Source organism: Jaculus jaculus, chromosome 6, assembly GCF_020740685.1.
Source record: "Jaculus jaculus isolate mJacJac1 chromosome 6, mJacJac1.mat.Y.cur, whole genome shotgun sequence".
Classification (NCBI taxonomy): domain Eukaryota; kingdom Metazoa; phylum Chordata; class Mammalia; order Rodentia; family Dipodidae; genus Jaculus; species Jaculus jaculus.
In genome coordinates this window covers 45,022,030-45,092,553 of record NC_059107.1, presented here as the reverse complement: position 1 = coordinate 45,092,553, position 70,524 = coordinate 45,022,030, and the positions used below count along the sequence as shown (strand labels likewise).

The window sequence follows — 70,524 nt, the reverse complement described above, 5'->3', positions numbered from 1 at the left end:
ATTTACTCAGAGTGACACCTGTGCCATTATCAGGTTTAAATATTGTGGATGTGTTCTTGGTAATCCTCATAAGTTTCATCTGCTTTATAATAAGATCTATAAGAACTGACCATGCCAGATAACAGCATGCCATTTGATGAAAAGCTTTAGAAATGTATTTCTGGGGCTGGAGAGTTAAGCAGTTAAGGCACCTTGCCTGTGAAGCCTAAGGATCTAGGTTTGAGTCTTCCACATAAGCCAGATACACAAGGTGGTGCATGCGTCTGGAGTTTGTTTGCAGTGGCTAGAGGTCCTGGCACACCCATTCTCTCCCCCCCCCCACTCTCTCTGAAATAAACAAAAATAAATTAAAAAGCAATGAGTTTCTGAATCTTCATGTGAAAGGATTATGCCTATTATTTCTGGTAATAGTAACTCTGCTAACTTTTAGACCTTGTGTACTCAGCTGCTGTTTTAACTTCACCTCCACTTGCTTACATTCAGTGCACACTCACACTCAGGTGGTCCTGAAACAATCTAATTCCATTTACCTGGGTCCCCTAGATCACCCTTCAAAGCCTAAAACTGGACAAGAATGGGAACCCTGAAGAGCCCAAGTTTACTCAATGTCCACTTCCTCTGTAATGCCTTGCAATTACTCTTTTTTTCCCAATGTTTTCTTCCAGGACTGTCTTCCTGCACTTTGGCAGTGTACTTTAGGGTCACTTAAATTGACCCACTGGGGAATTTTCTCAACTGCCATACCCGACAAACCCACTCAGCTGGAAGAAGCCAGTTTGGACCACTCCAATTCTCTCGTGGCAGTTAGGGTTACTTATTTTCTTTTTCTTTCTTTTCTTTGTGGGGGGAGGGGTTCGAGGTTTCACTCTGGCCCAGGCTGACCTGGAACTCATTCTGTAGTCTCAGGGTGGCCTCAAACTCATGGCGATCCTCCCACCTCTGCCTCCCAAGTGCTGGGATTAAAGGTGTGTGCCACCACACCCTGCTTTTTCTTTTCTTTTCTTTTTTTTCTCAATTTTTATTAACATCTTCCATGACCGGCTTTTTCTTAATAAATATTTTTATTTATCTATTTTAGAAAGGGAGAGACAGAGAGAGACAGGAAGGAGAGAGAGAGAGAATGGGCTTGGCAGTGCCTCCAGCTACTGCAAACCAACTCCAGATGCACACACCCCCTTGTGCATATTATGTAGGTACCGGGGAATCGAACCTAGGTCCTTAGGCTTCACAGGCAAGTGCCTTAATTGCTAAGCCATTTCTCCAGCATTAGTGTTACTTATTTAGAGATGAAATTGAGGCAGTTTAGGGTGACTGGGTCCCCCCCCAATAAAAGTAGGGAATGTCCTTGAACCTGTCCTTTGTAGTCTCCACTTTGCTAGAGGTCAGAGAAGGATACAGATTTTCCTCATCTCTTTCTGCCTAGAGGAGTTCCTTAGATCTGTTTTTCCATAACTCAACCTGAGTTCCCCTTTCCTAGAATTAAGATTTCAAGAAGGAGTAAACCAGAACCTAGCATTGTACTTGGTTAAGTTCATCTCCCAAAACCTGGCATCAGGGCTGGTTAGCTCAACCACATTCAGAACCTACCAGTGACTCGAATTTGAGTGTCCAGGCGGGCTTTACCCCTTCCTGTCTTCTCACTGGCAGGATCTCTCTTTTTTTTTTTAATTAATTTATTTATTTGAGAGCAACAGACACAGAGAGAAAGACAGATAGAGGGAGAGAGAGAGAATGGGCGCGCCAGGGCTTCCAGCCTGTGCAAACGAACTCCAGACGCGGGCGCCCCCTTGTGCATCTGGCTAACGTGGGACCTGGGGAACCGAGCCTCGAACCGGGGCCCTTAGGCTTCACAGGCAAGCGCTTAACCGCTAAGCCATCTCTCCAGCCCTGGCAGGATCTCTTCATACTTTCTCTTTGTTCCTTCTCTACATCCAGTAAAGTCTCTCTAAACTTTCAAAAAAATGATGATGTAGAAATAAATGTATTTATACCAATAAAAAAATTAGCCCCAGTGACTTCATGGATAAGGCATAAAAGGGAAAATTACCATAAAAATTTTAGAATATAGGGGCTGTGGAGAAAACATGAAAAAAGCACATCAAGCCTCCATTAAGTTCTTGTGTGCGTGCTGGCATGCCCTTACCTGAGCAGGAGGCTGAGTTGTGGTTTTATCTCAAGGGTCTGGAGGCTACTCATTGGTGCTTGGTGAACGAAAGAATGTATTATTGATGCGTTTGGTCTTCTTCCATAGACTTTCTGTAAGTTCTAAATTTTATGCAGTAAACACAAGTACTTTTATAATTACAAACGAATTTTGTTTCTGTTTTTTTTTTTTTTGAGGTAGGATCTCACTCTAGCCCAGGTTGTACTAGAATTACAAACAATTTTAATATTTTATTTATTTATTTGAGAGAGAGAGAGATAGAGAATGGGTGTGCCAGGGCCTATAGCCACTGCAAACAAAACTCAGATGCACCTTTTTGCATCTGGATTTATGTGGATACTGGGGAATCAAACCTGGGTCCTTTGGCTTTGCCAGCAAGTGCCTTAACTACTAATCCATCTCTCCAGCCCCTCAATTTTATTTATTTTTTCATTGTTGATTTATTTATTTTGTTTTTTTTTTAATTTTTAATTTATTTATTTGAGAGCGACAGACACAGCGAGAAAGACAGGTAGAGGGAGAGAGAGAGAGAATGGGCGTGCCAGGCTTCCAGCCTCTGCAAACGAACTCCAGACGCGTGCACCCCCTTGTGCATCTGGCTAACGTGGGACCTGGGGAACCGAGCCTCGAACCGGGGTCCTTAGGCTTCACAGGCAAGCGCTTAACCGCTAAGCCATCTCTCCAGCCCTTATTTTGGTTTTTTGAGGTAGAGTCTCACTCTGGCCCAGGCTTACCCGGAATTCACTATGTAGTCTCAGGGTAGCCTTGAATTCATGGCAATCCTCCTACCTCTGCCTCCCCAGTGCTGGGATTAAAGGTGTGCGCCACTATGCCTAGCTCTACAAACAATTTTCAAAAGGGAAAGTGAGAGCAAGAGGGAGAAGTGGTGCAGAAAAATTTAGCCTTCCTTGAATGGGCCCATTCTTCTCCAGGTGGTGACAGCAAGTGTGTGACGTGAGCCAACTCCTTCCTCTGAACACCTCCCCTCATCCTCCCAAGTCAGCCAAGGTTTCACTTTCCAGACCACCCATGCTCCAAAGCCCAGGCACCTGGCGTAATGTCCTGGAGCAGGGTCCTGGGGTGGGTAGGCTCCATTCTGCTTCCCTGCGCCAGGCACACATTTCCCTTGTCCTTGGGTTTAGCTTTTGCAGTTGTCTAGGCTGCTGTGGACCTCATAATGGTCTCTTGGGGTGAGATTCATTGCCAGCTCTGGGGGGTTGTGGCATTCAGAGTTGGGGTGGAAGAGTCACTCATGGAGAAAATGAGCTCTTGTTACTGAATGTCACCATTACCCAGAGAAGGAGGACACACTCCTTTTGGGGAAAGATATAGTTCTTTACTACCTCCCCTCCTGTTCACACTTTAATTAATTAATTATTTGATTTAGTTATAAAGTGATTATGGGGATAGAGTAATGGCTTAGTGGTTAAGGCACTTACTTGTAAAGCCTAATGGCCCAGGTTCAACTCCCTAGTACCCACGTAAAGCCAGATACCCAAAGTGGTGCATGCATCTGGAGCTCGTTTGCAGCAGCAGGAGGCCCTGTGTACCCATCCTTTCTCTCGTTCTCTCTGTTTCTTTGTATGTCTCTCTGCTTGAAAATAAATAAAAATATTTTTTAAGGGCTGGAGAAGATGGCTTAGCAATTAAGCCAAAGGACCTAGGTTCAATTCCCCAGGACCCATGAAAGCCAGATGCACAAGGGGCACACGCATCTGGAGTTCGTCTGCAGTGGATTGAAGCCCTGGTGTGCCCATTCTCTTTCTAATAAGTAAATAAAATATACCAAAAAATATATCTTTATTTTTATTTATTTATTTATTTATTTTTAAGGTTTAGATTTTATTATAGCTTAAAACTTCAGGAAGAAGCAGAGCAGTGGAGCTTAAGCCTCTAACATAAGGGAAAGAAAGTAGAGCTCTTGCCCAGGGAAGTAGAAGGAGGTTTGAGAAGCCTTGTGAGAGAAGAAAGCAGAGCTTTTGCTCAGAGCAGCAAGAAGTGGTTTGAGAAGCCCAGCTTGAGACTCAGATCTGGGTTCTGATGTGGAGAAGACCAGGTATGGACAAAAACCAGATCTTATAGCTTCTTAGGTAAGGATCAGAGCTCCTGTCATCTAGGAATAATTGTGACTTAAAAATTTTATTTTATTTTTATTTATTTATGAGAGAAAGAGAGAGAGAGAGAGAGAGAGAGAGAGAGAGAGAGAGAGAGGGAGGGAGAGAAGACAGGCCTGGGCCTCCAGCCACTGCAAATGAACTAGCTTACGTGAATACTGGGGAATTGAATCTGGGTCCTTTGGCTTTGCAGACCTTAACCACTAAGCCATTTTTATTTTATTTTATTTTATTTTATTTTATTTTATTTTATTTTATTTTATTTTATTTTATTTTATTTTATTTTATTTTATTTTATTTTATTTTATTTTATTGTAATTTAATAGTTGTGATTTTTAAAAATTTTTTGTTTTATTTAAAAAATATATTTTTAAAGTGATCATGCTTATCATAGAAATCTTGGAATATACAGGAAAATCTATAGAAATACAAGTCCATGTAGGTACTTAGATCTTGTGGATATAATGGAGGGTAGGGCTGGAGAGATGGCTGTTAAGACGCTTGCCTGCGAAGCCTAAGGACCATGTTCAATTCTCCAGACTCCATGTTATCCAGAGGCACAAAGGTGAGGCAAGGGCAAGGTCACACATGCCCAGTAGGTGGCGCAAGTGTCTGGAGTTCAACTGCAGTGGCTCAGGCGCTGGAACGCCAATTCTCTCTCCTCTCTCTCTAAAATAAAATATGTATGTATTATAATGGAGACTAGAGACCCAATCTCAGCCCTTCCAGTCATGCTTGGAGCCTGGGGTTGTCCCTCAGTGGTAGAACTGTTCTTCAAAATGCACAAAGCTCTGGATTCAAGCCCTAGCACTGTAAAAAAAAAAAAAAAAAAAAAAAAAAGAAAGAGAAATTATGCTTTAGTAGAGGCATTCTATCGACAGAGAGGGGAGGAGTGGCAAACGAGTGAAATCACTGATGTTTTTGTTTTATTTTTATTTTTTTTGAGGGTAGGGGTTCATTGTGGCTCAGGCTGACCTGGAATTCACTATGTTGTCCAGGGTGGCCTCGAACTCAAGGTGATCTTCCTACCTCTGCCTCTCAAGTGCTGGGATTAAAGGCATGCACCACCACATCCGGCTCTTTGTTTTATTTTAGTTAAATATTTATTTATTTATTTGCAAGCAGAGAGAGAGAAAATGGTTGTGTCAGGGCCTCTAGCCATTGCAAATAAACTCCAGGTGCATGTGTCACTTTGTGCATCTGGCTTCATGTCCTGGGTACTGGGGAATTGAACCTGGGTACTTTGGCCTTGCAGGCAAGTGCCTTAACCACTAAGTCATCCCTTCAGCCCCAATTCTTTGTTTTAATAGTGGCAATGGGGGTTGGATATTTCACAGTGAGCAGGATACTTGCTTAGCATGCACAAGGCCTTGGGTTCAGTCCCTAGGAATACAAAAACCTGGTGTGATGATACATACATTTGGGTGGTGGAAGCAGGAAGATCAGAAGTTTAAGATCATCCTCAGTTATATAGCGAGTTTGAGGCCAGCCTAGGCTACATGAAGCCCTGTCTCAAAAAATATTGTGTCAGTGACTATTGCTTTGAGTCTTTACTTTGCTAAACAATTTCCATGCATTACCTTCTTTAGTCCACACCAAAGAAGGACCCATATTACCATCTTCCTTTTGCAGATGCCTTCCTTTTGCAAGTCTGTTTGGAAAGATGAAGGCCACTCTCTAAGCCACCCAGCAAAGCTATGGACTAGAAGACCCCTAGTCTCTGCTCTTGGCTCTTCCTGATGCCTCCTTGCATAGAGGCGCTTCAGACCGTGGGAGGAGAAACTCAGCGGCCTTGCTGAGTAGAAAGAAGCAAGAAGTGGCTAACCGTGGCCCTGGGGCCACAGGGGGGCAGCAGAGGCCCATGTTGGCCCAGTCACTCTGTCCCCAGCTGACTGTGGGCTCAGGGCGGTTGTTCTGGGTCAAAGCCTGAACCTCTGGTGGCCAAGAATAGCAAGGGGCTGTAATTCACGTGGGGCCGAGCCTTCCCAGGTTTCGAAAGCCCCTCACGTCATCCGTGTCATTTCATAACCCTGCGCACAGGGATCTCTTTCCATCTTCCTCAAACAGGTTTGCGCTGAGCCAGCCGCCCATGCTTCCCTGGGATGGTGTGTGAGATGCTGGGCAGGAACTGCAGCTACAGAGATCGAAAAGCAAGCAAGCAAGCAAACCAACCAAAGCCGGGGGGGGGGGGGGGGGGGGGGGGGGGGGGGGGGACTGGAGAGATGGCTTAGCGGTTAAGGCGCTTGCCTACAAAGCCAAGGGACCCAGGTTCATTTCCCCAGGACTCACGTAAGCCAGATGCACAAGGTGGTATGTGCATCTGGAGTTTCTTTGCAGCAGCTGAAGGCCCTGGGGTGTCCATTCTCTCTTTCTCTTTCCCTTCCTCCCTAACCCCTCTCATCTGCCTTTTTCTCTATATCTCAAATAAATAGTAATAAAATTCAAAAAGAAAAGAAAAAGAAACAACAAGCCGGGCGTGGTGGCGCACGTCTTTAATCCCAGCACTTGGGAAGCAGAGGTAGGAGGATCGCTGTGAGTTCGAGGCCACCCTGAGACACCATAGTGAATTCCAGATCAGTCTGGGCTAGAGTGAGACCCTACCTCGAAAAACCAAAAATAAAGAAAAAGTAACGACAACCCAAGTCTTGCGCTCAAGGGAGATTGACCCTAAATAAACAACAATGGGTCAAAGTATAAAGGGCAATGACAGAGGGGGAGAAAGGGAGGAGGGGACTCTGAGCTAGAGACTGACTCAGGGGCGGCTGGAGGTTGGTTACCTGTTTTGGAGGGCCTCTTGATGCTTGATCTTAGCCAAAAGTAATAGATGTCTTTTTTTTTTTAACCTGAACGGAGGCTGAGAATTCTAGAAGATTGTCAGGTAGAGTCCCAGGTCCCAGTAGATGACAAGAGCATGCAAGATGTTCCCTAGTGCTGGGGTGGAGGTGGGGGACAGCAGAAAACAGGTCCAAGGGGACTTAGGAAGATGGCAAAAGACGGTAGAGAAAGAGGCGGGATTTAGGAGGTTGTAGGTCCAGTGTAGAGGCCCAAAGACCCAGAAAGAGTAGTAGAGGGATGAGCCAAGCTTGCTAACCCTCTCTGGGTGGGGCCTGCAATGAGGCATTCAGGAAAGCACGCGAAGGGGTCAGAAGAGCATGCCCCAGGCTGGTCGCTTCCTTCCCCTAAGACGGAGATGAAGGCCCACTGTGTTCTAGCAACCTTTGGAGGTGTCCATTCTTCAGGCACTCTGGAAACAGGTGTGCCAATAATAGTTAGCAGGCTGCCGGTGTCGTGTATGAGGGACACCCTTGCTTTGCCAATCTTAAAAAATATATATATTAAAATTAATTTATTTCAAGCTGGGCATGGTGGTGCACGCCTTTAATCCCAGCACTCAGGAGGCAGAGGTAAGAAGATCACCGTGAGATCAAGGCCACCCTGAGACTCCATAGTGAATTCCAGGTCAGCCTGAGCCAGAGTGAGACTCTACCTCGAACCCCCCCCCCCAAAAAAAAATTTATTTATTTCTTTGAGAGAGAGAGAGTATGGGTGCACAAGGCCATCTTTGCCACTGGAAATGAACCGCAGATGCATGTGTCCCCTTATGCATCTGGCTCAACTTGGGTCCTGGGGATTCAGACCTGGAGCAGAAAACTTTGCAAGCAAGTGTCTTTTACTGCTGAGTGGTCTCCCCAGCCTGCTTTGCCTATTTTTAAATTTAGACGCAGGCTAATCCCAGATGATGGTGTCAGGAAGCAGGACCAAGGAGCAGCACCAAGGGAAAGGGAGGAGAGAGGGCACCTGCCTTGGCAAACATGCCATGGTCCCACCACAAACAAAGCACTTCTTTACCTCTCTTTCTATGTTTCTCCTTTCTCTCCTCCTTTTCCTTTTCTTCCTCCTTCTTTTGAGGCAGGGTCTCATGTGTCCCAGGCTAGCCTTGAATTTCCTGTGTAGTTGAGGATGACCTGGAACTTCTAATTCTCCTGTCTCCACTTCCCAAAGTCCTTGGATTACTGGCATGTGTCACCACACACAGTTTATGCAGGATCAAACTCAGGGCCCATGTGTTAGGTAACTCTTCCAACTGAGCTATCTTCCATTCTCTCTCTTTGTCCCTGACTCTCTCTATCTCTCCAGCCTCTGTCTCTCTTTCTCTCTTTCTCTTGTTTTGTTTTGTTGTAAGATAGGATCTTATGTACCCCAATCTCACTGTGTAGTGGAGGATGACCTTGAACTACTGATTCTTCTGCTTCTACCTCTCAAGTGCTTAGATCACAGATGTGTGGCTCCTCTTTCTCTATATTAAAAGTCCCTGGTCATTTGGTTTTCTGTTTTTTTTTTTTTTCTGGGTGTTTTGGCATATTTTGGCATAAAAAGAATGTCTTAAATAACTCATAGTTCCAACTAAAGTGAGTGAAACATTGGTTTATTTTCATAGTTTTAAGATGCTGTCAATTGCAAGAAGAACCCTGTGTGGAACAACATTTGATTAATTTTTTGGAGGAGCAAGAAACATGGCCACATTAAACAATCACATCAATGCAATCAGATTTTAGGATTGTTAAAATATGGGTAAAAAAATGCACATCTTAGAACACTGGAAATATTTGTTAATAATTTTCATCCTCTAAAAATCTTCAGAGTGCAATTTCTGTCCCAGAAGATGTGTGATGTTTGTCCTTGGCTTTGTGTCCTCATCACACAACCGTGGGGAACACAGGGTGAAGTCATACTTGTTGCCATTTGGCCCTGGGTTTTATTTCTGGTCATCAAAAATGTTCTGAGGCTTGAGGACTATTTAGTAGAAATATTCTGGCTAAATAGGGTCACTCTCTGCATTTGAACATTTGGAATAAGAGCTTGCTATGGAATGCAGTCCTCTGGGCATAACATGGTTGTTGTAGAGAGGTTCACATTGTGGGGATGAGCTTGCAAACCAGGCACAGTTTAGGGGAGGAAAAGAATACTTCAAGCTTATAGCTCCAGGGGGAGTTTCCTTCAGTGGTAGAAGCGCCTTCCATCCATCCAAGCAGAGAGAGACCACCACCAGCCAGCAACACCAAAAACAAGAAGCACACAGTCAGCAGCAAACAACTGGGACCCCATCAGATCTCAGACTGTTTTGCACACCTTTGGACCAGCAATCAGATCTATCCCCAAACTACCTTAGGGCTGGATCCCAGGATCCACCTCCAGGGACACCTCCTCCAGCCAGGCTTTAATAAAACACCTGAGTCTCTGGGGGGATATGCACTTAAAACTACCACACCCAGCCCCGATCCTCCAATCCACTTATGACCAGCTCACATTTCAAATGTATTCCAACTTCGAAGGTCCCCATAGTCTTTACCAGCTTTAAGATTGTTCCAAAGTCCCAAGTGTCATCTGAGATTCAAGACTGTTGCTGAACTGTGAATCAAAAATCAAAACAAGTTCTTACACTTCCAACATACAAAGCACAGAGTAAACAGTTCCACTGTTATAAGGCATAACAAGGAAAGACTGGTCCAATGCAAAATCAATAGCCATCAGGTAAACATTTGACATCTGCAGTTCAGCTCTGACATCCATAACCAGTGATAGCAGTCTCTAGATTCCCATTTCCATCCCTCCAGCTAGGCTAAGTAGCCAGGAGAAACTTTCATCAGCGTTCCATGAGAGCCCTTGCACAGTCCTGGTATATCCAAAACATCTTAGGGTCCCCATTGCAAACTACAGTCTATCTTACATAGGCTTCATTGGTTTCCAATAGAGGCACATCACGCAGCTCCACACACCACACCTCAGCACCAGATCCTAGAGCCACGTGTACTTCATGACCTGCTTCCATGCATTGTTCATATGCCTAGGTGACCAGGTGTGTAAAGACACAGCCATATTATTAATTAAGTCAGGGAGGAAATAAGCTGTGACCTTGAAGAGCAGGTATTTTCCTTTCTTCATGTCATTTCCTTTCAAAAACATTTGCATTTCTACCATTCAGTCCTTCCTGGGTGGAATCACCCCAGGCATCTTTCCATTGTTTCAATATGGAGCAGTTAATGGTGGTGATCTGCTTAACAGTCTCCAAGCCAGTAACCTTAAACTTCCTTAAAATTTTCCAACTTTAAATCTTACATTTCTCAGGTTTTTATCTTCCACCAAGCCCATCAGTCCATTACTTTCAAATTCAACCTTCATCAAACTCTTAGGGCTTGGGCAGAAGAATGCAGCCAGCTCACCCTTATGCAGTAGCCCAGTTCCAACATAGTTCTCTGCTGTCTTTCCTTCCCCTTTGAAAATTATAAAGTCAACACAACTCTCTGTGCATTTAGCATTTTCAAACTCTCACCAAAATAGCCTCTAAGACTTGGCTTACCACTCTCTACAGCTTCTGCAGTCCAAAGTACCAAGCCCATACATATTCCTCCTCCAGTGCACAAGTTCCAAAAGACCGAAATCTTCAGGTTCATATCAATGACACCCCAAGTCTCTGGTACCAAATTTCTGTTGTAGACATGTTCACATTGCGGGGATGAACATCTAAACAGGCATGGTTTAGGGGAGGAAGAGATCCAGTTCAAGCTTACAGCTCCAGGGGGAGGTTCCTTCAGTGGTAGAAGAAGCGCCTTCCATCCATCCAAGCAGAGAGAATTCATCCATCAGCCAGCAAACACCAAAAGCAACAAGCACAAATGGGCAGCAAACAACAAAGATGCCACCAGCCCTTTAGACTGCTCTGCATACTTTTGGGCTGGAAATCAGTTCCACCTCCAAACATACCTTTGGGCTGGACCCCAGTGACACTTCCTCTAGCCCAGTGGCTGCAGACCCAAGTTATAAGCTTTAATTAAAACAAACAAACAAACAAAAAAAAAAAACACCCTGAGTCTATATGGGACATGCATTTAGATTACATATGGCTATTATCATCTTGAAACCAGCGTAACTGTGCTGACCTGCAACCACTCCCTCATATCCCTTATGGAAGGAATGGGGGGGAGGGAGGTCACTAAACCCTCGCCTGACATTACAGACACTCCCTTTGTTATTGATGCCCTCCACCTGGGTATTTCTAGGTTCTTGTTCAAAGAACTGAAGAAGTGCACACAGGTAGTAAAGCAGCAAGAAATTTTCTTAGAAAGTAAAGCAAAAGTACAAAAATGGGGCAGGTGTCAAAAGGAAGCAGTGGGCTCCTTGAACAAGACAACTCAAGAGCAGTGGGTTATTGCCCTGGGCTTCTTTTTATGGAAACAGGAGGAGGAGGAGTTGGTTGCTAAAGGTGGTATAGGGCTGACCTTTTTACTTTGATTGACAGGCTTAATTTATGTAAGCTTTGCTCTACCACCCATGTCCTTTCCCATGATGCATCTGATTTTAATCATATGCATGCCCAATCCTCCATAAGCATTAGATGGTCTTCCTTGCAAGTTCACTCAGAAGACAGTTTGCTTTGCCGATTATGTATCCACAGCTGGTTCAGGCTGGATTGTCCCCCTGTCTTTAGCTGCCAGATATATATCAGAACATGTCTGATAGAAACTGATCATAAAAAGGATAATAAAGGCTGCAATGTGAGGAGAGACTTGCTCCATTGTTTAAGTGGATGTACATGCAGCTCAGTGCAAGGAGCGTCCTAGGATTTTAGGTACATGGTTAGGAGAGGTGTGTGGGCACAGCCCAAGGCAAGTGGAGTCACAGATTGCCAAGCCATTAGCTACACTTGCCTGCCTCCCCTCCCCCTGTGCCCCCTCCTAGCTGTACATAATCATGTTCCATCTACACTAGTCTTGGGAGGCGCTAGAGTATGTATGATGTGGAAGGTTAGCTGAAGGGCAGACTACATCACAGTTCTTGGGAGGTTGCTGCTCATGCTGGGGTGAGACATTTTGCCCCTGTTCAGGCTCACCTATGTTCCTGTAAGGAAGCCAGGTCAACTCATTGGTTTGCCAAGTTGGACTTGGATAGAATCATTTCTTTGGTCTGTCATTGGTCTTTATCTGAGGTGAAAAGACCTTTGTTCATCACTCTCCAGGTCAAATAATGCATCAGGAATTCTAAAATACATTGTCGTCACAAGCATTCTATGGATCCCTCATGTGGATCCATGACCCACCTTTGCACTGTGGTCTCCATCTCTCCAGAGCACAAATGGCTCATGGCGGACAGTTTCACAGAATTCTTCTAGCTTTGTCACCAATCCCAGTTTTCTAAGTCTGGACGTGAGAGATGAGGCTGAGTGAGATACTGTTCCAAGTGTGTGTTATATTTTCTTATCAAGCACTTTGTCATATGTCACCTGTCACCTCATTTGTTTATTTTTTAAAAAAATATTTATTTATTTACCCATCAGAAAGAGGAAGAAAGAGAAAGGTAGAGAGAGGCCAGGCATGGTGGTGCATGCTTTTAATCCCAGCACCTGGGAGGCAGAGGTAGGAGGATTACCATAAGTTCGAGGCCACCCTGAGACTACCGAGTGAATTCCAGGTCAGCCTGGACTACAGTGAGATCCTACCTCATAAAATAAACAACGAAAGAGTGGGCGGGGGAGCTAGAGAGAAAGAGAGCTACAGTTAGAGTACGGGCGCGCCAGGGCCTCTTGTCACTGCAAACTCCAGATGCAGGCATCACTTTGTGTGTCTGGCATCATGTGGGTCCTGGGGAATTGAACCTGGGCCAGCCTACTTTGTGAGCAAGTGCATGTTATCACTGAGCCATCTCGCCAACCCGCATTTGTTTCTTTGGACAACAATGAATATTACTGCCATCCATCTTCTCATGGAACCAAGGAAGGACTTTTAGCTCTGACTAGTTAAGCTTCTTGCCTGGCACTGTGTGGCTGAGTAGGATCTCCAGCTCTGGGTCCCCAGGCCTTCTTGTTTTCATTGGCTTCTTGGGTATGGGAAGTTTTTGATACTTTTAATATCATAAGGCCAGATTGATTTTTTTTTTTAAATTTTCAAGGTAGGGTCTCACTCTAGCTCAGGCTGACCTGGAATTCACTATGTAGTCTTAGGGTGGCCTGGAATTCATGGAGATCCTCCTACCTCTGCCACCTGAGTGCTGGGATTAAAGGCGAGCACCACCACTCCCATCTTTTTTTTTTTTTTTGTAATTCTTTATGAGAAAGAGAATTGGTGCACCAAGGCCTCCAGCCACTATAATCATACTCCAGATGCATGCACCACCTTGTGCGCAAGAATGGTCTTACGCACTTGCATCATGTTGTGCATCTGGCTCTTGGGGGATCTGGAGAGTTGAACATGGATCCTTAGGCTTCACAGGCAAGCACCTTAACAGCTAAGACTTCTTTCTAGTGCCAGATTGATTTTTTAAAAATATTTTTATTTATTTGTTTGCAAACAGAGAAAGAGAGAGATAATGGCTGTACCAGGGCCTCTAGCTGCTGTAAATGAACTCCAGATGCCTGTACCACTGTGCATCTGACTTTGTGTGGGTACTGAGAACTCAAACTTGGGTCATTCAGCTTTGCAGGCAAACACCTTAGCCTCTGAGCCATCTTTCCAGGCTCAGATTTAGTGCTTTTGCATCTTTCCCCTCATACTGAAGACTAGCTCAAACATTGAAGATAGGTCCTGTGGGTTGGAGCATGTGTGAATCCACAATAAAGGCCTGATTAATTGTATTCCTTCAATAACTGTTAGAGCTCTAACTGTGTGCTTGCTTGATAAGGATAAACAGTCCCTGGTGACTTCGTGTCCACAGAGGACAAATCATGCCCGAGTTCTGCCAGAACACCTCGTCTGCCCTTGAGGTCCTCCTGGCTGCTGGGATTGATGGACAGGTGGCTGCGAAGCCATCTGCTAACACAGCAGTGGGTGCTCCGTGCCAGTGTGGAGCTGCTGGGGGAATCTAATGAATCTGCTCGTGAGGAGAGAGGCAGAGCTCGCAACCAGCATGGGAGACATTTGAACTGACCCTGAAGAGTGAATGGAAGGTGGTCAGGGGGCATTTGGAGTGGGGCAAAACTCAACAACTTCCAAAGCCTGGAAAATCACAGCACATAGAGGAGAGAATGAGGTGTGAGAGTGAGCGAAGGGGGAGAGGGAGGAGAAGAGGTGACCCTGTGCCCGTGTTCTGTGTGCCTCTATGATTCTCTCTGGCTTCCCTCCCGTGTCCCTTGCCGGTCCACCCCTCTGGCTCACGGCTTTTGCACTGCACCCACAAATGCTGTCCTGCTTCCTCAGCAGCTCTGTCTTGAGTTTGTTTGGGGGAGGGGGGAAAGGCTGCGTTCTTCCTAAGCCTGCCCCAGGCTTGGCCTGCAGAAGGACAGACACTCAGTCCAGCCCACGGCTGGCCAGGGGCCTGGTTCTGGGAGCAGCTGCAAGGGTGGCATTGACTCCAGATGGAAAGCGTTTGGAGAATTCTGATGTGACATCACACACTCTACCGCCGGGGCAGTGCCTGCTGAACTGTCCTCTGTCCGGCCTCTTGTCAAGGACTAACTCAGACCAAGGACCTTGCAGGAGTGGATGTTCTAGAACCAATGGGTGGTCCCAAGAGAGGCTTCTGGGTGTCCAGAAGTGTTCTGGAGGTAAACAGACGTCCTTCATCTGTTCCCAGTGACTCGAACCCAGAGGAGGTTTGGTACTTACGTCACTGATGGGAGTGAGGCCCAGTGTGGCTGCTCTGAGCTCTCCTACTTACTCCAGGCCTTGTCATTTCTTCTCACAGCCAGGCTGCTGCTCTCAAAGAGCCATGGCTGCTCTGCATGTGGCCTTCTATAGCTCAGCCTTTGGCCTGCTAAGCCCTGTTGAGCCAGGTGAAGAGCTGGGACTGCCCGGGCCCCAGGGCGGAGGATGAAAGGGGAACTCTGCCACAGCTGACATCGTCCCCCTGGGCCCCAGGCCCAGGGCTTGTCTGAAGGCGCCATCTGTCACTGTGAGGACTGATCAGGAGCAGAAGGCTGGCAGGGGGGCTTAGAGGGTGGGTCATGGGCTCCCACACAGTGGGTTGTGAGAGTCCCCTTCTGCAGCTCTCTTGCCACCTTCACCCACCTGGGCAGCTTGGACCTGGGGCGGAAGGGTGAGGGTTAGGAGTGGTCAGTTCCCAGCTCAGGCTGGCTTCAGCCAAACCCTGACATCCAAGAGGGTCCTCTTCTGGGGAGGCCAGAGGACGCAGCCAGATGGTGTCCAGTCCAGGCAAGTGTCCAGTTCCAGAGGTCTCAGTGCAGAAACATAGATGGGAGCCGGACAGGCTGCCTGGGGTTGACACCCTGGCTGGCTCTCTGCCCCTCCCTGGGAGCAGGGCATCCTCACAGCGCAGAGGTGAACGCTGCAGGGGACTCCTCTGGGTAGGGGCATGTCCCTGGCAAGGCAGAGCCTTTGGGATGGGGCCACATTCACAGGGCCTGGGGAGCATGAAGCGTCCTCAGTGCCCACTTTCAGTACCCGCCACCCTGGAAAGGGTCAGTGGGATGGAGAGAGGTAGAAGGTTGGAGGATATGAGAAACAAAAGGAAGGGGGTAAAAACGAGGAGGGAAAGTAGACAGAGGGAAGAAAAGGAGAAAAGGTGGCAGAGTTGGGCTACAGTTAATGAAAACCCTAAATAAGAGTAGCTCAGGGCTGGAGGGATGGCTCAGCAGTTAAGGCATTTGCCTACAAAGCCAAAGGACCCAGGTTTGATTCCTCAGGACCCATGTTAGCCAGATGCACAAGGGGGCACATGCATCTGGAGTTCCTTTGCATTAGCTGGGGGCTCTGGTGCACCCATATTTTCTCTCTCTCTCCCTCTCTCTCTCTTTCTGTCAAATAAATAAAAGAAGATGGAGGAGCTCAAACAAGACAAGCTTTGCTTAATATAACAGCCATAGATGGGAGGTCTAGGGCTAGTGTGGGAGCCCAAGCTCTTTTTATTGTGTTTTTGACCATTTCTAGAATGTTGCCCATCCCCAAACACAATAGCCTATGCAAGCAGCAGAGTGGAGGGGGTGGAGGGTGGGGAAAGATCGCAGTCCTGACTTTAGGGACCCAAGTGTGAGCTGACATCACACTTCCTTACTGGCCATAATACTCTCTCCATAGCTACATCTAGCTGCAAGAGAGGCTGGGAAATGTGGTCAGTTCTGAGCCTTCATGGATCCAGAATAAACCATCTTAGTGATAAAGGAGATAATGGATACTGAGGCAGGGGAAGGTGAAGAGGGTGGGAAGCTCTCGGAAGAGAGACAGGAAGAAAAGCAGGGAAGACCTGCCTTGATGGACCTTCAGCATTCCTGGCTCCTATCCCAGGGTGGCTGGATTTAGGGGTGTGTCATACATCAGATCTTGGGGACTGAGGTTCTTCCCCTTGTCCAGAGACAGGGGAGCATACTACTGACTCCCAGAGATGGGTTCTCCAGGAAGAGTTTTTAATCTAACTCTAGGACAGAAGACCAAGTGCTGGGTTTTCTGTCTCCTAAGATAGGAAAAGGCTCCTGGACATGACGGGTGCTCAGGAAGAAGGATGTGATAAGTCATATTGAGTCCTATTTTTTCAGGATATAAGGAAGACATTTTGCCTGCTGTCTTCATGATATGTGATGTTACAACAACTAGGGATGTCTCTCATGGCAGTCAGGCTGTATTTGGCCACTCATTACATAAAACCCAACCAGAATATACAATAAGAGCATCTGTTATTTCTGGAAACAATAATTTCCAAGATAGCAATTTATGACTGGTTAATTCAATAGCTAACAGAAATTCTCATAGTATTTTCTTTTGGTTATAAGGTGGCAGCCAGACCTCTAAGAATTATATTCTCTCCAAATTGTTTTCTCTTTCCTTCCTTCTCTTTATTTTTCTCCCTCCCTCCCTTCTTCCTCTCTTCTCCTCTCCTTCCTTGCTTCTTTCCCTTTCCCCTTCCCTTCCCTTTTCCTTCCTTCCTTCCTCCCTCTCTCCCATCCCTCCCTTCCTTTCTTCCTTCCTTCCTTCTTGGGTTTCACTATGTAGCCCTGAGTGGCTTGGAACTTGCTGTGCAGAAGCTAGCCTCAAACTTGCCACGATCCATCTGCCTCTGCCTCCTGAGTGTTGGGATTACAGTGGTGTGCTACCATACTCACTCAAAAATTTCTTTCAAAGGAAACATTTTCCATCAGTGTCATTTTATCTCCAAGGTATTCCTCTCCCAGACCCTCTCCATAAGATTGCCCTTTTCTTGGCCTAAATGGATACATCTTGATCCCTAAATCAATCATGGACAAGAATGAATGGAACCACCCCTTCCCATGGGATGGAGAGTTTAGAATGAATGGAACCACCCCTTCCTGAGGGATGGAGAGTTTAGGCCAATCATGATTCATTGTCTGGTATTCACCTTTGAGCACATTAAAGCTGGATCATGAACAAAGACAAATTCCGTTATCATAGGAATAGTGAGCAATGACTGTTGGTTTGTTCTAGGGAAGACATTAATAATCAACCATAGCTCTTTCATGTAGTCAATACCAATCAAACATAGTTTGCACATAGAATAATAAAAAGTTTGCTAACTTTGCCTTAGACAATGGGAAACAAGGAAGTTGTAACGTACCTTTTTTTTTTTTCAGTGCTAGGTATTAAACACAGCCTTGCTCATGCTAGGCAAAAGATCTACCACTGACTGAGCTATAATCCTAGCCTTTAAAAAAATTATTTATTTATGTGTGTGTGTGAGAGAGAGAGAGAGACAGATAGAGAGAGAATGGGAGCCCCAGGTCTTTGGCCCCTGCCAAGGAACTCCAGACGCATGTGCCACCTTGTACATCTGGCTTACGTGGTTATTGGGGAATCAAACCTGAGTTCTTTGGCTTTGCAAGCAAGCACCTTAACCACTAAGCAATCTCTCCAAATCTGTTTTTTTTTTTTTTTTTTTTTTTTTTGAGAAAGAGTTTCACCATGTATCTCAGTCTGGCCTCAAACTCACAATCCTCCTGGCTCTGTTTCTATTTCTACTGGGATTACAGATATGTGCCGCCACATCTCAGGTGAATCTTTCGTGAATCACTTATTTTGTCATTGCTTCATGTGTAGCTTTAAAGTTGTGTACAAACTCCTTTCCAAAGATACCAATCCTCGGGCTGGAGAGATGGCTTAGCTGTTAAGTGCTTGCCTGTGAAGCCTAAGGACCCTGGTTCCAAGGCTCAATTCCCCACATAAGCTAGATGCACAAGGTGGTGCACACATCTGGAGTTCCTTTACAGTGGCTGGAGGCCCTGGCACACTCATTCTCTCTCTCTGCCTCTTTCTGGCTCTGTCTGTCGCTCTCAAATAAATAAATAAAAATAAAAAAAAAAAACAAAGATAACAATCTTCTTGAGAGTGGGCCAGATTTAGTGACTCATTTCTAATCAAATAGAAAGCACCAGAGTCAGGCTAGGGAGATAGCACAGTGGTTAAAGGCGCTTGTTTGCAAAGCTTGATGGCCCAGTTTGTTTCCCAAACACCTAAGTAAAGCCAGATGCACAAAGTGGTCCATGCATCTGGAGTTTGTCTGCAGTGGCAAAAAAGCCCTGGTGTGCCTATTCTCTCTTTCCTCTCAAGTAAATAAATAAAAATATGTTTTACTTATCTATTTTTGAGGTAGAGTCTCACATTGGCTAACCTGGTACTCACTCTGTAGTCCTAGGCTAGCCTTAAACTCATAGTGATCCTCCTACCTCAGCTTCCCAAGTACTGGGACTCAAGGTGTGCACCACCACTTCCAACAATATATATATATATATATATTTTTTTTTCAAAACGAAAGTAGCACAATCTGGGATGAAGAGATAGCTTAGTGATTAAACATACTTGTTTTTAAAGTCTGACAGTCTGGGTTTGATTCTCTAGTACCCACATAAAGCCAGATGCACAAAGTGGTGCATGCACCTGCAATTTGTTTGGAGTGTCTAGAGGCCCTGGCACATCCATGTTCTCTCTGTCAAAAATAAATAACTAGATATATTTTTACAAAGAAAATAGGGGGCTGGGGAGATGGCTTAGCAGTTAAGGTGCTTGCTTGTGAAACCTAAGGATCCATGTTTGACTCTCCAGGTCCCACACAAGCCAGACACACAGTGATGCAAGCATGCAATGTTGCACATGGGCACAAGGGGTGTGCATGTGTCTGGAGTTCGATTGCAGTGGCTGGAGGCACTGGAGCACCAATTCTCTGTCCTCTCACATTAAAAAAAAAAAAAAAAGAAAGGCCAGGAGCTGGAGAAATGGCTTAGCAGTTAAAGCACTTGCCTGCAAGGCCAAAGGACCCAGGTTCAATTCCCCAGGACCCACATAAGCCAGATGCACAAGCTGGCGCATGTGTCTAGAGTTCATTTGCAGTGGCTATAGGCCCTGGTGCACCCATTCTCTTCCCCCCCCCCCGCCTCTTTCTCTTTCTCTCAAATAAATAAATGAATGAATAAATAAATAAATTTTTAAAAAGAAAATAAGAAATGTTAATAAAAATTGTGAAAAGATTAAAAAAAAAAGAAAGTAAGGCTGGAGAGTCTGCTTAGTGGTTAGGACACTTGCCTGTGAAGCCTAAGGACCCAGGTTGAATTCCCAGGACCCACGTAAGCCAGAGGCACTAGGTGTCGTATGAGCCTGGAAGTTTGTTTGCAGCAGCTGGAGGCCCTGGTTCATCCATTTTTTTTCTCTCTCAAATAACCAAATAAATATTTTTTTTTAAAGAAAATAACAGTGGTAAGAAGTATTTGACTTCTAAGACTATGTCACCAAAAGCAATATAGCTTTCTCTTTTCTTCTTCCTGATCACTCACTCTGGGTATGCCAGCCACTATGCCACGAGGCATACTCGGCCTACTTATTTGGGGGGTGGGACAGAGACCTTCTGGCAACAGCTCTAGGCAAGCCTTCAGAAGACTGGAGACCACACTGACATCTGGACTGCCACCTCAAGACAGTCCTCGAGCCAGTACCCCCAGCCAAGCCGCTCTCAAATTCCTGACCTAGAGAAGCCTTGAGAGGGTGTATGTTTATTGTTTTGGCTAGTTTGTGGTGCAATCAGGGCTGGCACCAGGGAAAGCGCATGGCACACCTAGGGTGCGTAGTGGGAGAAAGTGCTTGTTCTCAGGACCATGGAAGGGCAGGGGCAGCTCATAACCCTGAGCGGGGGCTTGTGCCCTCTGCTCCTCACCCACCTCATCTTGGACTAGCAGAAGACACACTTTCATATCCCTTTCTCCTTTCCCCAACACTTTCTGCTTGAAATCTGAAGTTCTGGAGTCCCTATCAGAGCAGCTATCATGCCTTTTGCTAGGAATGCTGGGACGAGGATGAGCCCACGTTTCTGATGTGATTGAGGTAAGTGGAGGCTTTGGGGAGACCTATTGGGATCTCTCAGGAGACCGGGTGGGAGGGAAAGGTGATAGCAGGAACCAACGAAACGGGATCTTTGGTGACTGTTCAGTGGCTAGATTAATATTAACCTGAAGCCAACATCATCTCAGGGCTCCTCAGCCTGGTGAGCTAAGGATTTTTCCCTTAAAAAACAAAAAGAGATTGAAACCAGTTTGGGTCTGGTTTTGGGTTACAAGGCAAAGGAAAGCACAAATGGGATGTTAAACACACGGAGGAGACCCCCATCAGTTACTTCCACAGATGCTGCCAAGCGTCCAGCTGTTCCACCACACTGAGCAGAGTGAGGATCCAGATGTTCTGTGAAAGTGCTCTTGTTTCAGCCAGATGTTTAGCATCTTGGAAGAGGGGAGGTTTAACATGATTTAATGCATAACATATACATCCCTCCCTCTCTCATGATCCCCACCCCGCAGGTCTGGTGCCTGCCTCCTCAGAGGCTCTTCCAGGTGACTGCAGCGTTTGCTAGGTTTTGTATCGTGTCACACCGTCCTCTCGTTTCCCCCTTCCTCTTTGGGATCCATATTTAGCTCAGATAGCCAGTCTGGCGGCTGAGTGATATAAGCCACTTGTTTGGCTCAAAGAGATGAGCTAAAGCCGTGGGTCCTGCTCGGCCTCCGTGAATGAAGAGATCTTGAAGCACGAGGCCATCCACGGAGCAGAGCACAGGGCTCAGGAGAGCGTTAACGAGCAAAGGCACTGTGGGGGCGGGTGGAGGTGAGCGGAGTCCAGGGGGCAGAGCTGTCAGCATGGGAACTGGGTGATGTTGGCCACAGGGATAAGCAGACCCCTGAGAGAGGGAGTGAGCCACTGATAAAGACGGAGCCAGGTCGGTGCTCTGTGCCTACCTGCAGGATTCCCTTCTCAGTCGATTGACCAACGAGGGTTTACTCTTCACCAGAGTCTGTCTGATACAGGTCGATGGTGAGGACTCCAGGCGTGGCAGTCACCGGAGCATACTTGGCACATGCTTTCACAATTACAGAGGCAAGAGAAAGAAATTCAGCTAATTAAACATCAGCACTGGGCTGGAGAGATGGCTTAGCGGTTAAGTGCTTGCCTGTGAAGCCTAAGGACCCCGGTTCGAGGCTCGGTTCCCCAGGTCCCACGTTAGCCAGATGCACAAGGGGGCGCACGTGTCTGGAGTTCGTTTGCAGTGGCTGGAAGCCCTGGCGCGCCCATTCTCTCTCTCCCTCTATCTGTCTTTCTCTCTGTGTCTGTCGCTCTCAAATAAATAAATAAAAAATGAACAAAAAAATATTAAAAAAACAACAGCAACAAAAAAAAAAAACACATCAGCACTAAGGCTTCTGTCTAGAGACGACCTGACCCCTTCTTAGAGAGTATTGGCTAAAGCAAAATTCATAGTTCTGCCTAGTTTTCAAGGGGAGGTGGGATTGTCAAGCAGTGCTCCCGCGGGCATGGAAAGAGGCTTGACAGGCATATTTGTAACCATCTTATCAACCACCACAGAGAGGAAAGCTGGTCCCTGGAACTGTCTGAGATGCCACAGGCCAAGATTTCATGAGGCCCTGCCCGGCTGCCTCACATAAGCCTTGCAGCAGCCACCATCCTCCACACACATTTGTGTGCAGCAACTTGAAGCATTACCCCACAGACCTATTATTTTTTAAACTGTTTTTTTTTTTTTTTCCTTGAGGTAGTGTCTTGCTCTAGCCCAAGCTAGACCTGGAATTGTGACCTGGTATTCACTATGTAGTCTCAGGCTGTCCTCAAACCCATGAGGATTCTCCTATCTCTCTGCCTCCTGAGTGTTGAGATTAACAGCGTGTCCCACTATGCCCAGCTTAAACTACATATATATTTGGTTTTGGTTTTTCAAGGTAGGGGTCTCACTCTAGCCCAGGCTGACTTGGAATTCATTATGTAGTCTCAGGGTGGCCTTGAACTCACAGTGATCCTTCTACCTCTGCCTCCCAAGTGCTGGAATTAAAGGCATGCACCACCATGCCCAGCTTAAACGATTTTTTAAAGAATATTTTTATTTATTTATTTATTTGTGTGAGAGAGAAGCAGATAGTAAATGGGCACACCAGGGCCTCTAGCCACTGCAAATGAACTCCAGACACATGTACCACTTTGTGCATCTGGCTTTATGTGGGTCTTGGGGGATTGAACTGGAGTCCTTTGGCTTTGTAGATGAGCCCCTTAACCACCTAGCTATCTCTTCAGCCCTTAAACTATTTTGAAAATATTTTTAACTTTTATTTATTTGCATGCAGAAAGAGGAAGAGAGAAGGGGAAGGTGGGTGTGCCAGGACATCTTGTCACTGCTAAGGACTTCCAGATGCCCACATCGCTTTGTGCATCTGGTTTTACATAAGTACTTAGGAATTGAACCCAGGCAGTCAGACTTTGCAAGCAAGCTTCTTAACCACTGAGCCATCTCTCCAGCCCTACATGTCTTATTTTATCTGAATGATTCTGTTATATTTTTCCCCAACTGAGAATCCCCCCCTCAGTAGACCTAATGTCACCTTTGAGTTTCTGTGAGATGTTTGCTATTTTGGTGGTGATGGGTTATAGAACCACAGCCTCAAACACGTTAGACAAATTCACTGTCTCTACCTGCCTGCCTTTCTTCTTTCCCTTCCTTTCCCTTCCCTTCCCTTCCCTTCCCTTCCTTTCCCTTCCCTTCCCTTCCCTTCCCTTCCCTTCCCTTCCCTTCCCTTCCCTTCCCTTCCCTTCCCTTCCCTTCCCTTCCCTTCCCTTCCCTTCCCTTCCCTTCCTTTCCCTTCCCTTCCCCTTTTTCCCTTTCACTTTTCCCTTTTCCTTCCCCCCTTCCTTTCTCCTTTCTTTCCTCCTCCTATTTCCTTTGTCTTTGTCCTCTTTTTCATGTATTTATCTATTCATTCATTTATAAGAGAGAGAGAGAAAATGGGCAGACCAGGCCACTAGACACTGAAATGAACTCCAGATACATGTGCCACCATGTGCATCTGGCTTATGTGGGTTCTGGGGAATCAAATTTGGGTCCTTAGGCTTTGCAGGCAAATGCCTTAACTGCTAAGCCATTTCTTTGGCCCTTGTCTTCTTTTTCACCTTGGTCTTCATCATTTATTTCTCCTTTTTATTTTTTGAGGTAGGGTCTCACTTTAGCCCAGGCTGACCTGGAATTCACTATGTAGTCTCAGGGTGGCCTTGAACTCACGGCAATCCTCCTACCTGTGCCTCCCCAGTGCTGGGATTAAAGTCGTGCACCACCATGCCGGGTTCTCTGCTATTTTAAAGGTAGCCTAGGTTGGCTTGGAATTCATAATCCAGTTGTTTCAGCCACCTGAGTGCTGAGATTATAGGCACGCAACCCACCTGTCTTTGTTTCATACAAGTTGGTTACAGGTAGAACTTGCTCTTTTGAGAATATCAGGGATGACCACCAGAAACTATGGGCACAAGAAACCAGCATAGGTTCCCCAGACACGTGACCATACATCTATAAGGTTCTCTAGTGCTGACTTTCCGTTTGCCAAGCACGGTGCTAGAAGTTTGCCTGATATACCTCATTTAAAACACTTTCACTTTGCAGATGGGGGAAGTTTGGCTTCCAGAGCTAGACAAGTCCCTGGAAGTATAATCTTAGTGGCTTTGCAGTGTTCATCCAGGAAAGGTGGGAGTGTGGGCTGTGGAGCAGGCGGGCCAGCCCTGGGGGCGGAGGTTAGTTTAGAAGGAGGGGAGAAGGAGGAGGCGGTTTCAAAGCTCACATCCCAGGACTGAGACAGCCTAAGGTCCATGAGAATCCCCCTCAACTGCATTGTGTCATGTCCCTGCCCTGGATTCAAGCTCTTGGGGAAGACTGAGAAGCAGGAAATAAATAAATCAGTAAGTAAGTAAATAAGCTAGCCCGGCTAGTGGTGGCGCACACCTTTAGTCCCAGCATTTGGGAGGCAGAGGTAGGAGGATCACCATGAGTTCAAGGCCACCCTGAGACTACATAGTGAATTCCAGGTCAGCCTGGGTCAGAGTGAGACCCTACCTCGAAAAACCAAAATAAATAAATAAAAAATAAAAATAAATAAATAAATAAGCTGTCTTTGAGCACATTGAATGCCTCAGTTGTGTCTCTGAGTATCTCTTCCCTCTGCGAGGAATGAAGGCTTCCTGGAGAATCCATCGCCTGTTTCCAGGTCTGGGGTGGTGATTATACAAGATGAGCCAGATGAACATCTTGTACCAAAAAGCAAGAAAGCTATCCCAGGCCACCAAGCTACCCAGGTCATGTTGGAAGAACTAGGGTGCCAACTTGAAGAAGCTTTCACTGCATACATGGGATCATTTACACATCAAAAGGAAAACATGCTGGGCGTGGTGGTACACACCTTCAATCCCAGCACTCGGGAGGCAGAGGCAGGAGGATCGCCATGAGTTTGAGGCCACTCTGAGACTCCGTAGTGAATTCCAGGTCAGCCTGGATCAGAGTGAGACCCTACCTCAAAAAAAAAAAAAAAAAAAAGAAAGAAAGAAAGAAAGAAAGAAAGAAAGAAAGAAAACATGATAAACAACACGCTGAAGAAGGACCAAGAGGGTCAAAGACCTTGAAAACCTTGTCTAAGGTGGGAATGTTTCCCTTGAATGTGCAGGAGAATCCTCTGGGCTGGCCATTTGAAATTCAGCTCCCTCGGAGCCCAGTCAGATGTGGTCTGATCCAGTAGGCAGAAAGAGAGGCAGTAAGGCACAATTGATTACACGCCCCAGGTGGTTCTGTGATCATGTCCCTTTGTGGGGGCACTAGATAGATCATCCCTTTTTACATTTGTGTGTGTGTGTTCATGCTCACGGAGGGGGGGATGCCTGCACGTGTGTGTAACAGAGGTTGATGCTGGGTGTCTTCTTTGATCACTGTCCACCCTATTTATATTTATTTATTGAACCCAGAGCTCACCAGTTAGTTTAGCTAGACAGCTTGCCCCAGGGCTCCACCTGTCTCTGTTTCCCTAGTGCTGGGATCACAGGCTCTTGCTGCCATACCTGGCATTTACATGGGTGCTGGGTATCTGCACTCAGGACCTTAGGTTTGCGCAGCAAGTGCTTTACCAACCGAGCCATCGCCCAGTCCCAGCTCTTCCTCTTTGTCTGCGTGGCTTTCTGTTCCTTGACTGTCAAACTCCACCAAGCATCTCCCTCTGGACCTCATCATCCTGCCAGGTTCTTTTCAGGTGCCAAGATGAGTTGGCACTCTGGAGCTGGGCAAGCCACCTGGGTCCTAGGGTGACCTCCGAGCTGTGTGTCCACTGTCTCGGCCTGTCCAGTGTCTCAGGTGACTGCCCCGTCATTCTTGGTCCCTGACGCTTGACAACCCTCCCGGAGTGTGTGTGCGAGCCCTGTGGACCCCAGCTCCACCAAGCAGCCCAGCTCCTGAGCTCGACATTCTTTGCAGCTCTGCTCATCAGCTGCCTCTGTGGCTGTCCTCTTTCCGCGGGGCCACCTCTCTGTCCTCTTTCCTCATCTACCTCCTCACCTGGCCCTCCCCCACCCCTTCTCAGCCCGGTCTCCCAGCTTCACAGGCTGAAATGAGTACTCTATCCAGAACCGGCTGGGAGCCCACCTCTTCCCCTGGGACTAAGTGTCCTGTTGAGACTGACCTTCATTGTCCCTTTTTTCCACACATCCTGGCCCTTGACGAACGGGGCCCTGGCGGCACTCCCCGGCACTGACACCTGGCCTTTGCCTGACCTCCTGGGCAGGCCTGGGCGCCAGCCTCAGCCCTCCCTGGCTGGCCCGGTCCCCTGGCTTCTGCAGCCTGCGTTATGACATCTTTCCACTGAGCAGCTCTTATTTTGAGAAGGCGAACCCAGTGGCGCCCCCAGGCCTGTGCACACACTAGCACACGCACACCCGCCCTGTCCAGCACCCTGATGCCTCACGCACTGTCTTTCAAATCCGGTTGGCTGTGTTTATTTTTTCTTCCTCTAATTTCCCCTTCGGAGCAAACAGCAGTCCTGTAGGCCCCACCGCCCTCTCCTCGCTCGCTCGCAGCGCCCCAGCCTCCCCCGCTCTCGGCTCTCAGCTGTGAATGAGAACAGTCTTTCTTTCAGCAGCAGCCTGAATGAATTGGTCTCAGCCTCAGGGCCAGGAGAGGAGGGGTGATGAGCGGCCCATGGACTCACTTCTTAAAAGCTCTTTGCACCCCCTGGAGCACAGGACTCCCTCCTCAGCCCCCCTCCTTTTAAAGTTTATTTTGTTTGGTTTTTGGTCTCATGCATCTTGTTTTCTGTTTTCTACAAGGGAGACTGAATTAGGGCCTCAGAAAAACAAGGCCTGGCTGCCAACTGGAAATGTTTGCTGTGGGGGCGAGCTCGGAGGCTGGCGTCAGGCGGGGCAAGATCTGTGCCAGTGGAATGTGATCTGGGGAGGAAACTGCAGGTCACTCAACTGCTGGCGGCCCGCCCGCCCGGGAGCAACGGGATGCTTTCTGGGCTGTGTGCGCTGGAGCTCAGACTCTTTTCCCTCAAGCAAGCACAGCCCAAGACACAGAGACAGACGCATGCAGAACAAAGTAGATAAGGGATGGGAAAATCAGAGAAGCCGGAGTGCATGGGTAGATAGATTAAGATTGGGTACAGCCATTTTGCTTGGCTCCCCAGTTAAGAGAAGGGGCTCACTAATGGAAGTGAGCGAGGGCCCTGTGACTTGAGAAAGAAGGCTTTCAGGGCAGAGCACTGAACTGACCAGTTGACCTGGAAGCTCGCCAGAGCAGAAGGCCTGGTTGGGGTGTTCAGGGAAGGCTTCCTGGTGGAGCTGTGCTAAACTGGAGCCTGGAAACATGTATAGCATTGCTGCAGAAGGGAAGGAGAGAGGTTCAAGTTCCTGTGAGTGCTTAACTTATGCTAAGCCTTTTCCATCAATGACCTCCTTACTTTTGTGTGTGTGAGAGAGAGAGACATGGTCTCAAGTAGCCCAGGTTGATCTCAAACTTGCTTTGACTTTGAACTTCTGATTTTCCTGGCTCCACCTCACCAGGGCTGGGTTTATAGGCATGAACCAGTTTACGTGGTGCTGGAGATCCAACCCTGGTCTTTGTGTATGCTAGGCAAGCACTCTACCAACTGAGCTATAGTCAGAGTCGAGGGTCAGTAATCTCTCAGTCCTCATTTGGCAAATGAGAAAACTGAGGCCCAGGGGCATTTGGAAACTTGGTCACTTGTAAGCAGTGAGCTGGGGTTCAGCTTCAAGCTGTCCCTCTCCACAGCCCAAGCTCTCTCCACCACTGATGCTCTTTTTGCACTCCAGAAATTCCTTAGGCAAGGGGCCAGCTCTTCTTCCTGTCCCCTCAGAAAGGGAATTGTTCAACTCAAGGTAGGGAATGTTGGGAACTAAGAACAAGGTGGACTTCCCAGTGGGACAAGTGTTTGGGGACCAGCAAGACAAATTACTTTCTTTCCTCATTCCCTGAAGGTGATGGCTGAATCCATACACAATCTCACCACACTTCCTACCATGTATATCCTTCCTATAGCCTGGCCACCCTGCCAACACCCCATTTCCCTCCACGTACTGTCAGCAGGCTCCCTTCATGTCCAAGTTCTTGGTCACCCAGAACTTTGCTGAGACACCTTCCCTTGGGGGCTCCTCAGAAGTTAACTGTTTTCCTGAGATGTGAATCAGACAGAATGGAGTCACCCAGCCCCACTCTGGGGTCAAAGTCAGGAGCCCTGGAGCTGCTGCTACCCCTGAGTGTTGTTAAGGGAGCCCTTTCCATTCTCAGGCCTCAGATCACTAGTTCTAAAGTGAGGAGTGCTGGGCTGGGGAGGTGATTTAGTCAGTAAAGTATGTACCTTACAGCTTAAGAACCTGAGTTCAATCCCCAGAATCCATGCTAAAATGTGTGGGTGAGGGGAGAAGGCTCAGCAGTTAAATGCAGTTGCTTGCAAAGCCTTCCAGTCTGCATCGGCCTGGGTTCGATTCCCTAGTATCCATGTAAAGCCAGATGTACAAGGTGGCGCATGTGTCTGGAGTTCATTTGCAGTGGCAAGAGGTCCTGGTGTGCCCATTTATATTCTGTCTCTTCACAAATAAATAAATAAAACTGCTTTTTTAAAAAGTCAGGTTAGTCTGGCGTGGTGGCACATGCCTTTAATCCCAGCACTCAGGAGGTAGAGGTAGGAGGATTGTCATGAGTTTGAGGCCACCCTGAGACTCCATAGTGAATTCCAGGTCAGCCTGGGCTAGAGTGAGACCCTACTTCAAAAAACCAAAAAAAAAAAAAAAAAAAAAAGTCAGGCTGAAAACAAAAAGTCAGGCTGGAGAGATGGCTCAGCAGTTAAGGCGTTTGCTTGCAAAGCTTAACAACCCAGGCTCTATTACACAGAACCCACATAAAGCCAGATGCCCAAGGCGGCACATGCATCTGGAATTAGTTTGCAACAGCTAGAGGCTCTGCCATGTCCATTCTTTCTCTGTCTCTCTTCTCTTTCTCTCTCTGCTTGCAAATAAATAAATAAAAATAAAAAGTTAATGGGCTGGAGAGATGGCCCAATGATTAAGGTGCTTGCTTGCAAAACCTGACAGCCTGGGTTTGATTTTTCAGTACCTACATAAAGCCAGATGCACCATGTGACACATATATCTGGAGTTCATTTTCAGCAGTAGGAGGCCCTGGCATGTCCATTCTCTCTCTCCCAGCTCTGTCCTTGCAAATACATAATTTTTTTTTTTTTTTTTTTTTTTAGGACTGGAGAGATGGCTTAGCAGTTAAGATGCTTGTCTGCAGAGCCCAAGGCCCCAGGTTCAATTCTCCAGTACCCACATAAGCCAGAGGCACAAGGTGGCGCATGTGTCCGCAGTTAATTCGCAGTGGCTGGAGGCCCTTGCATGCTTATTCTCTGCACCCCTCCTCCCCATCACTCTTCCTTTCTTTCTTTCTCTCTGTCAAAATAAATAAATACATCTTTTTTTTTTTTTTAAGTGGGGCTGGAGAGATGGCTTAGCAATTAAGGTGCTTGCCAGAAAAGCCAAAGGACCTCAGTTCAATTCCGCATGAGCCAGATGCACAAGGTGGCGCATGCATCTGAAGTTCATTTGCAGTGACTAGAGGTGTGCCCATTCTCTCTCTCTACCTCGTTCCCTCTCTCAAATAAATTTAACAAAAAAGTGAACCACACCTAATGAATGACACTTGAGGCTGTCCTTAGGCTCCATATGTACACATGTATGCCTTCACACACTTGAACATGCACATGCAAATGAACCATATACACTAATTTACATATGTACATACACGCACACACACAGTGAGGTGGCTAGGATGGCACCTTGAGCTGTTGCCCACTTCAGACGGTGGAACTGATCAGCAGGTATGCTAGTGTTGGGCAGGCTTACTTGGGGTGCCCAGCACGTCACAGAAGGATTCCATGCCAGGGAGAGCAGGGTTGGGTTTGAGAGAGAAGAAGGCAACAAGGCAGTCTGGGAGGCCGGAGGAGATGGGGCAAAGGAGGTGAGGTCACGGTCAGCGGGCTAGGCCAGTGTGCCCAGGCATTGGAGTGGTGACACATCTAATGACAACTCCATCGATCCCGTAGGGGTTTTACTGCCCTGTATCCAAATACTTAGCCTTTCTGACCAAACTGACTACTCATGTTAAGTAGAGTGGCTCAGGGCACCACATCACGGCATTGGTTGAAGTGATTGGTCAATTCCATCAGACAACTGGTTCTACCAATTATTTTTCGGGAGACAATTAATGGAATTAATTAAAGCCAGTAGTTGTCTTGGCTTCATGGTCTTGACTCTGACATTTTCAGTCCTGATACGAAGGCCAAACATCCTTTACCCACAGCAGCCAACTTCCTGAGAAAGCTGTGGAAAACCCTCCCAACCTTGGACTTTGGGACTCAGTCTCCCCGTCATTAAAGTGGGAGGCTGGACTAGCATGGCAAACACATGGTGTGAACACTGCCACTCTTCAGTTCCCACCCGTGGCACACGTTCACTGATCAGTTACAGCACTCGTCCCCAAGGGATCCCAGGATGGCCCCTGAATCCTTTTCAACACAGGCCTTCAGGCTGCCCCTACCAATCAATTAGGTTTGGCATGCGTGATAAAAAGCATTTGTCCTTGGGACGTGAGAGGATGGCCAAGGCTCCCTCCAGCTGTGCTGATCTAGGGTTGCAACTGATTAGGCTTCTTGAAGACGCTGCCCAGAGACCACCAGATCTCCAGCTGTCTCTGGGGCTTCCCAGGTCTGTGGGGAGGCCTTTGCACTGGTGCCTTATTAATTTTCCTCACTGCTAATAAATGTAGATTGCGTCAGCAGCTCCATTCTGCCCCCTCATGTTCTCTGACTGCCGCCATCAGCAGGGACTTTTTCAGAGAGCTGTAAAAATAGGTTTTTTTTTTTTTTTTTTTTTTTTTTTTTGAGAAGCCTGGGCTGAAGAAGCAGCCAAGTTTTTCTTTTTTTCTTTTTCTTTTCAGAGGGATTGGGGGAGATGCATAGGGAAGACTTCACAATGAAGGAATGTGTCCCTTGGGGGGGTTGAAAGTTGTTTTCTTAAAAAACCCGAAGAAGATGAAAAAGAAGGAGTTGTCACACTCCAGCTTTGCATTCAGCCCCAGAGCATGTCTGTTAGGACTGGAAACCACACCCTAGGGACAGTGGCTTAAGCCGAGTCTCTTTAGGTTGCTGACAGCTAGGTCTCCATGCGCTCAAGCTCCATAGACTTGCATACTCCCCATCTTTCACCCTGGCTGATCCACTCTAGGGCTCCAAGGGCTCCATCTACGAAGCGGGTGGGGGCGATGGGGACTTCTTTCTCATGATAGAGGCTCAGTAAAAGCCTTTAACCCCTGTGCCAATCTCCCCAGCCCCGTGAGTGGAGGTTTCATTTCTCCCCACTGCTGCGCTCTGGGGTCAGGGGAAGTTTAGCACAATTCCTAATTTGCTAGGGCTGGGAAGGGTTTGAGATCTGTAGATTCTACCTCCTCCTGATTCTTTTCCATTTACAGATGAAGAGCCGAGGCTGTGCCAGGGGGAGCATTCAGGGACAAGGTGAAGCTGGCAAGGGAGAGGGCAGGATGTGCCCAGGTGCTGAAGGGTATAGACTTGATTCTGGAAAAGGAATGCATCTGTAGACTGCAGGACTGCCATGTCAGAGCCATTGAAACTCAATGTCTAGCTCAGAGTTCCTTGGATTTGAGAGCTGCATGCTCTTGTCCTGAGAAGAAACTCAGATTTGAATTATACTTTTCCTGCTTGCCTTCCTTCTTTCCTTCCATTTATTTACTTACTTACTTATTTTTATGGAGCACTTCATGAATTTGTGTGTCATCCTTGCACAGGGACCATACTAATCTTCTCTGTATTGCTCCAATTTTAGTATATGTGCTGCTGAAGCAAGCACTTATGAATGGTTTTTTGAGGTAGGGTATCACTCTAGCCCAGGCTGACTTGGAATTCACTATGTAGTACCAGGCTGGCCTTGAACTCACATCAATCCTCCCACCTCTGCTTCCCAAGTTCTGGGATTAAAGACATGTGCTGTCATACTTGGCCTTCCTTCTTTCCTTCCTTTTAAGTGGTGTGTGTGTGTGTGTGTGTGTGTGTGTGTGTGTGTGCATGTGCGCACGCGCTTTCAGGAGCACATGTATGAGGGTGCGTGTACATGTGTGTATGTATATAGAGAGACCAGAGGACAGCCTTTGGGTGTCATTCCGCAGCAGTGCCATCCTCGTCCTTTGAGACAGGGTCTCTCAATGGCTTGAAGCTCACCACTAGGTTGACTGGCTGGCCAGCAAGCCCCAGGGGTCCTCCTGACTCTGCCTCTCTAGTGCTGGGCTTACAAGAATGTGCCATCAGTGCCTAGCTTTTTTTTTTTTTTTAATATAAGGTTTCACTCTAACCCAGGCTGACCTGGTATTCACTATGTAGTCTCAGGGTGGCCTTGAACTCATGGTGGTCCTCCTACCTCCACCTCCTAAGTGCTGGGATTAAAGGCGTGCGCCACCACACTCCGCTTTTTTCTATTCCCCCTCCCCCAAGGTAAAGTTTCACTCTAACTCAGGCTGACCTGGAATTCACTATGTAGTGTCAGGGTGGCCTCGAAATCACAGCAATCCTCCTATCTCTGCCTACTGAGTGCTGGGATTAAAGGCATGCGCCACCATGCCTGGCTTTTTTTTTTTTTTTTTAACATAGGATCAAACTAAAGTCCTCATGCTTGAGAACAAGCACTTTACTAACTAAGCTATCTCTGCCACCCTACTTTTTGTTCTCATCTAACCACAAACCCAAAACATAGCAATAAAGGAGCACAAAGTTGATCACTATTCCCATTAGCCACACTACGTAGCCATGAAGAAGAATGCCGTATGGACTGCTGTACACACAGGAGGAGCAGAGAGCTTGCAGGGGACCCCAGGTCTTTCTCTGTGCACCTGGCAAAGCTTCCTCAGCAGGGACCACTAGAATGAGAAATGTGGAGAGAGCGCAAGGAGGGGTGTAGGGCCATGCCAGGTAAGTCAGGAGTCTTAGCTGTTTTGCGGTTCCTCACGTGTCCTTTTGGGGTGCACTGGCTCAGCAGTGGCTGGCAGTGCATTGACCTGGGGCAGAGCTTCCTGAGGCTGAAGTCATCCCTACACCTTAGCTGACCTTGACTGTCAGGACAGCACTTTACCACCTGCCAATGAGAATCTAGATGCACATTGCCCATTCCGGGCACTGTTTCTACCTGCTTCGTTCTATCTCAGAGTGGGGAGCACTGATCACTAATGGGATGAATAAGAAAGCAGATACCAGAGACAGTTACGAGCCAGAAAGAGCTGGGATTCTGGTTGTAAATGGATAAGGAGATGACTTAAGTGCCAAGGTGTGAGGGACAGGAAGGAGCAAGACATGGACATTAGTCCCCACAGATAAAGCCTACTTCCTTCCTGCCTGGTGTAAATGCTCCTTCTACACCATGTGCTTGGGCTGCAGGACACTGAGAAATCAAGCTGTTGCTGAGCTGGAAGCCTCCTCCCTGTTGACTAGCTGTCATGATACTGGAAAGATCTATGCAGCCTGTTGAGGGAGAAAAGTCATCAACAGTCTTTACCAGCAATGGACCCTGCAAGCTCTATGGCTGGCCAGGCAGGATAAATATGCCAACTGAGGCAATGGTGGCATGTCTGTTATGGGGGAAACCAACTGCTTTCTGCTTGGATTTGAGGTCTATTCCACAGGAAAGAATTCCTGCATGGTTCTGAAAAGCTAATCAAAAGTCTATGGCTGGGGTGGTCACTAGCCCTGGGGGGGAAACTACTACTATTTTTGGCTAACTGTATATATTATGTCCACCAAACTTCCCTCTAGTTATGTTTATGCGCATTTGTTAACGCAACTATCACTTTTGGTTAGAGAAGCTTCTTTTTCTTTTTCTTTTGGAAGATGGAGATGACCACTGGGGAGACTCGAAACTCACCAGAGTGCTGAGAGGAAGAGGCAGCAGAGTGTAGGAGTGTTCAGCACCGAGACATCTCTGTCACACCCTCCAAAGCTCAGGGACCATTGCGGAAGAAGTGGTGGAACCTAGGTAAGGGGAGAAGTGCCTACAATCCTGTCCTCCAGACACAAAGTGGTCTTGATAGTTTTGACCTCACAGCGGCTGATGCTACCTACACAAGACTGCATAAATAGAAGGGGGAAATGATGACACCCAAACTGAAGATGACTAGTTGGAAAGAAGGGATTCAGTGGAGAAACAGGAAGCAAAAGGGAGGGTGGTAGGGGGGTTTATGATAATGTCATAATGTGTGTATGTATAAAGGGTGTCAAGAAGAGTTGAAATATCATCAACCTGCCCACAAATAAAATAATGACAAAAATGCCCCTTCTTCCAAGAAGTACTCCAGAGCCACATGGCTTCCCACATGTTCTGAAGCATCTGTCGCTTTGAACTTAGGTCCTGGAGGTGGACACCATGTCTCCTCCTGCTAGAATGGCAGTTCTAGGAGGGCAGGGGTGTTGGCTGTACTCACTGAGGTATCCCCAACATCAGGAGGGGTTCTGTGGGTGACAGTGCAGTGTTCCAGGCACAAAGAGGACAAGATGGGGATTACTTGTCCTTAGATGTGGGTTCCTGACGGTAGGAACCCCAGGCTCCTCCTCTTAACCAGCATCACCATGATACCTGGCTCTACCCCTGTCCAAGGTGTGAATGGTTGTTGACTGGAACTATTGCTGCCTACTCAATTTATCAGAATTCAAGAAGGTCCTGGAGTCGTCACGGTGCTTTCCACGTGGCCCCTCTCTCCAGTAGAATCACTGGGACATCTCACTTGGCAACTAAGGGCTCCAACTGTTGAGAAGCTGAAACGGCCAGTTCCGCTGCAGGAGGGAGCTATTCCATGGGCTCCATTCACAAAAGATATCACAGAAGAGCCCAGATTCACTGTCCTTCTTCTCCATGCATATGGTGAGGGAAAGAACTGATAGAAGCCTTTAACACATTGGCGCAAGAGGAAGTTCCTGGGAGGTTTTGAACGAGAAGTAGCATGATGTGTCCTACATTTTAACAGTCCCATCCTCTTCCTGTTCTTCCTCCCAATCCCCTGCTTCCACCCTGTGGACCAAAACCAGGACCTTGTGCATGCTAAGCAAGTACTTGCCACTGAGCTACATCCTCTGTCCTCCTGTTGTTTCTTGACCACTCTCCTGATGTTTGTTCTTCTCTCTCTTCCCTTCTTCTGACCATGAGGACCAGGACTAAGTCCCACCCCAAAGATGCTGCTCTCTTCCCAGGAGTCTGCCCCACTAAGAGTACAGCAAGCGCTCAGGGCTGAGGGAGGGATGGAGGGAGCCTAGGGTCGCACCAGCCGCACACAGATGCAGTCAGAGGGAGCAGGACTAGAGGCCCTTTCCTCTTTCCTGAAGGGCCCTTGCTCACTCTGCCCTGGCCCCAACATTCCCTCCATTTTCACACAGCTGGGATGGCCACATGGGTGGAGGGAGGTTGAGGAAGAATGGAGAGTGAGTAGGAAACAACATCCTGCCTTGATTTTGCCACTGGAACCATTGTTCTAATGGCTGCAGTGTTGGTACCCTGGCCGAAAGGCAGGGAGTGGCATCAGAGGCCACAAGGTTGGTCCTGCTCTTTCTTCTCACCACCTAGCTGTTCCCGTGCAGGGATACCGTGAGCACAACTCCAGGGGGTGCTGTCCGCACTGCGCCGTGTTGGTTCCTGGTGATCTAATCCTCACTCTTCCCTCCTTTCTCTAACGGGTGCACAGCCACTTTGGAACAATCTGAACAGCCAGAAATAGACTCCGGGTCAGGAATGTAGAGCTTCATGCAGCAAGTATCCAAGGTTCCTACTCATCCTGCCAAGAACACACTCATCACAGGACCCCACCCTGCTGAGCCTGACCTGTCCTTACAGATAGGGTGTGCGTGTACCAAGGACCTGCGGGGCAGGTTCCATCCACCCGGGCAGCCAAACATTGCAGTGTATGGAAAGACAGAAGCCAGCTTCTGCGGAACCGGGACTCTTGGCTTTCAAGGTGGAGTCCCTGCCATCTGACCCCGACGCCGACGCAGAAGGTTTCAGGTGGACATTAGGCTGAACCAAGGCAGGCTGGTGGCTCCGGCTTCCACCAAAGCTGCTAGGATAAGCAGAGGAGAGCAGCCCTGCGGATGGCCCAGTCCCTCGCCTCCGGACACTGGTCACTGGAAACAGTAGTTCAAAGCTTGGGTTCTGGGGTCAGTTGGCCTAGGCTCATGTGTGTTGCTCCCTTTTTATTGGCAACGTTCTTCCTGTAGGACCCTTGGTTTTCTTGTCTGTGAACTGGGTTTGTTTACTCAGTTGTTATAAGGATGGGTGAACCGGAGCCCATAGCTGCTGCCCGCACCTGGCTGCATCATTTCCAGTGGCCTAAGCCCTAAGCAGAGCAGTCTCTTCTTTTTTTGTCTTTACTCCTGTTCCCTGGACAGCTGTCTTGGGGATACAAAACCTTCCAGGAGCACCATTATGATCTTCCTGAATAGCCTCAAAAAGTTAATTTAATGGAGCAAGGTATCAATAGAGGGCATAGATTTTCTTGGGGGGGGGGGATTTACATTACCTTATTCAAAGCAAAGGATGGGGAGACCCGAGAGACTTTTATCCTGGCAACCTAATGAATTCATGAAGTCCTTATTTACTGTCATTACAGGATCACTCCTGGGCAGAACAGGAGCAATAAGTTTAGCCAACCCAGTGATGTGATTTGCAGCAGCATTGTACCACCAGAGGGCGCTGCCCAGCTGATCTCTGTCCTACACTAAAGGCAGCCAAATGACAGCCTAATTCAGAGACCTGAGAGAGACAGGCTTGCTTCTTTCTAATGGTGTGGGCAGATGGCATGAAGATCTGTGGCCTGGAAAACTGAGAATGAAAGTAACAGGGACCCTTACCATCAGCTGGGCTAGTTATATATGTCTTCAGTTCCCTCACCGTTCTACCATGGACTAATGGGCCAATGATCAGATGAAGGGATGTTTGTCTGGTGCTAAGTCCGCTTGACCAGAGGGAGAGCAGGCAGGGTGAGGGAGGACAGAATGTACCCAGCGCAACTCCCTCTCCTTTTCCCTACCCCGTGGGAAGACAGTGGCCTTCCCTGCATTTAGAGGGTATTAGGAAATGGCCAGGGGTCAGTTTGGGTGGAGTCGTCCACACTCAAGCAAGACATGCTTTTCCCAGATATGGCATACCTGCACTCTTTAGAAATGATATTCAATTGTGTGAAAGCTTTCCACACAACACTAATAGCCACGGGCACCCCAGTCTACTACCATGCCAGATTCTGGGGACAAGGGAGTTCCAAGGGGGCACCTGTACTTACACTGGATGCCCCAGGCCACCATTCATTTGACTTTGCATATTGTTCAAATGCTGCCTCTAAGCTTCATCCTTACTCAGTCCCATGAGGTGGGTTATCAGGGCCTTCTCACAGAGGAGGACAGTATCCCCCAGCAGCTCTGGAAAGGGGTCCGTTGCTCACTAGTTGGGTAAACAAATAGTGGGTGAACTGGAGTCTTTTCCTTTTGCTTGGGATTTTGGTCTCCAGACAGGAATGCAAAAGACATGATATGGTTGTTTTCTGCCAAAGGCTTCCTAAGCATTCACCTGTGGAAGGAAAGGGCCACAGTGAGGTCACCCCAGGGCATTCTCTGCTGGAGAAGGGGCTCCCGGCTGAGTGCCAGCCCCCGCATTTTCACAGAGCTAACAGCCAAGCTGAAAGATTCATCTTCTCCCAAACCTATCTCTTGGGCTTTTTAGTCGTCCACCTGCCTCAAAGAGGAAGTGCCAATGAGAAAGACGCGGTGAGGAGAGAAGACCTGAGCTGGTCCTTGGAGGGCAGGACAGAAGGAGGGGGCCCTCCTGGAGCGGCCTCTTCTTCCACATTTCCACTGGCAAGGAGAATTGGGTTCCTGGAGAGTTGACTCTACTTTTTGGCACTTGGCTTGCCCTCCATGCCAGGCTCTGAGTTCAATTGATCTTCACCACCACCACGTCCTCAGGAGAAAGGTGAAGTTAGGATTCCTATCATAGCCACAAGAGGAGGGAGGCACCGAGGTCAGTAAGTGGTAGAGCTGGGGTTTGAACTCAGGAAATCTGCTTCCTTGAGGAGCTGTTCTGCCTAGTTAATAACAATGGGTACAGCGACATTTAACTGGCACCTCCTTTGTGCCTGGTGCCTTAAGTCCCCAACGCCCCACTGTGACAGGCTTGGATATTATCCACATCTCTCATTTCATAGATGAGTAAATGTGGACTCGGTAGGGCGCCTGGGGTGGGAAGATTTCAGCTCCTCACAGATGTTAGGTCTGTTAAATCCAAAGCTTCCATTCTCCTCTGCCTCCTGCGTGCTTTGGGAAGACACGCCCGCTTTTTAGGCCTCAGTTTCCCAACATCAATGGCCCCTTTTGTGCTCCTGGCAGCTCGCTTTAGCCAGAGAAAGATGGTGGGGCGGGGGTGCCTTACTGTGGGGGTGCTAACAGCTGACGATGCTCTTCCCCACCGACCTCCCGTTCCCAACGATGTCGCAGCTCCGGAATTTCTCTCTGGGCTGACGAGTTCGGGTGCAAGATCGAAAGGTGCTGACTTGGGAAAGGTCTGCGCTGTGTCACCCACGGGCCTTGGGCAATGAAGGCCGGGGCTGAGATTTGGGGAGGGGCTGGAGTGCTCAGCAGCCACGTGCTCGGGGCCGTCGAACGTCCCCCGGGAAAGCCGGCGCGCCCCCAATTTGAGTAGGGGGCGGGGAGGGCGCGCGGGAGGAGGCCGGTTCTGGCAGAAGGGCTGGGGGTGGGGGGAGGCCGACAGCACGCGGACAAAGGAGGCGGCGGGCAGCCCAGCTGTTTTGAAAAATGCTTCCTGTTTCTTTAAAGGCGCTCGCGGCTCGGGCAGCCGCGGCGGCGGCGGCCGGAGCTGCCTCCCGTCCGGGCGGCGGCGCTGAGTGATCTAGCGCACTGGGCTTCTGTGTAAACTGAGGCTAAACAAACACAGATGGAGCGCAGCGGGCGTGCTGCAGAAATGCTGGCGGGGCGGCAGCGACTTCAGATGACACTCTGAGCGCTCCGGGAGCGGACCGTGCCCGGCAGCCCGGCGGAGCCGGCGGCGCAGCTGCCCCGGGACGAGGGGGAGCGCGGGAGCGCGGGAGGAGGAGGGGGAGGCGGAGAAGGAGGAGGAGGAGGAGGGCGCGGGGAGGGGGAGCGCGGGCCACGGCCGGAGCGCGGCGGCCGAGAGCGCAGCGGGCGCGCGTCCCGGGCAGCCTCACGCCCCCGCCTCGCGCCTGCCATGAAGCACATCCCGGTCCTCGAGGACGGGCCGTGGAAGACCGTGTGCGTGAAAGAGCTGAACGGCCTCAAGAAGCTCAAGCGGAAAGGCAAGGAGCCGGCGCGGCGCGCGAACGGCTATAAAACTTTCCGATTGGACTTGGAAGCGCCGGAGCCCGGCGCCGCCGCCGCCAACACCAACGGGTTACGGGACAGGACCCAGCGGCTGCAGCCGGTCGCGATCCCGGCCCCGGTGCCGGCTCGGGTGGCGCCTGCCGTTCCCCCAGGTGGCGGCGCGGACCCCGCCGGGGAGCTCCGGGGAGCCCGAGCGCCCGAGGTCTCAGACGCGCGGAAACGCAGTTTCGCCCTAGGCGCGGTGGGACACAGACTTCCCACGCCCCCGCCGCCAGCGCCCCAGGGCTCGGCCCCCGAGGCACAGCCTTTCCGCGAGCCGTGTCTGCGTCCCCGCATCTTGCTGTGCGCCCCGCCCGCGCGCCCCACGCTGCCCGCTCCGGCCGCGCCCCCAGAGCCCGGAGAGTCTTCCGTGCGCTCTGCGCCCCCCACGCGCCCGGGGGAAAGTTCCTACTCGTCAATTTCACACGTAATTTACAATAACCACCAGGATTCTTCCGCGTCGCCTAGGAAACGGCCAGGCGAGGCGACCGCCGCCTCCTCGGAGATCAAAGCGCTGCAGCAGACCCGGAGGCTCCTGGCGAACGCCAGGGAGCGGACGCGGGTGCACACCATCAGCGCAGCCTTCGAGGCGCTCAGGAAGCAGGTACCCACTTTCCACCGCTGGGGCACAGTTACAGGAGTTGGGTGGGTGAGTGGCCAGGGGGTCTGTATAGTCAGGATAAGGGGCCACGCTGTCCCCGCCTGGTCGGACCACACCATCCAGATGGATTTGGACAGTCATTTGGCGGGTCTAGCGAAGTGGGGAGAGGCCTGGAAATCTCTGACTTGCGCACTCCCCGGGTCCCTTGGGGTAATCCCGTCGGCGCGTTTGACTTCATAGCTCACGTTATGGCAGCGAGCATTTGTCTCCCGGAATCCCTTGGGCACCGTGGGGAATGGAGAGGGAGAATGTGGGAATCTGTCTCTGGCAGGGGAGGGAAGCAGAGCGCGACCTTTCTGCTCTGGACACTTGGCATCGGTGGGGTCTTGACCTTCTGTTAATGGCGCCAACGCCGAGAACTGCCAGAGTGAGGTCGTGGGGTTCCCGACGTGTGAGAGACAGTTGGGGGAACTTGGCAGCCCTTTCATCCCCAAAGCTCCCAGCAGGGATCCCCGAATCATAAGTGATTGGCTTCTAGGCTCCCTGCATTCTTTATTTGGCATCCGCAAGAGCCCGGGTTACAAGCTTACAACTGTGCCCAAGGGCTGCTTCAGGAACTGATAGGTGGGAACCTTGGCAGGAGATCCTGCCCACCTCTGCCCTTCTTCTTTTGGCCCAGTAGATACTTCTGCTGAATGGACTCTTGATTGAATTTTGAGGCTAGTAGGAGCCGCCCTCGCCAGACACCGGCGGCTGAGGAGGCAGAATACTTAACTGGAGAGATCGCCTATGGTGGAGTACAGTCTACAACTCCACTTAAGATACGGTTAGCACCCTGGGACTCTGGACTTCTCATTTTCTTTGAGAGAAAGGAGATCTAGGAAGGGGATGAGCAGCACCTTCCCCCAGGTCATGGGAAAGGGTGGTGGAGGATGTAGCTGATTTAATGGATGAAGTTATTTTGCTTGTTCTGCCACCGATGAGCTGTTTGACTTCTGGAAAGTTACTCAACCCCTCTGGGCTTTAGCCAGCCAGAAAACATCGTCTTTTTTTTTTTTTTTTGGCTCAGACTCTCCTCTCCTCCTGTGGGTATAGTAGGGGCAATGGTGGCTTAGTCTATCCATGGGCTGGAAACAGAACCCTTAGGGAAAAGGAGCCCTGTGGCTTTTGAGCCTGTGTCTTGTCTGAGTCTGGAGAGGTTTGGTTAATGAGGTGGGTTGGACGCAGGTGGCTGTCACTCCCAGCAGCCACTGTCAGCTGGGACCCTGGGCAGTGGGCTGGGGGTGGGGGAGTTGATTGGTCCTGATTTGGGCTAGCAGCTGTGTGCTTGCATGCTTGGGAAGATACTGTCTTACAGTCCCTAACTCAGGACAGAAGGTGACTGAAGGGCAGCAACATGCCTGTCCACTTGCTTGTCTTCTGACGAGGGAAATCCCCTGGACCAGGAGCCTTGTGGCTGGTGTGGAGGAGGATGGAGCAGGACCCAGGGCCCTGGACTGTCCATTCAGTCCCTCTCTACGCCCAGTGCCCTCTTCAGCTCCTCCAGCAGGAGCGTTCGTGCTCTGAGAGCTCTCCTGCACCGCATGTCTCCTGTCGTATTGGATCCTTGTCAGGACTGGGATCAACCCTTTTTATAGTACGGAATACTGAGGCCCAGAGAAGGAAGGAGACTTGGCCAAGTCACCTAGTGTATAAAAGGTTAGATGACAGCACTTCCTGGATTGCTCCTTTGGCCAAATACTTCACACAGCACCATCTGTATCAGCATCATAGGCACCCTCCCCTGCCCCGCGCCACCCCTTGGTATTTGTTAGCAGCCAAAGGCCAGTGGTGCCTTCGGCCAGCTCTGAGATGAGATGGTTGCTCCTGGTTTCCTTCCAACTCTGCCCTTCCATGGAGAAGTTCTATATAACAGGGTCAAATTCAGTGTGTCTCCACAGAAGGCAAGCTGGAACCCTCTGAAGGAGTGTGCAAGCACACACTTATTGTACACACCTGCGTGCGCACACACATGCAAGGTCAGAAGCGTTTGCCCCATTCCTTTCCTCCTTGTTCCAATCATTCTGTCCTTTCCCTAAAAAGGCTACCAGACCCCACTGGACATCTGCCCGTTGTCTGAGAACAAGAGAAATCAACAGGCATTTCTAGTCACAGAGCCAGGGGCCGAGGACATACCCACCATGTCCACCACCATAGCACCCATGTGGTGGACAGTCTTGTGTCCCAGGGGAGTGCCTTCCTCTCTGGGCCTCAGCCTCCCACCTGTTGCAACCCTGCTGCATGGCGTCCCTGGACAGATCTCTTGCCCTCTCCATGACTCCGTTGTGAAGGCTGTGGCAGACGTAGTATTGTCGCGTATCTCATAGGCACCTCTTCTGCCCAAAGCAAGCGAAGTAAGGAAGAGGCGGTCAGAGGATGGGACATTTCTCAAGTGTCCACAAGGTCCCCAGGGCTAAGCAGAGCACTCAACAGATGTGGCACTGTGAATCGATCAATCATTTTAGTAATGCTTATCAAGTGCGTCACCGCAGGCACTGTGCTTAGCACGCCGCACCAGTGCATTTAGAGAAACAGGCTTTGCCATCACGCTTCCACGCTGCCTTCACACATGGTGACACCAGGGCCCAGGAAACTTGTGTGAACTGGTGCAGGTCTTGCTGCATCTTCCTTGGCTTCTCTGGTTTGGTAGCCGTGGGACACCTGGAGTGAATCAGGTTTAGTGAGTTGCTGGGGAGGGCCCAGCACTTAACAGCTCTGGCGCTCAGACCCTCCTAAGCCCTGGAGCTGTCCACAGCGGTTGCAATCCACTAACTTCTCAACTGGGAAGAAGTCGGGAGGCGGCTGTGGGGCTGCAGGAGGAGGTACAGGTGGGAGAGAGGCCTTCTGGTCTGGGAAGGGGGTGTGTGGGGCAGATGGTCAGGCCACAGCACATGCCACCAGCCCATCTGCAACGGAGCCCCCTTACAGCCTCATGTGAAGGCCATGTGTGTGCAGCTGGGCCTGGCTGTGTGCAGGTGGCTCTCTGCCAGGTGGGAGGGGTCCAAGGGAAAGGCCTGCTGGACGGTGTGGGGAAGGGGAGGTCCCAGTGGTAGGTCTCAGCATCTTGATGGGGACTCTTCGGCTGTGCCCACCCTTGGGACATCTGGACTTTGTGTGTGGCTTTCCTTTCTCGCTCAAAGCTCCCTTGTGTTGAGTGAGAGTGGCAGGCGCAGGCAGTGTGAGCCCTCAGCAGCCGCCTCCCCACGAAGGAGACATTAAGCACGTAGGACTCACACCATCTCTTCTGCGTCCTTGGAGTTTTCTTGGGGATCTGCACTTTAATTCAGGGTGGTCCCAGAGGGAGCGCAGCCTCTTCCTGACTCCCAGTTCCCCTGATGTGAAAGGGAAATATGGGGCACCATATCAGCCTCTCTGCACCCCTGTCAGGCAGCGGGGGAGGCTTGACTGCACTGGAGGCTCCATATATAGAGGTGAGGGCGACACAGGGCTTTCCTCTGATCCCACGTTCACAGTCGTCAGGATGAATGCTTATTGTGTCCTGTGGCATGCATGGGTGACATTCTGGGCCTGTTGTCACAAGTCTATAGGGCTGCCTCGTCTTTGTACAGGCGAGGACACTGACAGAGAATGACGATCTGTCCTCAGGTCTGTCTGACCCAGGAGGATGGCCGAGACTTGTGGCCTCGTAGACTGTGTAGGTGGCTGGGGTTTTAAGGCCCTATCTACATAGACCTTGTGAACTGTCTGGGTAGGAAGGCTTAGCTTTAGGAACCCTGCTCTCGGGGACTCTCAGGAGGGGGTTAGAGAATAGCTTCAGATGGAAGGAATGCAGTGCTCCGCAGTGTGCAGGGACAAAGGCACACTTGGGGGTCTTGTGGACCCAGGGGTCTTGATGGACTGCCTGCAAGAGGCCAGCAGGGGTGAAGGAAGCAAGAGTGCAGAGGGCTTTCAGATCTTTCCTTCATGCTCTTGTAGATTCTCAGGTTTGTTTCTCAACAATTCTCCCCCTCACTTGCTCACTGTGGCTGCTTTCTGATCAGCAGCTATTCTGAAACTCATTTTACTGGGGAGGAAACAGGCCCTGCGAGGCCATGGTCTCGCCTAAGGTCAGGAGGGTGACCAGGCCCTCATACTGCTAGGCCAGCGCTCGTTTTGTTTGCTGGAGTCACGAGAGGGTATGGCTTGAGCGCAGAGTGGGGTGGATTGTGACGAGCTCGTAAAAACGCAAAAATCTGTGACATTTAAAAATCATCCTGAATAAACATAGGGGTCATGTTCCTTTAACTTCTCAGAAGCAGTGGGTGGGAATGGAAGCCAGGTTGCCCAGCCGCCTCCCTGGGCCTGGGATCTCCAACCAAGGTTAGCAGGTGATAATTGTGGGGTCCTCTGTAGGTAATGGGGGTTTATGGGTTGGCCCTGGGTTTTGCTGTGGGTGCTCACAGAAGGATTGTACAAAGGTGGGGGTCCCTGGAATTACCAGCGCAGACCTCTCCATCCCCAGCTTCCCACCTCCACATCTTAGGTGAATTGGAAAGCCCTCCAGCTAAGTCGTGAGTTCAAAGCCCAGCTCATCTCTCAGCAGCTGAGAGACTATGGAGTTCCCATATACCCAGGTGTCACATGCCTCTCTCTGTGTGGAAGTGATCATGATCATCTTCACCACACTGGGGTGCTTAAAAGGTCTGCATTCCAGGGCTGGGGATGTACCTCAGTTGGGAGAGGGCTTGCCTGGCATGCACAATGACCTGGGTTTGATCCCCAGCACCCCATAAAGCTGGGCATAGCAGTGTACGTGTGTAATCCTTCCTAGCACTCTGGAAGTGGAAACAGGAGGTTCATGAGTTCAAGGTCATCCCTGACTACATAATCACTTTCTAGCGGCAGCCAGGCCAGAGTGTCTCCATGCTGGATTTTGGGGGGTCAAGGGCTGCATGAGCATCAGAAGAATTTGGAAGGGGCCCAATGAACTGGGGAGCCAGCCGTGGGGCGGGGGAGAGACAAGCCACCTAAAAGAAACCATTGCTGTCCTGTGTTTAGAGGAGGAGTGTCCTGTGGCATGTGTCTTCTCTGAGTACCAGGCAGATGAGCTACTGACAGTATGGTGTCAGTATGTCACCTGTTTCCTCATGTGCAACTGGGACATTCATCTTTACATGGGACAGGTTTCAAATGGGATAATGCTCTCAGTGAACAGCAGACACTGTGCCATTTGTGTGAGGGCTTAACCCAGGCTTTTCCCTAAGCAATGGGACAAAAATGGCAGATCTGGGACAAACTGGCACAGAACTTGGCATAGGGCCCCTGGGTCAGCCTTGGCCTCACCTGTTGCCCTGCAGCCTAGCTGTGGCCCTGGGTCCTAGCACACAGACCTCTCCTGAGCGCTGACTGCCTCTTGGAAGCTCAGCTGTTCTGGAGCCCAGGTGCACAGAGCTGCTGTTGAAGGGAAACTCCCAGTGTGGCTTCTTGGTGAGAGCGGTGCTGGATGACAGAGCCACACTGGTCCCTAGAGCTCTCCTTTTTGCTATAGGCAGGCACCACCTCCCAGGGCGAGGACTAGGCAGAGGGACCCCCTTCCCCAGCCCAGGGCTGCCAGATCTTGTTTATTTGTTCAAGCTGATAAAGCAGGGTTTTCTGGACTCTGGCTGGGAACAGGCAAAGCGCATTGTTCTGCCAGCTTTTCCTGGATGGGTTTGGAGCTGCGGCCAGGGAGGGGATGGGAAGGTTGGTGGGGGCGGGGAATGCAGGAGACTGGCTTTCTGTCTGTTGCCTCTTCCACCCCCTGCCCAGATTTCATGGTCTCCAGCCTCCCATGGAGTGAGGGGTGGGCAGGCACCATGCCCAGGCTTCTCGCCCTTTTGGAAACCCCTCTTTGGGGACCTTCTGTATAACAGACAGTCGTCATATTGCTGACATCTGCCAGGCATTATTCTGGGCAGTGCCTGTGTCATTTAGTGAAGCCTTACCACCCTGAGGGGTCAGCCGTATCCCCAATGTGAAAAGATACCGCGTTTGGGGGCGATTATGTGACCTGCTCAGGATGTGATAGGCAGGCAGAACCCAAGCCAGGCATTGAACCCAGGTGGTAGAGGTTATATCATCTCTTCAACCTCTGAGGGTTGAAGGTCTTTGAACTGGGTTCACAACATCCTGGAGAAACCTGGGGAGAAAGCTCAGGTGGGAAAAGACTTGCTTTGTAAGCATGAGGACCAGAGTTTGATTTCTAGAACTCACATAAAAATGTCAGGCAAAGCCGAACATGGTGGCACACACCTTTAATCCCAGCACTCAGGAGGCAGAAGTAGGAGGATCACCCTGAGTTCAAGGCCACCCTGAGGCCAGATAGTGAATTGCAGGTCAGCCTGGACTAGAGTAAGACTCTTATCTCGAAAAAAAAAAAAAAAAAGCCAGGCAAACCGGGTGTGGTGATGCATGCCTTAATCCCAGCACTTGGGAGGCAAAGGTAGGTGAATTGCCATCAATTCGAGGCCACCCTGAGACTATATAGTGAATTGCAGGTCAGCCTGGGCTAGAGTGAGACCCTACATTGAAAAACAAAAACAAACAAACAAACAACAACAAAAAAAGCCAAGTAAGGTGGTGTGGGCTGGAATCCTAGCTCTGGAGAGGCAGAGACAGGCAGATTCCTGGGACTTGCCGGCCAGCCAGGCTAGCCTAATTGAGATCTACAGGCCAGCGAGAAATTCTGTCTCAAAAAAGGTAGGTGGTGTTCCTGAGGAATGACAACTAAAGTTGTTCTTTGTTCACCATACACACATACTATTCTGGAATTATTCATTCATTCACTTATTGCCTCATTCAACCAATGCTTTTTTCTTTCTTTTTTAAAATATTTATTTGAGAGATGGAGAGATGGCTTAGCGGTTAAGCGCTTGCCTGTGAAGCCTAAGGACTGAGGCTGAATTCCCCAGGTCCCACGTTAGCCAGATGCACAAGGGGGTGCACGTGTCTGGAGTTCGTTTGCAGTGGCTGGGGGCCCTGGCGCGCCCATTCTCTCTCTCTCTCCCTCTATCTGTCTTTCTCTCTGTGTCTGTCGCTCTCAAATAAATAAATAAAAAATGAACAAAAAATATTTAAAAAAATATTTATTTGAGAGAGAGAAAAGGGAGGGAGGGAGAGAGAGAGAGAGAGAGAGAGAGAAAGAGAACAAGCATGCCAGGCCTCTTGCCACTGCAAATGAACTCCAGACACATATGCCACTTTGTGTATCTGACTTTATGTGGGTACTGGGGAATCAAGCCTGGTCTGTCAGGCTTTGCAAGCAAGTGCCTTTAACCACTAAGCTCTCTCTCTATCCCTTCGTCAACCAACCCTTTTGAGATCTGCTCTGAGGGGCAAGATTTGGGCTTTACTCTGTAGACATGAGCCTTTCCCTAGACCTTAGGAATACTGACCACTAAGGAGGAGGGTGCTCAGGAATGGGGACTTAAGGACAGATGGGTGCCATTAGCGCACCATTAAGCACAGGCTATCCCCCTTGTTGGTAGAGCAGGCATGGGAAGTCCGAGAATGCTCCTTGACAAAGCCTGGGCTAAAGTGAATGATGGCTTTAGAGCCCCCAGTCAGTAGCCAGTGTGTTCATGCTTAATCCCAGAGAACTAGAATAGGGATTTTCATCTTTGGAATCATTAAGATTTTGGGGCCAAGGAATTCTTTTGTTGTGGGAGGCACTGGAGGATCCTGTACATCGTGAGATATTCCAGGAGCATCCCCAGACACCCTTTCAGCCCCAGTTGCGTTTCTGCTATGGCAACTAGAAAAGGCCCCAGACATATTGTCATCAGTCCCTTAAAGGACAAAGATCATCTTTGGTTGGAGCCATTGGCCTTAGGGAACACCTGGCCTGTGGGAGTGTGCTCTAAACACGTGTGGTTGTGCTGCGGAGGTCCGCCTCTCAGCAGGATATGAACTAGCCAGTGAGTGATGTGGATGCTGTGTGTAGATCCCAAAAAGCCATAGAGGGGACCAGAGCAGCAGTTGCTAGTGAGAATGTGTTAGCCATTGAGGCAAACAGGCTATTGTAGGAATAGCAGGTCCATTGGTTAGCACTGGTCAAATGGAAATTTACTTATTCATTTATTTTTTTGGGGGGTAGATAGAGAATGGGCATGCCAGAGCCTCTAGCCACTGCAAATGAACTCCAGACCCATGTATCACCTTGTGGCTTTGCATGGGTACTGGGGGATTGAACCTGGGTCCTTTGGCTTTGCTGGCATGCACCTTAACTGCTAAGCCATCTCCCCAGCCCATCAGATGGATATTTGGTGGTATGTCCGTATTACAACACCATACTCCATTCGCTGTGCTGGGGTCTTCGTAGCTCATACTGTGGTGGGCAAGGTTAAGAAGTCAGGGGCTCCACTTTTTTTTTCCCTGGGCAAATCTCAGACGACCTCAGATGGTTGTCTACTGTCTTGCTTTGCTCATTGCTTAAATGAGGAGGACGGTTTCTCTCTGAATGAAGCCCTTCCTGGCCTTATGTAATTAGCAAGTTGTTACATGTCAAGTCTGGTTGGGACTGTGGTATTTAATATGCACCTGCTGTGTGCCATGCCTGGCAACACCCCGGGTCCCAGGAACATAAAAAACATAAAGAAGAAATAAAAAGGAAATAGCACGTTTGTATCTTTTAAACTGAGCACCTGCTGTGTCCCTTTGGAAGTCCCCAGTGCCCCAGGGGACGTTGTGATATCATTCCTTTGAGTTTAAATTCTTTGAAGGCAGGACTCAAGGTTTTTTCTTATGTTTTGCTTCAGTTCCTTCCCCCCTGAGGTAGGGTTTTGCTCTAGCCCAGACTGACCTGGAATTCACTATGAAGTCTCAGGGTGGCCTTAAACTCTTGGCAAATCCTCTTGCCTCTGCCTCCTAAGTGCTGGAGTTAAATGCGTGTGCCACCACGCCCGGCTTGGTTCCGTTTTTGAGACAGGTAGCTCTGGCTGGCTTAGTACACACTATGTAGACCAGACTGACCTTCAACTTGCAATACTCCTCCTCAGCCTTCTGAGGGCTGGAATTATAGGTGTGCACCACTGTGCCTGGCTAGGGGTCAAGTTTTTATTTATTTTTAATTTGTATTTACCTATTTTATTTACTTTAAAAACATTTTATTTTATTTATTTCTTAGAGAGGGAGGCAGATAGAGAATGGCATGCCAAGGTCTCTAGCCCCTGCAGACGAACTCCAGAGGCATGTGCCACCCTGTGCATTTGGCTTACATGAGTATTGGGGAATCGAACCTGGGTCCTTGGGCTTCGCAGGCAAGCACCTTAACCACTAAGCCATCTCCCCAACCCTTATTTCCTTTTTGATATGGGTCTCATATAGACCATACTGGCCTGGAACTTAACTCACTAGGTAGCTGATGATGGCCTTGAACTCCTTTTCCTCCTGCTTTCTACCTCCCATGTGCTAGGATTACAGGCGTGTGCCACCAGGTCTATAGGAGTCAAGGTTTTAATCGTTGGATTCCCAAGTGTCCATTGAAAGTGTGACTGGGGCTGAAGAGATGGCTCAGAGGTTAAGATGCTTGCCTGCAAAGCCTAAGGACCTGGGTTTGATCTCCTAGTGCCCACGTAAGCCAGATGCACAGGATGGCATATGCGTCTGGAGTTCACTTGCAGTGGCTAGAGGCCCTGGTGTGCCTATTCTCTTTTTCTCTCTCTGCCTGTCTCTCAAATAAATAAAATTGTCGCTGAGTGAATTAATGAAAAGGAACAACTGAACTAAAAAGAAAACCTGTCCCTTCAGATACTTTCCCTGGTGGGCTCTGTTAGGGTCGAAATTCATAGTGCTTCAATCCAGACTGCTGCTGTGGCATGAGCTGGGCCTCAGTGTCGTTCTTGCCAAATGCAGAGACACCCCAGAGTGTGGGGGAGCTGGCATGTGGGGGTGCACACTGCAAGTGCTTAGCGCAGCTCATAAAGTTAAGTGCAGGGTGCAGACGCCCGGCCGCCTCCTGTCATGTTTGCCAGGCCAAGGTCGGTGAGGGGCGTGTGCTCAGCGCAGAGGCTCCTGTGACTGTTTCTGATGCCCTCTCATCACCACCACCCTCAGGTGCCATGTTACTCCTACGGGCAGAAGCTGTCCAAACTGGCCATCCTGAGGATCGCCTGTAACTACATCCTGTCCCTGGCGCGGCTGGCTGACCTGGACTACAGTGCCGACCACAGCAACCTCAGCTTCTCCGAGTGTGTGCAGCGCTGCACCCGCACCCTGCAGGCCGAGGGGCGTGCCAAGAAGCGCAAGGTACACACCAGCCGCTTGGGGAGCGCCCTCCAAGGAGGGCAGGGGAGGCAGAGATAACAGCTTGGGAAGGACACCCCCCTTGAGCCCAAGGCTCCCAAGGGGCCAGAGAGACCAGCCTTTTGGAATGTTCTAGGAGTCATCCCAGCTCTAGGACTCCCTGAATCCCTGGGATTATGGGTGGAATCCTCCCCCCCCAACCCCGCCCTGCCATAATACAGCTGTTGGGTGACAGTCTGAGGCTCTGTGGTCTGACTTTGCCCAGTGCCTAAATAAGGAAGACAGTGCACCTCTGGAGCCCTTCTTTGCCCCTTGTGCTCCTGTGCCGAGTTCCGCCCCTGCCACGAGTCCATGACAGATGTCCTGTGGGGATGGGATTCGCTTGAGCAGGTGGCAGCCTGAGAGAAGCCTTCTGCAGGTTTGGGAATGTGGCCTTGTTGACGTGAGGCTGTGCATCCAGGCAGATAATGTTCATTCACTCATTCATTCTAGAAAGATTTGCTGAGCAGGTTGGGCAAAGGGCTATGACCTCCCATGCAGTAATAGGTTGATCAGAAAGATCTTTCTGCGAGTAGATGTGGGAGGGACAGTGTGGCCGTCCTGGGGCTAGGCAAAGCCAAGTGGAAGAGTCACTGAGTCAAGGGGACTTTGAAGGAACGTCTTATTGGAAGTGGCATTTGAACCGGGACCCAGCAGGACAGCTAGGAGGAGGCCCTCAGGCAGATGCAGCAGGGCATGGCATTAAAGGCAGAAAGGACAGCCTGTTCAAAGCTTGATGTATTTAAGGAACTCTGTGGCAGAAAGGGGTTGGGCACAGCCATAGGCTCCCAGATGCCTCCTGCTTTGGGCATCTCTGGTCAGGGGTCAGTGCTGGGAAAAGATTATTGTAGCCATCTGGATCGTTGTTCCCATGTAGCAGGAGGGAGAGGCGGGGGGGGGGGGGGGGGGCGGAGCCCAGTCTATGTCTGTAAGGAGATGCCCAGAGGCCCTGGGAATAGGAGGGTTTCCTTGAGCATACAGGGATCTGGGGCCTCTGAAATCCCCCATCCAGACCTTTGCTGCCTCAGTTCTTCCTGCCTGCCCCTCCCCCAGGCTCCTTTGAGGCAGGTTTCCCAGAGGCCCCTGGGATGCTCTCCAGGGACTCTCAGGCCCCTCCTCACAGCCAGTGGTAATTGCAAGTTGCATTCCTGGGAGTGATTTAGCAGGACCAATTAGGAGAGGGCCTCATCAAGTGGGTGAGAGAGGAAGAGCCACTGGCCACTCTGGGGCCCAGCTTTCCTAGGGAGAGTGACATGGGTAAATGAAGGCGTGATTGATGGCTCCATGCCGTGCTCTGTGACAAAGGAGGTTGGTAAACTCTCAGTGAACTCCCCCAGTATTCAGCATCCTGTCTTCCGGGTCCCTCAGAAGAGGTGTGGATAGGCAGCATGGGCAGGCCCAGGGGAGGTACACCCCCTCACCCTAACTTCACTCCTCCCACTCTGCTCCACCTCTTCATACCCCCCCCCCCACCATCTCAAGACAGCATCAGACCCTCCCTCTGCTGGTGCCTTGATCTATGCAGATAGTGTTCTGGGATGGGAGAAGCAAGACTTGTGCCCAGGGAAGAAGACAAGCAGAGTGAGGAGGAAGGATACAGAGAGCACATGTCAGAGGCTGTCCAACAGAGAGATATCCAGAGCTGATTTTTAAAAAAATATTTATTTATTTTTGGAGAGAGAGAATGGATGCACCAGGGCCTCTAGCCACTACAAACGAACTCCAGACACATGAGCCACCTTGTGCATCTGTCTTATATGGGTACTGGGGAATTGAACCTGGGTCCTTAGGCTTTGCAGGCAAGTGCCTTAACCACTAACCCATCTCTGCAGCCCTATAGCTGAGGTTTTGGCTTACCTGGAAATCACCTAAGGCTGGGGCAACCTTAGAGCCTTCTGTGTTATGCATAACTGGGAGAGGACAAGACCTAGGGCCCATTCTGCCTTTTCTGGGTCTGGAGTAGCAAAGCCATCATCTTGAACTTGCCCATGGCATCACCTTCTCGGAGGCCTTGGGACTGGGTTCTTGTGTCTAGCTGGGGGGGTTGAGTGATGTTTTGAGTGTATGTGCTCAACTTGGCTTCAGGGAAACTTAGGGATACTGGGGGCCCTTGCTGTTCTTCCATGGAAAATGAAATGCCCCCTCGCCCCCCAATCAGGTCTACATTCACTCCTCTTCTTACCAAGACTGAGCCATGGTGAGTGGATTGCAGGTAATAGCTTCACAATTACCCTCCGCATTAGTCCCTTCAGTTCCTGTAACAGAATACTACGGACGGGGTAGTTTATAAAGAACATAAGGTTATTTAGTTGTGGTTCTGGGGCTCGGAAGTCCAAAAGCCCAGTCCCAATTCTGGGCGAAGACCTTCTTGCTACAACTCAACATGGCTGAGGGCATCACACAGCAGACAGGAAATCTGCTAGCTCAGGTCTGTCTTCCACTCACAGAGCTGCTACTACCACACAGGGCCCCACCTTAATGACCTTGATGACCTTGCCTCCCCTGATTAACTCCCAGAGGAGAACCCTTCCTCCATGTCATCAACATAGAAAATCTGGAGTTAAGTCTCCAGTACATCCTCTGGAACACACACTCAAACCCTAGCTTTCCATGACAACTCAACTTCATTTTAATCTGGGTTTAAAGCCTTAAGCGGAGCCTAGTGTGATGGCATACATCTGGAATCCCACCACTCAAGAGGCTGAGGCAGAAGAATTGCCAACAGTGTACAGCCAGCCTGGGCCACACAGTGAGCCCATCTCAACACAAAACGAGCCTTGGGTGGAAGGAATGGTTCTAACGCAGGGCCCGTGTAGGCAGAGTGGCAGGAGACAGGGTTGGGGCTAAGGATCGCTGGCTCTGTGTGCAGGTGTGTCACTCTGGCTGTGTGATGCTGGTCATCCTGACAGTGACACTGGTGACAGCTGGAACTGCCCCAAACGGGGGCATTGCTCCCTGAGTTACCATGTCGCTGAGAGGGTGGATGACCCTTTATTAGGACACCTGTTTGAGAGCTTGAGCTCAGTGGCCTCTGGGCTCGCTGGCACCTCTGATGAGCTGCCCTGTCCCTCCAAGTCTGTGTTAAGAACAGGGTTGAGGGCTGGAGAGATGGCAAAAATGCTTTCCTCACAAGCATGCGGACTTTAGTTTGGGTCCCCAGCACCCACATAAAAGCCTGGAGTGATGGCGCACACCTGTAATCCCCGAGGAGGCAGAGACAGAAAGGTTTCCGTGGCTTACTGGCTGGCTTTTCTAGCAGCATCATTGAGCTCTAGGTTCAGTTAAGAGGCCCTGTTTAAAAAAAAAAAAATGAGATGGAGGGAGACTGAGGAAGACCACACTGACCTGTGGCCTCCACATGCACTTGCACAACACAGGCGCCCCCCCCCCCCAAAGAGACCAGAGCAGAGCAGGCAGGGGCGGGGAGAACGGCAAGGGTGGTGAATTCAGGTTGATTCCCACCTCAGCTGTCCCGGTCAAAGGGGTCCCTGCATCCTTGACCATCAAATATCTCGTGCTGGTTGAGATTTCACCCCATTAGTGCAGAGAGCCTTTATCAGAAGACCACCCGTCAGAGGTGCAGGGCGGGGGAGAGGCAGGCTATGGGGAGGGCCGTCCCGGCTCTGCTACTCTGCAGAGAAATCAGCTAAGTACTTGGCCCTGTGCCACATGTTTGCAACTCCTACTTCTAAAGTGGCAACTTCTGGAAGTCTCTTGAGGAGAAGGAGAGGAGGCAGGAGGAGAGAGGAGGAAGGGGGACAGCCCTGTTCTTCCACACTTGGGCTGCATGGGGCTTGCCATACCTGTGACATGGAGGACCGATGTCCCGCAGTCTGTTACCACGCCTTCTAGTGATTTGAAGGCATTAAGTAACAATATCTACTGCTAAAAATTGATGGTGTGCCTTGGAGTCTTGGTGATGAAAGGCCGTTCAGTTCCTGCCTTAGCTGCTCACAGGCCCTGGGATTGGGGTGGGGGAAGGCAGGACAGATAGTAAAGCATTGAGGTAAGAGCTGTGTCAATGGCCCCAGGATGCCAGCCAAGCCCATGGGGCCTGCATGGCCAGGAGGTGGAGGTGTGCCCCTTGCCTGTGGGTGTCCTGGAGCAGGCAAACTACTGTTGACTGGGTGTCTCCCTCTTCCTTGCTGCTTCTGGGAGGAATGGGAAGCTTCATGGCAACAGAAAATGGATGGCTGGACTTGTCTTCTCTTCTAACCCCTTCCTAACTAGATGCAGACTCCTCCCCTGTGAGCCCTGAGCACCCACTGAGGCACTGTCCTGGCTTTGTCCCCACATGCCATGTATCTAGTCATCCCTGCTCTGGCTTTGGTCTCTCCTTCTGTAAAGCCCGGCTCTGCCCACTTCACTGCCCTGCTTCCCACATGGAAACCAGGCAGGCGGGGAGGTGGTTCTCATTTCCAAATCCTCCAGGCCAAGTTACTGAGTTAAATACCATTTGCGCTCAAAGCCCATGGAGTCTGTCTATGCTGGGAAAAAAGAGGGGTGGGTGGGAAACCACCATCCAATTCCCTTCTAGTCATAAAAATGGATGCAATTTATTTTTTTTTCTGGCATTCCAATTACATAGACGTTTGTCGCCAGCTGTTCTAAGAGCCGGAGCATTCTCTCAGCTGCCGTTTCTCCTCTCACATTTGACACCGTCAGGCCACAAGTCTGGCAAGGTCTGGGCTGGAGGGATTATTAACTGGGGAGCCTCCCAGGTGAGCTGAGCTGAGCTGGCTTTCCTTGGAATGTACGCTCTGATGTTCCCTGGGTGGTCCGAAGTGGGCTAGAGGCTCCGATACTGCAAACGCCCAAACTTTGCAAGTCACACCTCTGCCTGTCTTCCTATGATGCTGAGAACCAATCCAGGGCCTTAGACATGAGGAGAAGGAACTAGCCCTGTATGCTCAGACATGGAAGTTTCTCTGTTTTCAGAGCTCACCACCCTTAGGGACATCGAGAGTACCTCCATCACCCTGAAAATCTCACGAGTCAGGATCCCCCTCTGGAAACTTCTGCAGAGGCTCAATGACCTTTGGTCCAGATGCTGTAGAAGTGTGTTTATGCAGATTTGGGGTCCACTCCAGGGAGCCTTACACCTCTCTGGGGTGCTGTCATTTAAGGCACATGTAAGAATACTCCAGAGGCCCAGGCAAAGCCATGAAGTAGACAGGACATACAATTTGGGGTCAGAGAGGAGGGTCTAAGTCCTGGTATTGTGTGACCTTGGAGTTGTTACCTAGCCTCTCTCATCCTCAAGTCTCTCCCCGGTAAGTTGAGAACAGCATACCTTCATTTCAGCCTTGCAGGGAGGATTAAACAAGATCTTGTAGCAGAAGGGAAACCACGTACATTTATAGGTATACGGTAACAACTTAAAGTGGAATCAATCCCAGGAGGAAACGTCTTGGAAAGGGCAGTTCTGCACGGTGACAGCTGAGGAGGACAAATCATTCTGAGTTGGGGGTTCTCCCAGTGCCAACACTGCAGTCCAAAGCCCTGGTCCTGCCCTTTCGAGTGGGACCAGTGAGCCACCAATCCAGAAACCCCTCATTTCAAAGGGCGTCCATTTATACCAAGAAACATTTGGCACAGGAGAATGCCAATAAACAGACCACCACCAACAGACACTCAGCCATATGTTGAGGCCCATTGTGTGCCAGGCACCTCACCCACTGTCTCCTGCCTACCCCCCTCCTTGCCTAGAAGGGAGCTTGGGGCCAAGAGCAGTGTAGTGTGTATGGGGAAAATCGAAGAGCTCAGTTTCGAACCTGCTTTCTCTCTTTGACGGCAGATGCCAAGCATTTCCGTTGCTAAAGCTCGCCGGCTGCCCAGCACGGTGGCCCGTGCCGTAGGGAGGCCCCTCCACAGGCCCCCCGCACCCTTCCAGCTTGGAGCAACCCCTCTTATGTAAGCAGCAGTCTGCAGCACGTGGAGGTTCCATTTAGCTGCAGGGAGCCAATAGCTCGCTGGTGGTGGCGCTGGTGGTGGCGAGCGGTGGGCTGGGCTGGGCTGGGCTTTGGGGGAGGGGGTGTCATCATCTCCGCGCACCCCCAGGGCCGCGCCGCCAGCGAGGCCTGACACCGGGTTAAGTCGCCTGGCGGCCTCGGGCTGCAGCTGGGAGCGCGCCTGGTTCCCATTCGGGCCTGTGGTTTTGATTAGCTGGGAGCTCCGCGGGAACAGCGGGTCCCCGCGGCAGCCCGCCCCCCCGCGCCCCTCCTGGCAGCCCCAGACTCCAGATGTTCCGAGCGCTCGCTGGGAAGGCCTGCTGGCGCCACGGAGGGCAGAGGGCAGGGAAAGCACGCGAGCTGGAAGCCCAAGAACTCAGTCACCGCAGGCCTTGGCAGCCCGCCCGGCCCTCCGCTGGCACATTCCCCAGCTCTCCCCTGGCCATCTGTTCCCAAAAAGCCCTTTCAGAACCTCATCATCACTCAGGATACAACAGCGCGAGCAGCTGGTTTGGAGGCAGCAGCGAAAACCGTGCAAAAGGTTCTTTGTGAGGGAGGAAACTCGCTTATGAATAACAGGGCTGGACGCCGCCGTAAAAGTTGGCGGCTGCAATTCTTGTTTCTCAGGCGCCGCTGTTTGCTCTTGACTTTTTATCTCTGGGTTTTACTCCTCCCCCTCCCCCCTTGTTTGCTTTCAGTGTTGTTTCTTCCTCTTCCCACACCAGGTGTCACTCAGTCCTCTTACAGGGTAACCTGAAAGCCACCTAATTAGTTCTTAGAGTGCAGTCAACCTCTCCCCCCCATCTCAAAACTGTGAACCTCCTAGGCAGTTGTTGGAAATGACTCTTTTCCTAGGCTGGAGGGAACAGGCAAGCCAGAAGGTACCTGGGGTGCTGGAGAGATGGCTTAGCGGTTAAGGTTTTTGCCTGTCAAGCTTAAGGACCCAGGTTTGATTCCCCAGAACCCACATAAGCCAGATGCACATGGTGGTGCATGCATCTGCAGTTAAGAGTGGCTAGAGGCCCTGGTGCGCCCATTCTCTCTCTCTCTCATAAATTAAAAAAAAAAAAATTAAAGAAGGTAGCTGGGAGGGTTGGTATGACCAGACCCTGACCTGTGATTGCTGAAGCCCTAACCAGACAGCAGCCCTGAGGTGGTAAGTCATCCCACCCGTTGTTACCATCATCCTGACTGACTCCAGAATTGTGCATTAGTAAGGTGGGGGAGGCAACATAAAGGAGAGCCCCCCCATCAACTCGTCCCAGGAGGGGCTTCTGGAGGGCAGTGGCGGCTGTAAACACCCCGGTGCCTGGGCCCCACAGCTGACTGCAGCATGACATGAAGCCTTTTTTAAGAAACGGCTGCCGCCACCGCCCGCCAGAGACTTCTGGGACATGTCTGCCTGGAATCTGGGCACCTTCTGGGAACAGTCACCGGGTGGCCTGCCCTGGGCAGTGGGGTCCTGGAGCAGGGCTGGCCAGCTGAATGAAGAGAGACAGAGCAGGGTCTGCTGCCTCCCTCAGGCCCTCTGTGAACCCCGAACAGCCAGGCTAGCGCCAGATTGGAGGTGGGGGGGATGCCCTCAGTGTCAGTCATAGTGATGGGATCAGGTGTGGGCAGGAGCAGGTCCTGGGGTGCCCTCCTATTTTCGTGTGTGTGTGTGTGTGTGTGTGTGTGTGTGTGTGTGTGTGTTTGCCACTGACTGTTTCGCTTTAGTCTCTCCAGACCCAGGAGCCCATCAATGGACAAGCTGCTGCCAGTGGCAAACTTTCCCTAAGCCCTGCGTTTGGGGCTTTGGAGAGCACACGTTGTATTTCTTCCACTCCTCCTTCAGACCCCTCACTCCATTCCTCTTACCCTCTCTGCTTTCTTCCAACTTCTGTTTGGGGAGACAGCAGCTCAGGTAGGACCAAACACTTATTTTATTGTGATAATCTCACATCCAAAGGGCTCAGCACCGGCCCTCCAGGACCTCCCTCCCTGCAGAGCTTCTATGTGTCAATGCTGGGTCTGGGTTCTTGAGCAGATCTCAGTGGTGCCCCTGGGGGCTGGGAGGCTGGGTGGCTTTGTTTAAGGGTCTCAACCTTGAATCAGATTGTGGCCAGCCAAGCCTTCTGGAGCTATCCAGGGATCAATGGTTAAAACATATGAACTTGTTCTATGAACTCAGCTCCTTTTCTTTCTCTTTCTCTCCCTCTCTCTTTTCTCTCTTCTCTCTTATCTCCTTGCCTGAGAAGCTGGCCTTCCTGAGGCCAAAGGTGAGAAAAGAGGAGTGGCCGCTGGTTCCACCTCCAGGTACAGTATGGAGGTGGCCTAGTGAAGGTGGCAGTGAAGACTCCCTATCTAGTACTCAGCTCTGAGCCCTCAGGAGAGGGCCTGGAGCAGAGGGGATTGGCGTCCCTGCGTCCTACCTGTGCCCAAAGTGTTGACAGGTGATCCTAAGAGGGAAAGACAACAAGCTGGGTGTGGTGGTGCATGCCTTTAATCCCAGCAGTTGGGAGGCAAAGGTAGGAGGATCACCCGAGTTCGAGGCCACCCTGAGACTCCATGGTGAATTCCAGGTCAGCCTGAGTTAGAGAGAGATCCTGCCTCAAAAAAAAAAAAAAAAAATAGAAAAGTGTGTGTGGGGGGGGGAACAAACAAACTCCATCTTTCTTGATTTCCCAGTTTAAGTGTTTGCAGAACCCGGAGTCATGCCCTCCTTTAAGACCTTCATTCATAGCTATCCCTGACCTGTGGCAGGAGCCAATTTGCTCAGGCTCCAACAGGCCCCTTCAGACTCCTCCCAGCAGCTTTGCTGGAAGCCAGTCTGATGGCCTCACTCCCCTGTTCAGGACTCCCCTGGGACTCCCCATGGGCCAGACTCAACAGGACATCTGATCACTTCAATTCTCCCAACGCCCCAGCCAGCTACTCACTGTGTCCGGGTTTGCACAGAGCTCCTGGCCCAAAGGGGCTGTTTTTGGTGTCTGTGTGCATGTGCCAGCACTGCCTAAAATGCCCTTCTTATCTCCCTGGTTCTGCCTTGCTCCCACCCATTCTGGAAAGCTCAGCTCCTTCCAGACGCCCTCCCTCACCCCAGCCCAGCTTCTTCCTGGGACCTGTAGCCCAACCACCACCTGGGCCAAAGTTCCAAGTTTCTTCTGCTCTCTGCCCCATGATTGCAGAGTGCTTGCTATGGTCCCCAAGTACTTCATCCTCCAGGTGGTCCAAAATTGAAGCGGGGGGGGGGGCTGGAGAGATGGCTTAGCAGTAAGGCGCTTGCCTGTGAAGCCTAATGACCCCAGTTTGAGGCTCGATTCCCCAGGACCCACATAAGCCAGATGTACAAGGGGGCACATGCTTCTGGAGTTGGTTTGCAGTGGCTGGAGGCCCTGGCGCACCCATTCTCTCTCTCTCTGCCTCTTTCTCTCTCTGTCTGTTGCTCTCAAATAAATAAAATAAACAAAATTAGCTGAGCGTGGTGGCACATGCCTTTAATCCCAGCTCTTGGGAGGAAGAGGTAGGAGGATTGCCAAGAGTTCGAGGCCAGCCTGAGACTACATAGTGAATTCCAGGTCAGCCTGAACTAGTGTGAGACCCTACCTCAGAAAATCAAAATAAATAAATAAATAAACAAATAAAAATTAATAAACAAAATTGCAGTGAGAACCAGACCCGGATGAGGGTGTTCTCTCTAGGGCAGCAGTTCTGCCCAGGTATCTCCTACCTTCTCTGAAGAAGAGATTGTTGCAGTCAGGTTCGTATTGCTGGCAGAAATCACAGGACCAGGAGCAGTTTGTGGAGGGGAAGAAGCGGCTTATTTTGACTTAAAGGCTCGAGGGGAAGCTCCATGATGGTTGGGGAAAACAATGGCGTGAATATCACCTCCTAGCCAACATCAGGTAGACAACAGGAACAGGAGAGTGTGCCAGACACTGGCAAAGGGAATCTGGCTATAATACCCATAAGCCAGCCCCTAACAATACACTGCCTCCAGGAGGCATTAATTCCATCAGCTGGGAACCCAGCATTCAGAACACCTAAGTTAATGGGGGACACCTGAATCACACCAGCACAGAGATGCCCTCTGGAAGCACAGGCAAGCACCAAGTCTGTCAGATGGGAGGAAAGCAGTGACACATGTGCACATCTGTCATGATCAGATGGAGGTCTCCCACAGGGTGAGTCATTTCCCATCCAGGTGGTGAGAAAGTTCATACTGGAGGGCAGCTGATTGTCTTCACGCTCCTAGAGGTGGCCCCGTGGTAACACTGAGGGCAGAGCCAGGCATCTGGCCACACAAGGAACAGCTCCAGGATATGAGGTGCTCAGAGCCCACCAGGAAGCTGGGGGACATGGTGGGTTGATAGTGACCAAGTATTTCTGCGAGTCCCCCTCCCTCCACAGCAACAATGCATCACACCTCACTTTCCTGCCACCTTGCCCCTGACCTGCCACCACCCCCACAGAGGAGCTGATGGGCACCAGGAGGAGTTATTTGCAAAGGGTGACCCGCTTTTGCCCACCTTCCCCTCCACACACATACAGATTTTCTTCTTCAGTCTTCTTAGGTCCCTGAGTAGAAAATGCTAAAGATGTCAAAAGCCCTTGTTTATGACAAAGTCATTTTCAGTGTTGAGCCTCTCAGCCACTGTTCTAGGTCACTTTGGAGAACAAAACAAAGGCCCCACCCTTTGGGGCTTAGAACTAAATGACATAAAGGCAATGCATAAAAATGCAAAGGGGGGCCCCCTTCTGGGCCAAGGAGCTCACACCATGCAGGCTTCGTGACCCTGACTACCAGGTGCCTGGGGTCGAGCAGAGAAGCAGAAACCACCTTTCGTAGCGAGGTCAGCTCCTGAACCAGAGCAGGTGCCAAGACAGCACCCAGAGCCCAGCCAGGGGTCTTATCACTCGGGAAGAAGCAGAGAGGCAATAAAAAGTCAAGCTGCAGGCTCAGAAGAGCCAGAACCAGAGACTGTTTAGTGTCAGGGCAAAGGACGCCCTGAGCCACAGCGACCTCAGAGTCCCTTGCAGACTGGTGATGCTTGCGGTCTTGACCTTGCGTTGTTAAGAGGAAGCTGAGACATTCCCAGTAGCTCTGACTGAGAGCACAGGGAAACACACCAGGCATGGGGACAGGGCCTGTCCTAGCTGCTTGGGCTGGCTTGTCAAGGGAGGATGTGGGAGTTGTCTCCCTGTTGTGTTTGCTGCGGGATTCACAGAGCCTTGAGCAGAGCCTGGTCTGGTGTAACCACTCAGTAAACATTTGCCCAAAGAATGGCAGAAACAACAGAAGCCTGAGGAAAATAAATAAGGGGTTTCCAGCTGTCTTCCACAAATATCAAATGGTCAGTCCCTCTGTGCCATCCTGAGGGTGGCCTTGGAGATGTGGTTCCTGCCTTGAGTTGCTGACGGGCAAACAAAGGAGCTGGGGGCACACAGGTGTGTGTGCTCTGACATGGGGCTACCAGAGCAGCCTTGCTGTTTGTTCCTTATCCTGATGCCCTTCTGCAGCAGATAATACTACCATTTTATAGTAAGTAGAGAAAGACGCTGAGATACAGAGGAGTTAAGTGACTTGTCCAAGGTCACATATCTGGTCAGAATTCAAGCAGAGGCTCTCTGAAGACTTGGCTGGCACGTTTAGCCACAGTTCTGCTTGCCTGCGGGGTGTGCATGTGCATACACGTACGTTGTGGACATGTACGTACTGGGGGTGTGCAAAAGAGTCATTTCTCTCGTCTCAATTTTGGCCTCGTCTTTGTGTAGCTGGAAGCTCCTTTTGTAGTGCCACTGATAGAATGGCAAGAACTAAAAAGCCTTGATGAGAGATGTCCCCACCCTCACCTGGATCTAGAGTCTTACCTAGGGGAGAGGCTTAGGAATCCTCAAAGAGACAAGGGCAGGGGTTGTCTCGTGTTCAAACTGTCTTTGTCGTGAACTCATACTGCTTTTGCTAAAATTGTTCCATTATTTGGGCTGCTGGGGGCCTCTCCCGGCTGCCCCACCCCCACACATTGGCAAGTCCACTGGTACTGTAGTACCCACAGCAGTTTCTCTTCCATGTCTCCCAGGGACAGGCAGTGGTCTATGCAAAGGCTTGCTGAGCAGGAATTGGCTTGTCTGGCGTTGCCCCTGTCCCCTGCTGACGCTATGCAGGATGGAATGGGGGTGGTGGGGAGGCGCTGAGAAAAGCAAAGCATCATGGGGAGTCCCAAAGAAGGCAGGTCTGGTGTGGAGAGGGTACGCATGTGAGGTGTCTGTGCGGTCAGACTCACTGGGAAGATGGAAGGGTTGTGACCTCCAAAAGTGGGGCTTCCAAACCTGGTCGGGCTCCAGCTGCCCAGCCTTCTGGTACCCTCCAGCCAGGTGCTGTGGGATACGGTCCCTGGGTGCTGCTGGGGCTGGCAGAGCAGCGGAGGGAATGGGCAGGCAGCCCTGCAGGAAGGGAGACGGAAGAGAAGCCACCAGAGCAGCTGTGCCTCCATCCTCTCCTGGACCAGCTCTAGTCTCACAGGGCACTGGACCAAGAAAGATAGATATACTAGGGGACGTGGGGAGACAAACAGAGGGGAAGCCAAGAAAGAGTTGGCCCAAAGAGACACAGGCAGAGTGCAGAGAGAGAGAGAGAGAGAGAAACAGATCTGTAGCCAGAGAGAAGGCGTCAACATGATGTGGCTATCCCCTGCAGGCCACACCTTGCCGGCTCTGGCTGTGGGGATGCCAGGCCTCCTGCTGTGGGCCACCTTCCAGCAGGCTCTTAGAATCTAAAGCCTGGACTGTCTCCTGACCCCGGGGAGGTGGCAGCTAGGTAGATGGCTTGGGAACCAGCTGGCTCTGTGCACTAGTGAAGAAACAGAGGTGTCTAGGTCCCGTGATCTCAGGAAAATGATGTGACCATGTAGGCCTCACTTTCTTTTGCCACAAAGTAGACACAGTGACAGGTAGTGAACCGAGCTGACCACTGGCCTCAGTGGGGCTGTTGTTCTGACCCCAGGGGAGTGAACGGGTGGAAAGGCAACCTCTGCTTGCGATGGATGTATTTACCTGCCACACTGAGCTGATGGGTATGTCAGACCAGCTGAAAGGGACTTCCATCTAACCCATTCTGCAGGTTATTTTAGCAGCAGCACCTCATTAAGGAACATCTTCAGTGTGCAGTGGTCATAGAGAAACTTTGAGGATAGAGGGCGGGCTGAGGGGTTCACCACCTATCCTCAGAACCTTGACCCCCAAAGCAGAAGCCTACAAACCTAGTTTAGAGCCAAGGGAGATTGAAACCCTGGTAAGATGTCCTCGGCATGCAAGACGGGGGCGAAATGTTATCAGGTGAGAAGGAAGGAGGGCGTCCTTGAGATGAGGAGTAATTGCTCTTCCTGTATCTGCAATTCTGCAGGTACCCCTGCAGCCCCTTATGAAAGGGTGGCATTGTCCTGTTTGCTTTCTTGCTCTCGGCCACAGCTGGTTGGTCTTGGGAAAGAAAAAGGCCAGTTTGCTTCCTCTGCTGGCTAGGGAGGAACAGAAAGAGTTGTAGATGGTCAGGCAGGGGAAGTCAGCGAACACCTGAAGAGGCAGCTCTATGACCAGGGGCTCCTGGAGGGCAGAGCCACGGGCTGCTCCTCCTGCATTCTGCAAACCTGCGTCACCTTTCTTGAGACCTTCCCCTGGCCTCCATGAAATGCCCTTTTGTAGCTTTAAATAAATTTCCTTTTATCAAAGTGCTGGTGCTGGAGTGGGCTTCCCTCCTATGATGCAGTTGTAACTGTGTGGTCTTATCTGTTGGGAGGATACTAGGTAAATAAAGCCAAGGGAATTTCTTTCCTGCAGGATTTTTAGTGACACAGTGGCTTTCCAAGATAGTGTCAAGGTCTGTGACAGGGCCCTTGGGATGCCTTAACTGGCTAATTCTGCAGACCGCCCCTTGGGGAATGCTAATTCATGTAGACCCCTCCCCCTCATGTACAGGGAGGGAGAGTTGCCCGAGGTCACGCAGCTAGTTAACGGTGGAGAAAGTCCCGGTAGCCGAGGCCTCTTGGTGTTCTCCCGGCCTCAATCGATGTAGGGTTGCCCTGGAGAGATGATACGTGTGTTGGGATTCCTGGACTAAGATGAGTGGTGGGAACTCGGGTCCAGCATAGACACCGGGGGAAAAGGAGCATGTCAAAACTTCAGTTTGATCTGAGAACCTACAGGACTTGTGGCTAGATGCAGGCTATCCCAGTCACCTTCACAGTGTGGCCAGGAGAACAGCTCTAGTCCTCCACTCTGTCTCCAGACCACAGTGAAGCTGGATAAGAAAGGAGCCCGGGGCCCAGTCCGCGGCAGGGCCCGCCCAGGCGGCCAGCGCCAGGATGACGCAGACCATAAATCACTTGGTGGACCACAGACCCAGTGCCATCCCCATGGGTCTCCTTTCCGCTTCTTAATCCTCCTCCCCAGACTCGGTAACAAAAAGCAGATCCCTGCTGGGGCCAGCCATGCACAGTGAGCTGGGGAACATGAAAGCTGGGATTTACCACATCAAGATCCTGCCTGCCTCTCACTTTTCCTTTCCCCCAGCTTAGCCACCATTAGCTGGACAGCTCTCCTCCCCGTGGCCTGACTCCCTCACCCAGCTTGGACCATGCTTCCAGCCTGGCCCCAACCTCTCCTCTTGGCTCCTGGACCGTATCTTGGCTGTGCTCCTGAGACGCCCCAGGGCCCCCGTGGCTCCGAGGCGAGGCGCCCCAGGGCTGTGGTTAGCAGTCCTCCAGCCTTGTGGTTTGGCCTCTTCCTGCTTGTCCCTCAAGCCTGGCTTCCCTCAGCTGCTGTGTGGTAGTAGGAACCACTGCTGAGCTGGGTTCTAATCCTGACGCGGCGGAAGAGCGGCACCTCTTTTCTGGTGCCTGCAGAGGCTCAGCCTGGGATGAGCTATGAGAAAGCACCTGGCATGCCAGAGGTGCCTGACAGATGTTCTATTTTCATGTTAAGGAATGAGCTCTTTGGTCAGGGTTCTGGCGGAACCAGAAATTTTTGCAGCTGCGTTAGGGGGTTGCTGTATCATGGTGTCTGAGAACATTTTCCAGGTAGTCTTTGAACCTGAACAGCCTCCACAATGGCTTCTGATACTGACTCAGTGTTCCGTGGGCTCCAGCTCCTGCTGGGACTGAGGGCCGATGCTCTCAGGGCTCGTGACTTTGCCTCCCACCCCTTCTTGGAAATGTGGGACTTACAGGTGGTTTAAGTCCAGCAGTTTCCACGCTGCTCCTTAGCTATCTGTTCTTAAGAGGCTCCTTAGTGGGGGGAACACAGGAGGGCCCTGGGTTCTCCTCCTCCGTGTTCCTGATTTCTGATGCTCCAGATACGCAGAACCCTGCTGATCTGTGTTCTGGCTAGGGCTTCGCACTTCATCCCTCATTTCTACTGCTTGGGGGGAAAAAATGAAAATTATCAATCTGCTTTAGCTGGGCCATTTTTCAGAGGTGGAAACTAAGGCCCAGAGAAGTTAAGGGAATGGCAGTGGTGGGCTGCAACTAGAATGAGCCTCAGGAGCTGGAGAGCTGGCTTAGTGGTTAAGGAATTTGCTTGCAAGGGCAAAGGACCCAGGTTTGATTCCCCAGGACCCATGTAAACCAGATGCACAAGGTGGTGCATGCGTCTGGAGCTCATTTGCAATGGCCAGAAGCCCTGGTACACCCATTCTCGCTGCCTCTCTCTTTCTCATAAACAAGTAAATATTAGAGTGAGCCTCAGGACCCTCAGGTGTGGTGCTCTTGTCTGAACAGGGCTGGGGAGGGAAGGGAACCGTGAATAGTCATTCCAGGGAAGACCAGGCTGCGGGCAGAGTTGCTCTACCACTCCAGGGGTGAGGACACCCCTCCGAGTTGTGAAGCTGAGGAACATGGGATCAGCACCCCGTGTCCCCAAGCTACTGATGGCCTGGCTTTCTCCACTCATGCCAACAAAACAGCAGGGGCATGGAAGAGGGGGAAGAAAAAGGAAATGAGGTTAGAGTCAGCAGGTCCTGGGTCCATATCTGGCCCCACTGCTAAGTGAACCTTTGCCTGGGCCATATGAGGCTAACGTCCCACCTGTGGCAGCTGTGACAACCGAGAGAATGTTATATAGTTGTCAGTATCCAACCTCAAGGCAGGCAGGGGCTGCTTCTGACAGACTGTCATTTCTTTCAGGAGTGACTGGCCGTGGGCTAGAGCCAGGATGCTGCTGTGAGCCTCTTCTCCATTCAGCCTGAGAAAGCTGAGTTTGCCAAGCCAGCCTTGTTCGCTTTCTTCTCCAAGAAGCTACCGGATGCTCAGCCCACCCACCACCTCTCAGGATCATGCAGGACCAGGATAGGTGGGGAGGGGGGCGGCCTTCCTCCTCCTCACCCTCCCACCTGCCTCCGCCGATCCACAGTTACTTTGCACCTTGCCCTCGGCCTGGAAGAGCGAGAGCGCAGCTGCAGAAGTTCATTTGCCAAAGATTCCACAGAGATGCTGGACAAGGCAGGGAGATAAAAACCCAACAGCAAAAAGCCACCGTTGCTGAGTCCCACTTCAAGCCAAAGATGAGTCAGCACTTCTGCTAAGAACTCATGCAAGGGATGGACATGTGGCGACCTTTGGAAGCACTTGAGCCTCTGAGCCAGTGTTCTGTTCACACTGGGCCCTGAGCTGGCTGGACGAAGATCATTCTTGTAGGACCCAGGAGAGGGAGGCTGGGTACCTGGGAGGGGTGGAGATGAGGCAGGAGATTTCTGTCCAGCCTACTAGCTACCCAGGCCTCTAACCCTGATTCTCAGTGCTCTGAGGACCCCAGCTCTTTCTGGGACCCTGAGGCTCCTGAGAGAGGAGGGAAGAGGGGAAAGAAACAATACTGCTCAGTCCCCCACCCAGGCCATGCCCCGGAGCATCCTCCAGAGGGTTTTTGCTCCCAGAGCCTGCCCCACCAGCTGCCCCCTAAAGCTGACAGACAAATGGCACCCTGATGGAGGTCAGTGGCCTGTGGCAGGCAGGACAGGAGGGCAGCAGCAGGAAGGGACCAGGAGAATGGGCCAGTATGTAGGGGACAGGGCACATTCAAAGCCAAGGTCTGTTCCTTCCTTGTGCTCAAAAGGCCAAAGCTGTTCACATTTGTGCCCAACCATGTGCTTCAAATTGAAGTAAAAGCTCCAACGTGTAAGACAATGCTTGTGTGTGGAGTGGACTCCGTGGGTTACAGGTGGCCGGGCAGTCATTGCCTGGGGCGTGTGAGGGACAGGCTATGGGGACATTCAGAAACAGACTGTGTTGTGGGGAGCCTTGGGCTAGAGTAGTAATCAGGAGGCCTGGCCCAGGTCATGTGAAGAACCCTCTCCACCCCTCACTGAACCCCCACCACCAGTTTGTGAGGTGAGACTACTATTGATGTCAGGTGAAGAAAGTTTCAGGCAAGGAAACCAAGGCCCTAGGAGACAGCGACAGAGCCAGTCCTTGTATCAAGATGCTCCCGCTCCAGGGCTGTATTCTCGGATGCTTTTTTAAATGCTGGGCCATCTCTCTACACCAGAAGCTTTCTTAACCGCTGAGCCATCTCAGATGCTTTCTTGGCAGTCCCAGCCTAAAATCGTTGTGTAGCCTTATCACTTGCTTTATCTCAATGGACCTGAGAAAGGGACAGTAAAAATATTCAGAAGCCGGGCATGTGGCGCACGCCTGTAATCCCAGCACTTGGAAAGCAGAGGTAGGAGAATCGTTGTGAGTTCGAGGCCACCCTGAGACTACATAGTGAATTCCAGGTCAGCCTGGGCTAAAGTGAAACCCTACCTCGAAAAAACAAGAAAAAATTATATATATATATATGTATATATATATATATATACACACACACACATATACACACAATATATATATGTATATGAACATATATGTATATATGTGTATATATATATTGTGTATATATATATACATATTGTGTATACATATATATATTAAGGGAGGAGTTGGGGAGATGGCAAGCATATGGACCTGAGTTCGGATCCTCACTGAGCACATAAAAGCTGGGCATGGCGGCACACACTGTAACTCCAGTACTGGAGAAGCGGAGGAAGAAGAATCCCTGGGACTTGCCTGTTAGTTAGTCTAGCTGGACGGGATAGCTTCAAGTTCAGTGAGAAATCCTGTCTAAAAACAAAACAAAACAAAGTGGAGAGAAATTGGAAAAGACACCTGATGCTGACTTCTGGCTTTCATGTGTGCACACTGGGATGATGGAGACAAATGTAATATAAAATAGGAAAGTGGGGCTGGAGAGGTGGCTCAGTGGTTCAGGCACTTGGCTGCAAAGCCTAACAACCCAGGTTCGATTCCTCAGCACCCACATAAAGCTGGATGCATAAAGTGGTGCATGTATCTGGAATTCGTTTGCAGTGGCTAGAGGCCCTGGCATGCCCATATTTTTTCTCTCTCTCTACTTGCAAATTAAAAAAAGAAGAAAGTAGCCAGGCGTGGTGGCGCATGCCTTTAATCCCAGCACTCGGGAGGCAGAGGTAGGAGGATTGCCATGAGTTCAAGGCCACCCTGAAATGACAGAGTTAATTCCAGGTCAGCCTGGACCAGAGTGAGACCCTACCTCGAAAAACCAAAAAAAAAAAAAAAAGAAGAAGAAGAAGAAAGAAAATAAATAGGGGGTTGGAGAGATGGTTTAGGTTTATCAACAAAGCCAAAGGACCTAGGTTTGATTCCCCAGGACCCACATAAGCCTGATACACAAGGTGGTGCAGGTGTCTGGAGTTTGTTTGCAGCTGCTAGAGGCTCTGGTGTGATCATTTTCTCTTTCCCTCTGCCTCTCTCTTAAATAAATAAATAAATAAAAACTTAAAAATGAAATAGGAAAGGCAAGCGTGGTGGCGCATGCCTTTAATCCCAGCACTCAGGAGGCAGAGGTGGGAGGATCGCCGTGAGTTTGAGGCCACCCTAGGGTGACATAATGAATTCATGAATTCCAGGTCAGCCTGGGCTTACCTTACCTCAAAAGAAAAAAAAGAAGAAGAAGAAGAAGAAAGAAAGAGGAAAAGACTATCTGGGCATTAGAGATAGGGCTGCTTACAGAAAGGAGCTAACTTGAACAAGCAGCTGCTGCAATATGCCCCATGCATTTGTCCCTTGCTTTCACTCCATGCTACGCTCTCCTCTCAGATCTGTAACTCTGGCTGCCCAAGGCTGGAGTTTCTAGAAGGGTAGGTAGCCCCGGATCCAGGAAGCAGGGGTCAGATGCTCCAAGTGCTTGAGGAGATGAGAATCTGGAAATAGGTGGGGCCGTGGGCTGGGAACCAAATACAGAGGGACAATTAGGAAGGGTCAGCCACCTGGGGCCCCAGGTATAGGTTCAATTGTCCTTCTCAATCTGAGTGACTGGCCACACTGCCAGAGAAGCAGGACATGTGGACCAGGCAAAGCACACTGCTCTGGTGCTTCCCTTTCCTTCTGAAGTGTTTGTTGGCACCAGGTTCAGCATTGGGAGCATCAAGACGGAGCCAGGGTAGCTCTTGTCTTCCCATAGCTCACATCCTAAATTAGGGAGTGGGACAGACAGACAAATAATTGCTCCCAGAGGGTGTTGCGGGGGGGGGGGGGTTCAAGAAAGTATTAACTCTCTAGGAAAAGTAGTAACTTTCTCTGGGGAGAAGGGAGGGTTCTCTTGGAAAGGGAGACATGTGAATTGTGTCTTGAAGGGTGAATCAAAGTTTTCTGAGCAGAGTGGGAGAAAGGCTTTCTAGCCAGAGGAGTCATCAGTCTCGTCAGGGCATTGGAATCACCTGAGATCATTAGCTATTGACATAAAGACTGAATGCCGAAGTCCTACCTCAAGAAATTCCCGTGTGTTTACAGGGGGAGGAATGTGACTTGGGTGCGATCATCTGCTCTGCTTAGACACTGAGAGAACAAGAGAGGCAAGGTGAGCTAGGTCTGAGGCAAAGTGTTCCAGAACAGAGTAAAGTGTGGGTTGGGAAGGCGTTTCCTCTCCTCATTGGCTAAGCCTTTGAAGAGTGAGCCCCTATCAAAAAGAGAGAGAGAGAGAATAGTTTTCTGGAGCTTGGTCCTCACCAATATAAATAAATAAATATATAATATAATATAATATAATATAATATAATATAATATAATATAATATAAAATAAATAAACACGGGCTACATTTGGTTGGGTGAATGAACTCACA

General features: G+C 50.2%; 1 protein-coding gene and 1 non-coding gene across 2 annotated transcripts; one reads left to right on the top strand and one right to left on the bottom strand.

The window, feature by feature from the left end:
* Positions 1–31,842: 31,842 nt before the first annotated feature.
* LOC123461831 lies at positions 31,843–31,949 on the bottom strand. Its single transcript, XR_006637896.1, has one exon. It is a non-coding gene; the product is annotated as a U6 spliceosomal RNA (small nuclear RNA).
* A 7,383-nt stretch (positions 31,950–39,332) lies between these two features.
* Positions 39,333–67,512, top strand: Atoh8 (atonal bHLH transcription factor 8). The gene is made up of 3 exons (XM_045152646.1): positions 39,333–40,115; positions 50,184–50,375; positions 66,517–67,512. Exons 1-3 carry the CDS (start codon positions 39,360–39,362, stop codon positions 66,520–66,522), a joined length of 954 nt encoding a protein of 317 aa, XP_045008581.1. The 5' UTR covers positions 39,333–39,359; the 3' UTR covers positions 66,523–67,512.
* The last annotated feature ends 3,012 nt before the right edge of the window (positions 67,513–70,524 follow it).

Excerpts from the sequence above, each read along its gene's own strand:
- Atoh8 (XM_045152646.1), top strand. The coding sequence starts at position 39,360 with ATGAAGCACATCCCGGTCCTCGAGGACGGGCCGTGGAAGACCGTGTGC. Across the intron at positions 40,116-50,183 it reads TCGAGGCGCTCAGGAAGCAG|GTGCCATGTTACTCCTACGG; the intron begins GTACCCACTTTC and ends CACCACCCTCAG.